The 72,089-nt window shown below is 46.2% G+C and overlaps 2 protein-coding genes across 2 annotated transcripts; one reads left to right on the top strand and one right to left on the bottom strand.

The window, feature by feature from the left end:
• The first annotated feature begins 47,125 nt into the window (after positions 1–47,125).
• Positions 47,126–47,998, top strand: LOC147972369 (uncharacterized). The gene is made up of 2 exons (XM_087523047.1): positions 47,126–47,240; positions 47,315–47,998. Exons 1-2 carry the CDS (start codon positions 47,232–47,234, stop codon positions 47,996–47,998), a joined length of 693 nt encoding a protein of 230 aa, XP_087379173.1. The 5' UTR covers positions 47,126–47,231.
• Positions 47,999–48,496: 498 nt separating this feature from the next.
• On the bottom strand, positions 48,497–49,150 carry LOC147972368 (uncharacterized). Its single transcript, XM_087523046.1, has one exon. The coding sequence runs from the start codon at positions 49,133–49,135 to the stop codon at positions 48,497–48,499; it is 639 nt and encodes a 212-aa protein (XP_087379172.1). The 5' UTR covers positions 49,136–49,150.
• Positions 49,151–72,089: the final 22,939 nt, after the last annotated feature.

The raw sequence follows: 72,089 nt of genomic DNA, 5'->3' as shown, positions 1-72,089 counted from the left end.
CCCGATCGTAAGGTGCTAGCGCTTCTGAAAGACTATGTCTCGGTCATCCGTCTTCTCAAACACCATGTAGTGCGAGAAACCAAACGGAGGCGATCGAGTCTTGTGGGGAAAAGTGCGCAAACCTCTGCAGAGTGTAATAAACTAATCATGGTTAGCCGTGTCCCCGGTTATGGACATCTTGAGTATCTAGTACTTGGATTTTCATGTGAATCTCAACATGTTACTCTAAATTAATTTTGTTGGGTTATGTTTAATGATGATGCTTAATTGGGATTGAGAATGCTGTCAACCATTCTCAATGTTTAACAACCACCATGATAGTAATTAAATTTTATTCCTTTGAAGTAGGGAAAAATTGGCTTTACGCAAAACTGTAACCATAGAGTTTTCCACTAGCCAAATATGCATATAGTATAGCTGTTTCATTTCATTACTCTCTATGTGTTACCTTGCTAGCATATTTCATGTGCTGACCCGTTTTCGGGCTGCAACATTAATGTTGCAGACTTTTCAGACGATGATTAAGGAGTTTTTAGGTCGTGGTTCTATACTCAGTGATGCCGTTGGAGTCGATGGACTCACTTATCTTCAAAGCCTTCCGCTGTTATCGTTATTAGATGGCCTTAAGCCATATTTATTGTAATAAGTTCTCTTTTAAGACACTCGATGTAATAAGTGTGTGATTGCTACTCTGCTATAAATCCTCCGAGTACTGTGTGGTGTCAGCATTACTGATCCAGGGATGACACCGGAGCACAGAGATCAGACTGTTTGAGGTCTGGTCGCTACAACAACTCACTGCCAGCATCAGTTGCGCCGAATTTGACTTCGAGCGCATCCCACAAGTTTTTGGCAATGTCCATATGAATATAGGCGTCAACCAACTTGTCTCCAATCACACTCAGAACTGCTCCCAAAAAGATTGTGGTTGCCTCCTAAACGCCTTCTCCTGTTCAGGAGCAATCGTTTCTGTGAGGGACACACCACCAACCCAGAACACGTTCATCGCTGTGAGCCACAAGGTGGTCCTAGTCTGCCAACGCTTAAAATGCGTTCCGGTAAACTTTTCCGGTTTCAGAGTAGCAGCAAAGCCTTGAATCAAAAAGTGCCTAAAATAAGGTTTTTGGATTGTTGGAAATATTAGCACTTTTCCGATTAGACTTATCCACGAGTAAATAGTAAGCATGGCATAAAAGATATGCATCTCATAGCGATACCTAAGCATACTAGCACGTACAGAACATAGAATCGAACCTTCTATGAGCAGCACATATACGGCTAGAATAAGTATGAGTAAACGAGGGATGAACAGATCATACCCTCCGGTTGGCCAAGCCAACGCGGTGGCTGCAGCAGCAGCCTCGGTGTCGTCCGTAGCCTTCTTCTTAGCGGCGGCGGCGTCGGCCATGGTGTCGATGCAGAGGAAGTAGTGGAAGCAGAGGCGAACAGAGTTGGGGACGGATCGGGAGCAGTCGTGTCGAGACGCTCCCCAAAAACCTTATTGCCGTTCTCCCGGGCAGGATCTCGAACGACAGGGTTCCGGAGGCACCTGCTCTCCCGACCAGCCGTGCACGCAGTCGTCGGGATGGGATCGCCGGAGGCAGCACAGAGTGAGGAACAGTAGATGACGGCTAGGTCACGCGAGAGGGAGTGAGTGAACCAAACTAGGTTACTTCACTGGCCAGAGCCTTCTTATATAGTCCTTAAGGAAGAAAGTCGTGGGCCTTGCCGAGGCCCACGACCGAGTCGGCCCACTCCCGGCAAGGGAGTCATTGTTCCCGGCAAGGGTCGCACTCCTGGCAAGGGAATCGACGAATACGCGGGTCCCGGCAAGGGTCGCACCCTCGGCAAGGGAGTCGACGAATCACGACAACGCAAGTCAGCCCACAGTCCAACGTCTTGGACAGTGGCCCACATGTTAGCGACTAGTTAATTAATCCCTGATTAATTAATTCATTCATGAACGGCAAAAGTAAGCTTCGGCTCATTCTCGCAACCGGCGGCGTGCGCGCGTCGTGACGAGGCGAGGCGGGCGGCGGCGGAGGAGGAGGAGCGCGCATTTACCACTCCTCTTCCCAAGCTCCCAATGGCAAGTGGTAGAACAGCCCTTATAAAGGGGTCTCAACTCTCCTCAACTAGCAACGTGGAACTAAACTTCCCACCACTTGCCATCTCATACATGGGCCTCAAGATTAACCAGGGATTAGTGTCTTATATGGGCCTAAGCCCATCCATAATCCAACAAGGTTTGGGGTTCGATCGTCAACTCACCAAGAATTTTTCATGTTTGAAGAAACCAAAAAAAAACATAAATGACAGGGCCTAGAAAGGTGGAGCGGGGTGCCCCAGTTTGGGAATAAAGACGTAATCAGCGAATAAAGCCCTAATTGTTTTTTAGCATCAAAGCCCTAAAATGGGAATGCTGCCTGTACCTCGCGCGATCCTATTTCACGGCCGCAGGCCTCAAAAGGACGAGCCCTCGCTGAAGAGAGTCCCCACGTGGCCCGTCCGATGTGTGGATTTGGCTCACTGCTCTTTTATTGTTTCTTGCGGGGTTTTCTTTCGTTTTTCTTTAATGGTATTTTGCTTCCATGTTTTTCACTCTTTTGGCGGTTTTCAGCTGTTTTGTTCCGGTTTTTTATTTTTTCTGTTTTGGTTCCTTTTTTACTTTAATTTTTTATATTATGTTTTTTCTTGTTTTTCTATTTCTGTTCTTCTTCCCTTTATTGCATATGATATAAAGCATTCACCGCATATTACAAAAATCTTCATCTATCAAGAAAATGTTCATCGTATAGTATGAAATAGATCACCTTGCATTATAAAAATGTTCACCATGTATTACAAAAATGTTCATTGTGTATCATTAAATTTTTCAATGTATATTAGAAATGTTCATTGTGTATTTAAATTTAGTTCATCGTATATTCAGAAATCATGCAACGTATACTATAAAATGTTCATTTGTGTTTTTGAACTTTGTTTAGTATTTTCTTACAAAAAGGTTCACCATCGTTAAAACTTCATTCAGCATACATTACAAAAATGATGAATGTCTTTTTAAGGATTTACCATTGTCCTTTCTATTTTAAGATTGGCCCTACGTTTATACCGTTCGACGTCGCTAGCCCGGTTAGCTAGAGTCGCTAGAATCCAGCATGAGGTCGGTGGTTTGATCCCGCGCGAGCGCTTCTATTGTTTTTTGGATTTTCGCTCCCCGCGTAATAATTCGGCCGGCCCATGTGCACATCGAGCAAAGCCGCGACGATCGAACGCACATGGGCGGCGTATAGGAGCTCTCCTATGCCTCCCTTGGGACCTTCTATATGGTGCGGAGCGCGCCAGGGGTCATGTGAACGCACCCCTACCAATTTGGGCCGTCCCATTTACGGGGCTCGATGCTGTTGGGGAATGTAGTAATTTCAAAAAATTCCTACGCACATGCAAGATCATGGTGATGCATAGCAACGAGAGGGGAGAGTGTCGTCCATGTACCCTCGTAGACCGTTAAGCGGAAGCGTTATGACAACGCGGTTGATGCAGCGTATGTCTTCACGATCGACTGATCCTCAGTACCGAACGTACGGCACCTCCGCATTCAGCACACGTTCAGCTCAGTGACGTCCCGCGAACTCACGATCCAGTAGAGCTCGGGGAAGAGTTTCGTTAGCACGACGGCGTGGTTACGATGTTGATGAAGCTACCGCAGCAGGGCTTCGCCTAAACACTGCTACAATATGATCGAGGTGGATTATGGTGGAGGGGGCACCGCACACGGCTGGAAGAGATCTTTGTGATCAACTTGTGTGTCTAGAGGTACCCCCTGCCCCTGTATATAAAGGAGCAAGGGGGAGGCCGGCCGGCCCTTGTTGGCGCGCCTAAGAGGAGGAATCCTCCTCCTAGTAGGAGTAGGATTCCTCCCTTTCCTACTCCTACTAGGAGGGGAAAGGCAGGGAGAGAAAGAGAAGGAAAGGGGGGCGCCCCCCCCTTCTCCTACTCCAATTCGGACAGGGGGAAGGGGGCGCGCTTCCTGCCCTAGGCCGGACCCTCTCTCTTTCCCTTATGGCCCAACAAGGCCCATTAGTCCCCGGGGGGTTCCGGTAACCCCTTCGGTACTCCGGTAAAATCCCGATTCCTCCCGGAACTATTTCGATGTCCAAATGTAGGCTTCCAATATATCAATCTTTATGTCTCAACCATTTCGAGACTCCTCGTCATGTCTGTGATCGCATCCGGGACTCCGAACTACCTTCGGTACATCAAAACATATAAACTTATAAAACTGATCGTCACAGAACTTTAAGCGTGCAGACCCTACGGGTTCGAGAACTATGTAGACATGACCGAGACACGTCTTCGGTCAATAACCAATAGCGGAACATGGATTCTCATATTAGTTCCTACATATTCTACGAAGATCTTTATCGGTTAAACCGCACAACACTATACGTTGTTCTCTTTGTCATCGGTATGTTACTTGCCTGAGATTCAATCGTCGGTATCCAATACCTAGTTCAATCTCATTACCGGCAAGTCTCTTTACTCGTTCCGTAATACATCATCCTGTAGCTAACTCATTAGTTATCATGCTTGCAAGGCTTATAGTGATGTGTATTACCGAGAGGGCCCAGAGATACCTCTCCGACAATCGGAGTGACAAATCCTAATCTTGATCTATGCCAACTCAACAAGTACCATCGGAGACACCTGTAGAGCACCTTTATAATCACCCAGTTACGTTGTGACGTTTGGTAGCACACAAATTGTTCCTTCGGTATTCGGGGGTTGCATAATCTCATAGTCATAAGAACATGTATAAGTCATGAAGAAAGCAATAGCAATAAACAAACGATCAAGTGCTAAGCTAACGGAATGGGTCAAGTCAATCACATCATTCTCCTAATGATGTGATCCCATTGATCAAATAACAACTCATGTCTATGGTTAGGAAACTTAACCATCTTTGATCAATGAGCTAGTCAAGTAGAGGCATACTAGTGACACTATGTTTGTCTATGTATTCACACATGTATTATATTTCCGGTTAATACAATTCTAGCATGAATAATAAACATTTATTATGAAATAAGGAAATAAGTAATAACTTTATTATTGCCTCTAGGGCATATTTCCTTCAGTCTCCCACTTGCACTAGAGTCAATAATCTAGATTACATAGTAATGATTTTAACACCCATGGAGCCTTGGTGCTGATCATGTGTTTGCTCGTGGAAGAGGCTTAGTTAATGGGTCTGCAACATTCAGATCCGTATGTATCTTGCAAATCTCTATGTCTCCCACCTGGATTTGATCCCGTATGGAGTTGAAGCGTCTCTTGATGTGCTTGCTTCTCTTGTGAAATCTGGATTCCTCTGCCAAGGCAATTGCACCAGTATTGTCAGAAAAGATTTTCATTAGACCCGATGCACTAGGTATGACACCTAGATCGGATATGAACTCCTTCATCCAGACTCCTTCATTCGCTGCTTCCGAAGTAGCAATGTACTCCGCTTCACATGTAGATCCCGCCACGATGTTCTTTTTAGAACTGCTTCAACTGACAGCTCCACCGTTTAATATAAACACGTATCCGGTTTGCGATTTAGAATCGTCCGGATCAGTGTCAAAGCTTGTATCAACGTAACCATTTATGATGAGCTCTTTGTCACCTCCATAAATGAGAAACATATCCTTGGTCTTTTTCAGGTACTTCAGGATGTTCTTGACCGCTGTCCAGTGATCCACTCCTGGATTACTTTGGTACCTCCCTGCTAGGCTAATAGCAAGGCACACATCAGGTCTGGTACACAACATTGCATACATGATAGAGCCTATGGCTGAAGCATAGGGAACACTTTTCATTTTCTCTCTATCTTTTGGAGTGGTCGGGCATTGAGTCTTACTCAACTTCACACCTTGTAACACAGGCAAGAACCCTTTCTTAGCTTGATCCATTTTGAACTTCTTCAAAACTTTATCAAGGTATGTGCTTTGTGAAAGTCCAATTAAGCGTCTTGATCTATCTCTATAGATCTTGATGCCCAATATATAAGCAGCTTCACCAAGGTCTTTCATTGAAAACTTTTATTCAAGTATCCTTTTATGTTGTCCAGAAATTCTATATCATTTCCAATCAACAATATGTCATCCACATATAATATTAGAGATGCTACAGAGCTCCCACTCACTTTCTTGTAAATACAAGCTTCTCCAAAAGTCTGCATAAAACCATATGCTTTGATCACACTATCAAAACATTTATTCCAACTTCGAGATGCTTGCACCAGTCCATAAATGGATCGCTGGAGCTTGCACACTTTGTTAGCTCCCTTTGGATCGATAAAACCTTCAAGTTGCATCATATACAACTCTTCTTCCAGAAATCCATTCAGGAATGCAGTCTTTACATCCATTTGCCAAATTTCATAATAAAAAATGCGGCAATTGCTAACATGATTCAGATGGACTTAAGCATCGCTACGGGTGAGAAGGTCTCATCGTATTCAACTCCTTGAACTTGTCGAAAACCTTTTGCAACAAGTCGAGCTTTGTAGACAGTAACATTACCGAGCGTATGTCTTCTTCTTGAAGATCCATTTGTTCTCGATGGCTTGTCGATCATCGGGCAAGTCAACCAAAGTCCACACTTTGTTCTCATACGTGGATCCCATCTCAGACTTCATGGCCTCAAGCCATTTTGCGGAATCTGGGCTCATCATCGCTTCCTCATAGTTCGTAGGTTCGTCATGGTCAAGTAACATGACCTCCGGAACTGGATTACCGTACTACTCTGGTGCGGATCTTGCTCTGGTTGACCTACGAGGTTCGGTAGTTACTTGATCTGAAGTTTCATGATCATCATCATTAGCTTCCTCACTAATTGGTGTAGATGTCACAAGAACCGGCTTCTGTGATGAACTACTTTCTAATAAGGGAGCAGGGAAAGTTACCTCATCAAGTTCTACTTTCCTCCCACATACTTCTTTCGAGAGAAACTCCTTCTCTAGAAAGGATCCATTCTTAGCGACGAATAACTTGCCTTTGGATCTGTGATAGAAGGTGTACCCAATAGTTTCCTTTGGGTATCCTATGAAGACACATTTCTCCGATTTGGGTTCGAGCTTATCAGGTTGAAGCTTTTTCACATAAGCATCGCAGCCCCAAACTTTAAGAAACGACAACTTTGGTTTCTTGCCAAACCATAGTTCATAAGGTGTCGTCTCAATGAATTTTGATGGTGCCCTATTTAACGTGAATGCAGCCGTCTCTAAAGCATAACCCCAAAACGATAGCGGTAAATCAGTAAGAGACATCATAGATTGCACCATATCTAGTAAAGTACGATTACGACGTTCGGACACACCATTACGCTGTGGTGTTTCGGGTGGCATGAGTTACGAAACTATTCCGCATTGTTTCAAATGTAGGTCAAACACGTAACTCAAATATTCTCCTCCACGATCAGATCGCAGAAACTTTATTTTCTTGTTACGATGATTTTCCACTTCACTCTGAAATTCTTTGAACTTTTCAAATGTTTCAGACTTATGTTTCATTAAGTAGATATACCCATATCTGCTCAAATCATCTGTGAAGGTGAGAAAATAACGATACCCGCCGCGAGCCTCAATATTCATCGGACCACATACATCAGTATGTATAATTTCCAACAAATCTGTTGCTCGCTCCATAGTTTCGGAGAACGGTGTTTTAGTCATCTTGCCCATAAGGCATGGTTCGCAAGTACCAAGTGATTCATAATCAAGTGATTCCAAAAGTCCATCAGTATGGAGTTTCTTCATGTGCTTTATATCAATATGACCCAAACGGCAGTGCCACAAATAAGTTGCACTATCATTATCAACTCTGCATCTTTTGGCTTCAACATTATAAATATGTGTATCACTACTATCGAGATTCAACAAGAATAGACCACTCTTTAAGGGTGCATGACCATAAAAGATATTACTCATATAAATAGAACAACCATTATTCTCAGATTTAAATGAATAACCGTCTCGCATCAAACAAGATCCAGATATAATGTTCATGCTTAACTCTGGCACCAAATAACAATTATTTAGGTCTAAAACTAATCCCGAAGGTAGATGTAGAGGTAGCGTGCCGACGGCGATCACATCGACTTTGGAAATATTTCCCACGCGCATCCTCACCTTGTACTTAGCCAGTCTTCGCTTAATCCGTAGTCCCTATTTCGAGTTGCAAATATTAGCAACAGAATCAGTATCAAATACTCAGGTGCTACTACGAGCTCTAGTGAGGTACACATCAATAACATGTATATCACATATACCTTTGTTCACTTTGCCATCCTTCTTATCCGCCAAATACTTGGGGCAGTTCTGCTTCTAGTGACCAGTCTGTTTGCAGTAGAAGCACTCAGCCTCAGGCTTAGGTCCAGACTTGGGTTTCTTCTCCTGAGCAGCAACTTGTTTGTTGTTCTTCTTGAAGTTCCCCTTCTTCTTCCCTTTGCCCGTTGTCTTGAAACTAGTGGTCTTATTAACCATCAACACTTGATGCTCCTTCTTGATTTCTACCTCCGCAACCTTTAGCATCGCGAAGAGCTCGGGAATAGTCTTATTCATCCCTTGCATATTATAGTTCATCACGAAGCTTTTGTAGCTTGGTGGCAGTGATTGAAGAACTCTGTCAATGACACTATCAACAGGAAGATTAACTCCTAGTTGAGTCAAGTGATTATGATACCCAGACATTTTGAGTATATGCTCACTGACAGAACTATTCTCCTCCATCTTGCAGCTAAAGAACTTATTGGAGACTTCATATCTCTCAATCCAGGCATTTGCTTGAAATATTAACTTCAACTCCCGGAAAATCTCATATGCTCCATGATGTTCAAAACGTCGTTGAAATCCCGGTTCTAAGCCGTAAAGCATGGCACATTGAACTATCGAGTAGTCATCAGCTTTACTCTGCCAAACGTTCTTAACGTTGTCAGCAGCATCTACAGCAGGCCTGGCAACCAGCAGTGCTTCCAGGACGTAATTCTTCTGAGCAGCAATGAGGATAATCCTCAAGTTACGGACCCAGTCCGTGTAATTGCTACCATCATCTTTCAACTTTGCCTTCTCAAGGAACGCATTAAAATTCAACGGAACAACAGCACAGGCCATCTATCTACAACAACATAGATAAGCAAAATAATATCAGGTACTAAATTCATGATAAATTTAAGTTCAATTAATCATATTACTTAAGAACTCCCACTTAGATAGACATCCCCCTAATCATCTAAGTGATCACGTGATCCATATCAACTAAACCATAACCGATCATCACGTGAAATGGAGTAGTTTTCAATGGTGAACATCACTATGTTGATCATATCTACTATATGATTCATGCTCGACCTTTCGGTCTCAGTGTTCCGAGGCCATATCTGCATATGCTAGGCTCGTCAAGTTTAACCCGAGTATTCTGCGTGTGCAAAACTGGCTTGCACCCGTTGTAGATGGACGTAGAGCTTATCACACCCGATCATTACGTGATGTCTCGGCACGACGAACTATGGCAACGGTGCATACTCAGGGAGAACACTTTTATCTTGAAATTTAGTGAGAGATCATCTTATAATGCTACCGTCAAACAAAGCAGAATAAGATGCATAAAGGATAAACATCACATGCAATCAATATAAGTGATATGATATGGCCATCATCATCTTGTGCTTGTGATCTCCATCTCCGAAGCACCGTCATGATCACCATCGTCACCGGCGCAACACCTTGATCTCCATCATAGCATCGTTATCGTCTTGCCAACTATTGCTTCTACGACTATCGCTACCGCTTAGTGATAAAGTAAAGCAATTACAGGGCGATTGCATTGCATACAATAAAGAGACAACCATATGGCTCCTGCCAGTTGCCGATAACTCCGTTACAAAACATGATCATCTCATACAATAAATATAGCATCATGTCTTGACCATATCACATCACAACATGCCCTGCAAAAACAAGTTAGACGGCCTCTACTTTGTTGTTGCAAGTTTTACGTGGTTGCTACGGGCTGAGCAAGAACCGTTCTTACCTACGCATCAAAACCACAACGATAGTTCGTCAAGTTGGTGATGTTTTAACCTTCTCAAGGACCGGGTGTAGCCACACTCGGTTCAACTAAATTTGGAGAAACTGACACCCGCCAGCCACCTGTGTGCAAAGCACGTCGGCAGAACCAGTCTCGCGTAAGCGTACGCGTAATGTCGGCCTAGGCCGCTTCATCCAACAATACCTCCGAACCAAAGTATGACATGCTGGTAAGCAGTATGACTTGTATCGCCCACAACTCACTTGTGTTCTACTCATGCATATAACATCTACGCATAAAACCTGGCTCGGATGCCACTGTTGGGGAACATAGTAATTTCAAAAAAAATCCTACACACACGCAAGATAATGGTGATGCATAGCAACGAGAGGGGAGAGTGTCGTCCACGTACCCTCGTAGACCGTTAAGCGGAAGCGTTATGACAACACGGTTAATGTAGTCGTACGTATTCATGATCGACCGATCCTCGGTACCGAACGTACGGCACCTCCGCGTTCAGCACACGTTCAGCTCGGTGACGTACCGTGAACTCACGATCCAGTAGAGCTCGGGGAAGAGTTTTGATGTCTACTACACAACCTTCTTCTTGTAGACGTTGTTGGGCCTCCAAGTGTAGAGGTTTGTAGGACAGTAGCAAATTTCCCTCAAGTGGATGACCTAAGGTTTATCAATCCGTAGGAGGCGTAGGATGAAGATGATCTCTCTCAAGCAACCCTGCAACCAAATAACAACGAGTCTCTTGTGTCCCCAACACACTCAATACAATGGTAAATTGTATAGGTGCACTAGTTCGGCGAAGAGATGGTGATACAAGTGGTATATGGATAGTAGATAAAGGTTTGTAATCTAAAATTACAAAAACAGCAAGGTAACTAATGATAAAAGTGAGCGTAAACGGTATTGCAATGATAGGAAACAAGGCCTAGGGTTCATACTTTCACTAGTGCAAGTCCTCTCAACAATAATTGAAGGAAATATGCCCTAGAGGCAATAATAAAGTTATTATTTATTTCCTTATATCATGATAAATGTTTATTATTCATGCTAGAATTGTATTAACCGGAAACATAATACATGTGTGAATACATAGACAAACAGAGTGTCACTAGTATGCCTCTACTTGACTAGCTCGTTAATCAAAGATGGTTATGTTTCCTAACCATGAACAAAGAGTTGTTATTTGATTAACGAGGTCACATCATTAGTTGAATGATCTGATTGACATGACCCATTCCATTAGCTTAGCACCCGATCATTTAGTATGTTGCTATTGCTTTCTTCATGACTTATACATGTTCCTATGACTATGAGATTATGCAACTCCCGTTTACCGGAGGAACACTTTGTGTGCTACCAAACAACACAACGTAAATGGGTGATTATAAAGGAGCTCTACAGGTGTCTCCAATGGTAGATGTTGGGTTGGCGTATTTCGAGAGTAGGATTTGTCACTCCGATTGCCGGAGAGGTATCTCTGGGCCCTCTCGGTAATGCACATCACATAAGCCTTGCAAGCATTGCAACTAATGAGTTAGTTGCGGGATGATGTATTACAGAACAAGTAAAGAGACTTGCCGGTAACGAGATTGAACTAGGTATTGGATACCGACGATCGAATCTCGGGCAAGTAACATACCGATGACAAAGGGAACAACGTATGTTGTTATGCGGTCTGACCGATAAAGATCTTCGTAGAATATGTAGGAGCCAATATGGGCATCCAGGTCCCGTTATTGGTTATTGACCGGAGATGTGTCTCAGTCATGTCTGCATTGTTCTTGAACCGTAGGGTCCGCACGCTTAACGTTACGATGTCAGTTACTATGAGTTTATGCATTTTGATGTACCGAAGGTTGTTCGGAGTCCCGGATGTGATCACGGACATGACGAGGAGTCTCGAAATGGTCGAGACATAAATATTGATATATTGGAAGCCTATGTTTGGATATCGGAAGTGTTCCGGGTAAAATCGGGATTTTACCGGAGTACCGGGAGGTTACCGGAACCCCCCGGGAGCTAAATGGGCCTTAGTGGGCTTTAGTGGAAAGGAGAAGGGGCAGCCCATGATGGGCCGCGCGCCTCCCCCCTCCCCTAGTCCTATTAGGACAAGGAGAGGTGGCCGGCCCCCTTCTCTCTCTCTCCCCCTCGGGGAATCCTATTCCAACTAGGATTGGGGGGGAGTCCTACTCCCGGTAGGAGTAGGACTCCTCCTGCGCCCTCCTCCTGGCCGGCCGCACCCCTCCCCCTTGGCTCCTTTATATACAGAGGCAGGGGGCACCTCTAGACAGACAAGTTGATCATTGAGATCGTTCCTTAGCCGTGTGCGGTGCCCCCTGCCACCATATTCCACCTCGATCATATTGTAGCAGTGCTTAGGCGAAGCCCTGCGACGGTAGAACATCAAGATCGTCACCACGCCGTCATGCTGATGGAACTCATCCCCGAAGCTTTGCTGGATCGGAGCCCGGGGATCGTCATCGAGCTGTACGTGTGCTAAGAACTCGGAGGTACCGGAGTAACGGTGCTTGGATCGGTCGGATCGGGAAGACGTACGACTACTTCCTCTACGTTGTGTCAACGCTTCCACAGTCGGTCTGCGTGGGTACGTAGACAACACTCTCCCCTCTTGTTGCTGTGCATCACCATGATCTTGCGTGTGCGTAGGAAAATTTTGAAATTACTACGTTCCCCAACAGTGGCATCCGAGCCTAGGTTTTATGGTTTGATGTTATTTGCACGAGTAGAACACAAGTGAGTTGTGGGCGATATAAGTCATACTGCCTACCAGCATGTCATACTTTGGTTCGGCGGTATTGTTGGACGAGACGACCCGGACCAACATTACGCGTACGCTTACGCGAGACCGGTTTCCCCGACGTGCTTTGCACACAGGTGGCTTGCGGGCGACTGTCTCTCCAACTTTAGTTGAACCAAGTGTGGCTACGCCCGGTCCTTGCGAAGGTTAAAATGGAGTCTATTTGACAAACTATCGTTGTGGTTTTGATGCGTAGGTGAGATTGGTTCTTGCTTAAGCCCGTAGCAGCCACGTAAAACTTGCAACAACAAAGTAGAGGACGTCTAACTTGTTTTTGCAGGGCATGTTGTGATGTGATATGGTCAAGGCATGATGATGAATTTTATTGTATGAGATGATCATGTTTTGTAACCGAGTTATCGGCAACTGGCAGGAGCCATATGGTTGTCGCTTTATTGTATGCAATGCAATCGCGATGTAATGCTTTACTTTATCACTAAGCGGTAGCGATAGTCGTGGAAGCATAAGATTGGCGAGACGACAACGATGCTATGATGGAGATCAAGGTGTCGCGCCGATGACGATGGTGATCATGACGGTGCTTCAGAGATAGAGATCACAAGCACAAGATGATGATGGCCATATCATATCACTTATATTGATTGCATGTGATGTTTATCTTTTTATGCATCTTATCTTGCTTTGATTGACGGTAGCATTATAAGATGATCTCTCACTAAATTATCAAGAAGTGTTCTCCCTGAGTATGCACCGTTGCCAAAGTTCGTCGTGCCCAGACACCACGTGATGATCAGGTGTGATAAGCTCTACGTCCATCTACAATGGGTGCAAGCCAGTTTTGCACACGCAGAATACTCAGGTTAAACTTGACGAGCCTAGCATATGCAGATATGGCCTCGGAACACGGAGACCGAAAGGTCGAGCGTGAATCATATAGTAGATATGATCAACATAACGATGTTCACCATTGAAAACTACTCCGTCTCACGTGATGATCGGTTATGGTTTAGTTGATTTGGATCACGCGATCACTTAGAGGATTAGAGGGATGTCTATCTAAGTGGGAGTTCTTAAGTAATTTGATTAATTGAACTTAAACTTATCATGAACTTAGTACCTGATAGTATCTTGCTTGTTTATGTTCATTGTAGATAGATGGCTCGTGCTGTTGTTCCGTTGAATTTTAATGCGTTCCTTGAGAAAGCAAAGTTGAAAGATGATGGTAGCAATTACACGGACTGGGTCCGTAACTTGAGGATTATCCTCATTGCTGCTCAGAAGAATTACGTCCTGGAAGCACCGCTGGGTGCCAGGCCTGCTGCTGGAGCAACACCAGATGTTATGAACGTCTGGCAGAGCAAAGCTGATGACTACTCGATAGTTCAGTGTGCCATGCTTTACGGCTTAGAATCGGGACTTCAACGACGTTTTGAACGTCATGGAGCATATGAGATGTTCCAGGAGTTGAAGTTAATATTTCAAGCAAATGCCCGGATTGAGAGATATGAAGTCTCCAATAAGTTCTATAGCTACAAGATGGAGGAGAACAGTTCTGTCAGTGAGCATATACTCAAAATGTCTGGGTATAATAATCACTTGATTCGGATGGGAGTTAATCTTCCAGATGATTGCGTCATTGACAAAATTCTCCAATCACTGCCACCAAGCTACAAGAGCTTCGTGATGAACTATAATATGCAAGGGATGAACAAGAATATTCCCGAGCTCTTCGCAATGCTGAAAGCTGCGGAGGTAGAAATCAAGAAGGAGCATCAAGTGTTGATGGTTAACAAGACCACTAGTTTCAAGAAAAAGGGCAAAGGGAAGAAGAAGGGGAACTTCAAGAAGAACGGCAAGCAAGTTACTGCTCAGGAGAAGAAACCCAAGTCTGGACCTAAGCCTGAAACTGAGTGCTTCTACTGCAAGCAGACTGGTCACTGGAAGCGGAACTGCCCCAAGTATTTGGCGGATAAGAAGGATGGCAAGGTGAACAAAGGTATATGTGATATACATGTTATTGATGTGTACCTTGCTAGAGCTCGCAGTAGCACCTGGGTATTTGATACTGGTTCTGTTGCTAATATTTGCAACTCGAAACAGGGACTACGGATTAAGCGAACACTGGCGAAGGACGAGGTGACGATGCGCGTGGGAAACGGTTCCAAAGTCGATGTGATCGCGGTCGGCACGCTACCTCTACATCTACCTTCGGGATTAATATTAGACCTAAATAATTGTTATTTGGTGCCAGCGTTGAGCATGAACATTATATCTGGATCTTGTTTGATGCGAGACGGTTATTCATTTAAATCAGAGAATAATGGTTGTTCTATTTATATGAGTAATATCTTTTATGGTCATGCACCTTTGAAGAGTGGTCTATTTTTGTTGAATCTCGATAGTAGTGATACACATATTCATAATGTTGAAGCCAAAAGATGCAGAGTTGATAATGAAAGTGCAACTTATTTGTTGCACTGTCGTTTAGGTCATATCGGTGTAAAGCGCATGAAGAAACTCCATACTGATGGACTTTTGGAACCACTTGATTATGAATCACTTGGTACTTGCGAACCGTGCCTCATGGGCAAGATGACTAAAAACACCGTTCTCCGGTACTATGGAGAGAGCAACAGATTTGTTGGAAATCATACATACCGATGTATGTGGTCCGATGAATATTGAGGCTCATGGCGGATATCGTTATTTTCTCACCTTCACAGATGACTTAAGCAGATATGGGTATATCTACTTGATGAAACATAAGTCTGAAACATTTGAAAAGTTCAAAGAATTTTAGAGTGAAGTTGAAAATCATCATAACAAGAAAATAAAGTTTCTACGATCTGATCGTGGAGGAGAATATTTGAGTTACGAGTTTGGTGTACATTTGAAAAATTGTGGAATAGTTTCGCAACTCACGCCACCCGGAACACCACAGCGTAATGGTGTGTCCGATCGTCGTAATCGTACTTTATTAGATATGGTGCGATCTATGATGTCTCTTACTGATTTACCGCTATCGTTTTGGGGTTATGCTTTAGAGACGGCCGCATTCACGTTAAATAGGGCACCATAAAAATCCGTTTTGTCGTTTCTTAAAGTTTGGGGCTGCGATGCTTATGTGAAAAAGCTTCAACCTGATAAGCTCGAACCCAAATCGGAGAAATGTGTCTTCATAGGATACCCAAAGGAGACTGTTGGGTACACCTTCTATCATAGATCCGAAGGCAAGATATTTGTTGCTAAGAATGGATCCTTCTAATTTCCTCCCAACAGTCTCCTTTGGGTATCCTATGAAGACACATTTCTCCGATTTGGGTTCGAGCTTATCAGGTTGAAGCTTTTTCACATAAGCATCGCAGCCCCAAACTTTAAGAAACGACAAAACGGATTTTGATGGTGCCCTATTTAACGTGAATGCGGCCGTCTCTAAAGCATAACCCCAAAACGATAGCGGTAAATCAGTAAGAGACATCATAGATCGCACCATATCTAATAAAGTACGATTACGACGTTCGGACACACCATTACGATGTGGTGTTCCAGGTGGCGTGAGTTGCGAAACTATTCCACAATTTTTCAAATGTACACAAAACTCGTAACTCAAATATTCTCCTCCACGATCAGATCGTAGAAACTTTATTTTCTTGTTATGATGATTTTCAACTTCACTCTGAAATTCTTTGAACTTTTCAAATGTTTCAGACTCATGTTTCATCAAGTAGATATACCCATATCTGCTTAAGTCATCTGTGAAGGTGAGAAAATAACGATATCCGCCACGAGCCTCAATATTCATCGGACCACATACATCGGTATGTATGATTTCCAACAAATCTGTTGCTCTCTCCATAGTTTCGGAGAACGGTGTTTTTAGTCATCTTGCCCATGAGGCACGGTTCGCAAGTACCAAGTGATTCATAATCAAGTGGTTCCAAAAGTCCATCAGTATGGAGTTTCTTCATGCGCTTTACACCGATATGACCTAAACGACAGTGCCACAAATAAGTTGCACTTTCATTATCAACTCTGCATCTTTTGGCTTCAACATTATGAATATGTGTATCACTACTATCGAGATTCAACAAAAATAGACCACTCTTCAAAGGTGCATGACCATAAAAGATATTACTCATATAAATAGAACAACCATTATTCTCTGATTTAAATGAATAACCGTCTCGCATCAAACAAGATCCAGATATAATGTTCATGCTCAACGCTGGCACCAAATAACAATTATTTAGGTCTAATATTAATCCCGAAGGTAGATGTAGAGGTAGCGTGCCGACCGCGATCACATCGACTTTGGAACCGTTTCCCACGCGCATCGTCACCTCGTCCTTCGCCAGTGTTCGCTTAATCCGTAGTCCCTGTTTCGAGTTGCAAATATTAGCAACAGAACCAGTATCAAATACCCAGGTGCTACTGCGAGCTCTAGCAAGGTACACATCAATAACATGTATATCACATATACCTTTGTTCACCTTGCCATCCTTCTTATCCGCCAAATACTTGGGGCAGTTCCGCTTCCAGTGACCAGTCTGCTTGCAGTAGAAGCACTCAGTTTCAGGCTTAGGTCCAGACTTGGGTTTCTTCTCCTGAGCAGCAACTTGCTTGCCGTTCTTCTTGAAGTTCCCCTTCTTCTTCCCTTTGCCCTTTTTCTTGAAACTAGTGGTCTTGTTAACCATCAACACTTGACGCTCCTTCTTGATTTCTACCTCCGCAGCTTTCAGCATTGCGAAGAGCTCGGGAATAGTCTTGTTCATTCCTTGCATATTATAGTTCATCACGAAGCTCTTGTAGCTTGGTGGCAGTGATTGGAGAATTCTGTCAATGACGCAATCATCTAGAAGGTTAACTCCCATCTGAATCAAGTGATTATTATACCCAGACATTTTGAGTATATGCTCACTGACAGAACTGTTCTCCTCCATCTTGCAGCTATAGAACTTATTGGAGGCATTTGCTTGAAATATTAACTTCAACTCCTGGAACATCTCATATGCTCCATGACGTTCAAAACGTCGTTGAAGTCCCGATTCTAAGCCGTAAAGCATGGCACACTGAACTATCGAGTAGTCATCAGCTTTGCTCTGCCAGATGTTCATAGCATCTGGTGTTGCTCCAGCAGCAGGCCTGGCACCCAGCGGTGCTTCCAGGACGTAATTCTTCTGAGCAGCAATGAGGATAATCCTCAAGTTACGGACCCAGTCCGTGTAATTGCTACCATCATCTTTCAACTTTGCTTTCTCAAGGAACGCATTAAAATTCAACGGAACAACAGCACGAGCCATCTATCTACAGTCAACATAAACAAGCAAGATACTATCAGGTACTAAGTTCATGATAAGTTTAAGTTCAATTAATCAAATTACTTAAGAACTCCCACTTAGATAGACATCCCTCTAATCCTCTAAGTGATCGCGTGATCCAAATCAACTAAACCATAACCGATCATCACGTGAGACGGAGTAGTTTTCAATGGTGAACATCGTTATGTTGATCATATCTACTATATGATTCACGCTCGACCTTTCGGTCTCCGTGTTCCGAGGCCATATCTGCATATGCTAGGCTCGTCAAGTTTAACCTGAGTATTCTGCGTGTGCAAAACTGGCTTGCACCCGTTGTAGATGGACGTAGAGCTTATCACACCCGATCATCACGTGGTGTCTGGGCACGACGAACTTTGGCAACGGTGCATACTCAGGGAGAACACTTCTTGATAATTTAGTGAGAGATCATCTTATAATGCTACCGTCAATCAAAGCAAGATAAGATGCATAAAAAGATAAACATCACATGCAATCAATATAAGTGATATGATATGGCCATCATCATCTTGTGCTTGTGATCTCTATCTCCGAAGCACCGTCATGATCACCATCGTCACCGGCGCGACACCTTGATCTCCATCGTAGCATCGTTGTCATCTCGCCAATCTTATGCTTCCACGACTATCGCTACCGCTTAGTGATAAAGTAAAGCATTACATCGCGATTGCATTGCATACAATAAAGCGACAACCATATGGCTCCTGCCAGTTGCCGATAACTCGGTTACAAAACATGATCATCTCATACAATAAAATTCATCATCATGCCTTGACCATATCACATCACAACATGCCTGCAAAAACAAGTTAGACGTCCTCTACTTTGTTGTTGCAAGTTTTACGTGGCTGCTACGGGCTTAAGCAAGAACCAATCTCACCTACGCATCAAAACCACAACGATAGTTTGTCAAATAGACTCCGTTTTAACCTTCGCAAGGACCGGGCGTAGCCACACTTGGTTCAACTAAAGTTGGAGAGACAGTCGCCCGCAAGCCACCTGTGTGCAAAGCACGTCGGGGGAACCGGTCTCGCGTAAGCGTACGCGTAATGTTGGTCCGGGTCGTCTCGTCCAACAATACCGCCGAACCAAAGTATGACATGCTGGTAGGCAGTATGACTTATATCGCCCACAACTCACTTGTGTTCTACTCGTGCAAATAACATCAAACCATAAAACCTAGGCTCGGATGCCACTGTTGGGGAACATAGTAATTTCGAAAAATTTCCTACGCACACGCAAGATCATGGTGATGCACAGCAACGAGAGGGGAGAGTGTTGTCTACGTACCCACGCAGACCGACTGCGGAAGCGTTGACACAACGTAGAGGAAGTAGTCGTACGTCTTCCCGATCCGACCGATCCAAGCACCGTTACTCCGGTACCTCCGAGTTCTTAGCACACGTAACACTCGATGATGATCCCCGGGCTCCGATCCAGCAAAGCTTCGGAGATGAGTTCCGTCAGCACAACGGCGTGGTGACGATCTTGATGTTCTACCGTCGCAGGGCTTCGCCTAAGCACTGCTACAATATGATCGAGGTCGAATATGGTGGCAGGGGGCACCGCACACGGCTAAGGAACGATCTCAATGATCAACTTGTGTGTCTAGAGGTGCCCCCTGCCTCCGTATATAAAGGAGCCAAGGGGGAGGGGTGCGGCCGGCCAGGAGGAGGGCGTAGGAGGAGTCCTACTCCTACCGGGAGTAGGACTCCCCCCCAATCCTAGTTGGAATAGGATTCCCCGAGGGGGAGAGAGAGAGAAGGGGGCTGGCCACCTCTCCTTGTCCTAATAGGACTAGGGGAGGGGGGAGGCGCGCGGCCCATCATGGGCTGCCCCTTCTCCTTTCCACTAAAGCCCACTAAGGCCCATTTAGCTCCCGGGGGGTTCCGGTAACCTCCCGGTACTCCGGTAAAATCCCGATTTTACCCGGAACACTTCCGATATCCAAACATACGCTTCCAATATATCAATCTTTATGTCTCGACCATTTCGAGACTCCTCGTCATGTCTGTGATCACATCCGGGACTCCGAACAACCTTCGGTACATCAAAATGCATAAACTCATAGTAACTGTCATCGTAACGTTAAGCGTGCGGACCCTACGGTTCGAGAACAATGCAGACATGACTGAGACACATCTCCGGTCAATAACCAATAGAGGGACCTGGATGCCCATATTGGCTCCTACATATTCTACGAAGATCTTTATCGGTCAGACCGCATAACAACATACGTTGTTCCCTTTGTCATCGGTATGTTACTTGCCCGAGATTCGATCGTCGGTATCCAATACCTAGTTCAATCTCGTTACCGGCAAGTCTCTTTACTCGTTCTGTAATACATCATCCCGCAACTAACTCATTAGTTGCAATGCTTGCAAGGCTTATGTGATGTGCATTACCGAGAGGGCCCAGAGATACCTCTCCGACAATCGGAGTGACAAATCCTACTCTCGAAATACGCCAACCCAACATCTACCATTGGAGACACCTGTAGAGCTCCTTTATAATCACCCATTTACGTTGTGACGTTTGGTAGCACACAAAGTGTTCCTCCGGTAAACGGGAGTTGCATAATCTCATAGTCATAGGAACATGTATAAGTCATGAAGAAAGCAATAGCAACATACTAAATGATCGGGTGCTAAGCTAATGGAATGGGTCATGTCAATCAGATTATTCAACTAATGATGTGACCTCGTTAATCAAATAACAACTCTTTGTTCATGGTTAGGAAACATAACCATCTTTGATTAACGAGCTAGTCAAGTAGAGGCATACTAGTGACACTCCGTTTGTCTATGTATTCACACATGTATTATGTTTCCGGTTAATACAATTCTAGCATGAATAATAAACATTTATCATGATATAAGGAAATAAATAATAACTTTATTATTGCCTCTAGGGCATATTTCCTTCATTAGGTACTGTTGTGAACTCATTCTAAATTCATATTGGTGTAATATCTACTATATTCCAACTTATATATGGTTCATACCCTCCGATACTACTCATAGATTCATCAAAATAAGCAAACAACATATCAAAAAAACAGAATCTGTCAAAAACAGAACAGTCTGTAGTAATCTGGATCAAACGTATATTTCTGGAACTCATAAAATTCTCAAATAAATTGGTGGACCTGAGTAATTTGTCTATTAATCATCTTCAAAAAGAATTAACTCAATATCACTCTCCAATAAAAACTGGCAGCAATTCTCGTGGGCGCTAAAGTTTCTGTTTTTTAGAGCATGATCGCAAAGACTTTCCCCCAAGTCTTCCCAATGGTTCTACTTGGCACAAACACTAATTAAAACATAAAAAACTCAATCATAACAGAGGCTAGATAAATTATTTATTACTAAACAGGAGCAAAAAGTAAGGAACAAAAATAAAGTTGGGTTGCCTCCCAACAAGCGCTATCGTTTGACGCCCCTAGCCAGGCATGATGATTTCAATGATGCTCACATAAAAGATAAGAATTATAACATAAAGAGAGCATAATGAAGAATATGACTAGCACATTTAAGTCTAACCCACTTCCTATGCATAGGTATTTTGTGAGCAAATAACTTGTGGGAACAATAATCAACTGGCATAGGAAGGCAAAACAAGCATAACTTCAAGATTTTCAACACATAGAGAGGAAACTTGATATTATTGCAATTCCTACAAGCATATAGTCCTCCCTCATAATAATTTTCAGTAGCATCATGAATGAATTCAACAATATAACCAGCACATAAAGCATTCTTTTCATGATCTACAAGCGTAGAATTTTTATTACTCTCCACATAAGCAAACTTCTTCTCATGAATAGTAGTGGGAGCAAACTCAACAAAATAACTATCATGTGAGGCATAAATCCAATTGAAAGCTAAAATCATGATGACAAGTTTCATGGTTATCATTACTGGCCAACGCGGAAGCGTTATGACAACGCGGTTGATGTAGTCGTATGTCTTCATGATCTACCGATCCTCGGTGCCGAACGTACGACACCTCCGCGTTCAGCACACGTTCAGCTCAGTGACGTCCCGCGAACTCATGATCCAGTAGAGCCCGAGGAAGAGTTTTGATGTCTACTACACAACCTTCTTTTTGTAGACGTTGTTGGGCCTCCAAGTGCAGAGATTTGTAGGACAGTAGCAAATTTCCCTCAAGTGGACGACCTAAGGTTTATCAATTCGTAGGAGGCGTAGGATGAATATGGTCTCTCTCAAGCAACCCTGGAACCAAATAACAAAGAGTCTCTTGTGTCCCCAACACACCCAATATAATGGTAAATTGTATAGGTGCACTAGTTCGGCGAAGAGATGGTGATACAAGTGGTATATGGATAGTAGATAAAGGTTTTTGTAATCTGAAATTATAAAAACAGCAAGGTAACTAATGATAAAAGTGAGCGTAAACGGTATTGCAATTATAGGAAACAAGGCCTACGGTTCATACTTTCACTAGTGCAAGTCCTCTCAACAATAATAACATAATTGGATCATATGACTATCCCTCAACATGCAACAAAGAGTCACTCCAAAGTCACTAATAGCGGAGAACAAACGAAGAGATTATGGTAGGGTACGAAACCACCTCAAAATTATTCTTTCCAATCAATCCGTTGGGCTATTCCTATAAGTGTCACAAACAGCCCTAGAGTTCGTACTAGAATAACACCTTAAGACACAAATCAACCAAAACCCTAATGTCACCTAGATACTCCAATGTCACCTCAAGTATCCGTGGGTATGATTATACGATATGCATCACACAATCTCAGATTCATCTATTCAACCAACACATAGAACCTCAAAGAGTGCCCCAAAGTTTCTACCGGAGAATCACGACGAAAACGTGTGCCAACACCTATGCATAGGTTCATGGGCGGAACCCGCAAGTTGATCACCAAAACATACATCAAGTGAATCACGTGATATCCCATTGTCACCACAGATACGTATGGCAAGACATACATCAAGTGTTCTCAAATCTTTAAAGACTCAATCCGATAAGATAACTTCAAAAGGGAAACTCAATACATTACAAGAGAGTAGAGGGGGGAAGAAACATCATAGGATCTAAATATAATAGCAAAGCTCGTGATACATCAAGATCGTATCACCTCAAGAACACGAGAGAGAGAGAGAGATCAAACACATAGCTACTGGTACATACCCTCAGCCCCGAGGGAGAACTACTCCCTCCTCGTCATGGAGAGCACTGGGATGATGAAGATGGCCACCGGAGAGGGATTCCCCCTCCGGCAGGGTGCCAGAACGGGTCTAGATTGGCTTTCGGTGGCTACGGAGGCTTCTGGCGGCAGAACTCCCGATCTATTATGCTCCCCGATCATTTTAGGGTATATGGAGGTATATAGGAGGAAGAAGTACGTCAGGGGAGCCGTGAGGGGCCCACGAGGGTGGAGGGCGCGCATAGGGGGGTGGGCGCGCCCCCTACCTCGTGGCCTCCTCGAAGCTTCCTTGACGTGGACTCCAAGTCTCCTGGGTTGCTTTCCTTCCAAAAATAAGTTCCGTGAAGTTTCAGGTCAATTGTACTCCGTTTGATTTTCCTTTTCTTCGAAACCCTAAAATAGGCAAAAAAACAGAAACTGGCACTGGGCTCTGGGTTAATAGGTTAGTCCCAAAAAATCATATAAAATAGCATATAAATGCATATAAAACATCCAAGGTTGATAATATAATAGCATGGAACAATCAAAAATTATAGATACGTTGGAGACGTATCAAGTTTCATCAGCACGACGGCGTGGTGACAATGTTGATGAAGCTACCGCAGCAGGGCTTCGCCTAAACACCGCTACAGTATGACCGAGGTGGCTTATGGTGGAGGGGGCACCGCACACGGCTGGGAGAGATCTTTGTGACCAACTTGTGTGTCTAGAGGTGCCCCCCTGCCCCTGTATATAAAGGAGCAAGGGGGAGGCCGGACGGCCCTTGTTGGCGCGCCTAGGAGGAGGACCTCCTCCTAGTAGGAGTAGGATTCCTCCCTTTCCTACTCCTACTAGGAGGAGGAAAGGCAGGGAAAGAAAGAGAAGGAAAGGGGGGCGCCGCCCCCCTTCTCCTAGTCCAATTCGGACAGGGGGGAGGGGGCGCGCTGCCTGCCCTAGGCCAGCCCCTCTCTCTTTCCCTTATGGCCCAACAAGGCCCATTAGTCCCCGGGGGTTCCGGTAACCCCTCCGGTATTCCGGTAAAATCCCGATTCCACTCGGAACTATTCCGATGTCCAAATGTAGGCTTTCAATATATCAATCTTTATGTCTCAACCATTTTGAGACTCCTCATCATGTTCGTGATCACATCAGGGACTCCGAACTACCTTCGGTACATCAAAACATATAAACTCATAAAACCGATCGTCACAGAACTTTAAGCGTGCGGACCCTACGGGTTCGAGAACTATATAGACATGACCGAGACACGTCTCCGGTCAATAACCAATAGCGGAACCTGGATGCTCATATTGGTTCCTACATAATCTACGAAGATCTTTTTCGGTCAAACCGCACAACACTATACGTTGTTCTCTTTGTAATCGGTATGTTACTTACCCGAGATTCGATCGTCGGTATCCAATACCTAGTTCAATCTCATTACTGGCAAGTCTCTTTACTCGTTCCCTAATACATCATCCCGTAACTAACTCATTAGTTATCATGCTTGCAAGGCTTATAGTGATGTGTATTACCGAGACAGCCCATAGATACCTCTCCGACAATCGGAGTGACAAATCCTAATCTTGATCTATGCCAACTCAACAAGTACCATCGGAGACATCTGTAGAGCACCTTTATAATCACCCAGTTACGTTGTGACGTTTGGTAGCACACAAAGTGTTCCTCCGGTATTCGGGAGTTGCATAATCTCATAGTCATAAGAACATGTATAAGTCATGAAGAAAGCAATAGCAATAAACAAACGATCAAGTGCTAAGCTAACGGAATGGGTCAAGTCAATCACATCATTCTCCTAATGATGTGATCCCATTGATCAAATAACAACTCATGTCTATGGTTAGGAAACTTAACCATCTTTGATCAATGAGCTAGTCAAGTAGAGGCATACTAGTGACACTATGTTTGTCTATGTATTCACACATGTATTATGTTTTCGGTTAATACAATTCTAGCATGAATAATAAACATTTATCATGAAATAAGGAAAATAAATAATAACTTTATTATTGCCTCTAGGGCATATTTCCTTCAGATGCCCCTGTGTTTTTTGTTTTTACTTTTCCGTTTTTGTTTTATTCTATGTTATAATAATTTGGAATTACAAAAAGGTTATAAATTTATAAAAATTGTGAATTTGGAAGAAAAATCTTCTATTTTAATGAATATTTTCTATTTGATAACCAATGTTTTATGATTTTTTAAATGATGAACTATATTGATACTAGTATGTATGCACGTGCAATGCACGTCTTAAAAGAACGGAGTGATTTTGGAGTGTGACTCGAAAAAAGTATAACGGGGTAATTTTCATAAATGGAATTCCAACCACAATTATTTTTAATATTCATACAAAAAATAGTACGTTCACATGTAAAATATTGTAGGGTTCATTGAAAAAAATTATATGTTACTCTACTTTTTTTCTCGCCATTCTCCTAACCAACCATCTTATCTATATGGCCCATGAGGAATCACATATGGGCCTTTTCTTTCCTGGAAGGGCCACATGAATGTTCTAGAACACAGTAGAGGCAACATGTTCATGGCGAATCCGGCTGATCTTAGCCCTTGGATTTTGGGGACCAACGGTTATGATTGATGCTCTGGATCCATTTCAAAACTGGTACACTATATAGAATAGTATAGATATGATGAACAAATTTTGAATTTTGATGAATATTTTCCAAATCTAGTGAACAAAAAATTGAATTATATGGACTTTTTTTACGTTGATGAACTTTTTAAAATATGATGAAAAAATTGTTTGCAAATATGATAAGAAAATTGGAAAAACGGGAAAATGTAAAGAAGAAAAAGGAAAACAGAAAAGAAGAAAAGGAGAAAGAAAAAATAGAAACAAAAAACGACAGGAAAAACGAACAAATGGGCCGACCCATATGAAACCCAGTAAGAGACAGTTTGCGCGCCACGTTGCTCATGCGAGTCGGCAGATCCTATATGACGCTCGTTAACGTCAAAAGATCGTGCCTTCGCTGAGGCGATCCTCCGGTTGGGCCGGCCCACGTACGGGATTCGTCTGTTATTCGTTCGCTGCTGCTTTCTTCCATGTTTCCTGCGAGTTTTGTTTTTCGTTTTTCTTCTGTGGTTTTTTTGCTTCGGTTTTCAATGTTTTGTCCAGTTCTTGATGGTTTTGTTCTGTTTTCCTTTTTCCTTTGTCCTTTCATTCTTTTCCTTTTCATTTATGTTTTTTCTTCTTCTCATTTTTTGCGTTTTCACCGCATATAACAAAAATGTTCATCGTATATTAAGACATGTTCACCGTACATTATGACAAAGTTCATCATGCAATATAAACATGTTCATCATGTATTACAAAAATGTTCATCATACATTAATAAAATGTTCATGATATATTACAAAAAAGTTCGCCATACATTATTAAAATGTTCATCATATTTTAAGAATTTTTTCAATGAATACTAAATAATGTTCACTGTGTATTTGGAATTTATTCAGCGTATTTTACACATATATTCAATGTGTATTCAAACATTACTAAATGAATATCACCAAAATTCTCGATGTATTTTAAAAAATTGTTCAGTGTATATTACAAAAAGAATTCAATGTACACTTAAAATTGTTCAGCATATATAGAATTTTGTTCATGTTTTTCAGTTTTTGTTTACTTTTCTGAAAAGGAATGTGTTATAGAGGTTTGTTGTAATTTTGAAATGTGTTCACATTTTCAAACATTATTCGCGTTTATTAAGAAAGATTGTTCACATTTTTTCAAGAAATACTGAAAATTTTGAAGGAAAAAACGGATCTGCCATTACTCGTTAGTACTTATACCTTGGCATTGCACTAAAGCCGTCCACAGTTGCTACGTCAACTGGCTCCCGACAGTGATTCCAACCTTTAGGTGGTGAGTTCGACTACACACCTTAACTTAATCTTTTCTGACTAATAATAATGTACGTGTAATGTACGTTTATATTAAGTAAGATATTAGTCGCATGTTATATTAGATAAGATATATCTGTTGCACGATGGTATTTGGTAAGATATTAATTATTTTTTCACGGAAATGATAGAATATTAATTACATGGCAGATTTTAAGGGATAGCGTTGAGTCAAAATGTGTTTATAACTAATGGCAGTGGTGGGTAATTAGAGCGTTAAACGGGTTTGATGCTTAACATTGGAGCGACTTGAACCGCTAGATAACATGATTTGACGGCTGAAATGATTTGGATCTGCCTATTTAGATCTTTTTTTATATTAGTATAGATATAGATTATTACTGAAGTTTTACATATGATGCCTGCTAACGGGCCGGACCGTTATGCGCGCCCTTTAGCGAAAGGTCGTCATATTGACACACGCGGGGGCGTCAAGCAGGGACTCTCATGCGAGTCAGTATGACGGAAAGTCCTATTGGCCGCTCATTGCGGCAAACTGCCGGCACTTCGAGCGATCGAGCGATGATTTTGGGCCGGCCGACTTACATATATAGCTTACGAAATTCCCACTCCGGTTTTGTGAACCTTCTAGAAGGTTCCATGAACTGTTTTTTTCTTTTATTCGTTTTCCACTTTTCTATTTCTTTTTCTTTTCATTTTTTGTTTCCTGTTTTTTTCCTTTTCTTTTTCAGAACATGTTCGCATTTTTACAAAATGTTTAGGATTGTATTTTTTTCTTTTCTTTTCTTTTCTTCTCTTTTTTAAAAGAAAATCGAAAATTTTAATTTTGTTCGTGTTTCCAAAAAATGTTTAGTTTTTGAAAAAATGTTCTCGTTACATAAAAAAGTTCAAAACTTTCGAAATTCAGAAAACGTATCAGATTTCAATTTTTGTTCACATATTCAAAAAATGTTCGCGCTTCCAAATTTGTTTGGGATTTTCCAAAATTGATCTTCGTTTTAAAATTTGTTCTCAAGATTAAAACAATGTTTGCGCTTTAAAAAAATTTCGCACTACCAAATTTGTTCTCAAGATACAAAAAATGTTTGTGCTTTAAAAAATTCTACGCACTTCCAAATTTGTTCTGAAGATTAAAAAATAGTTCCTGCTTTTAAAAATTGTTCACAAATTCCCAAAATGTTCATGTTTCCGAAAAATGTTTGGGAAATTCAAAATGTTTGGGGTTTCAATTCTGGTCTGTTTTTTAAAAAAGTGCTCGCAAATTTGAAAAATGTTCTCGTATTTTTTCAAAAAAAAAATTTGTGCCCGGAATTGGAAAAGCTATTTTGGATCGGCGCTGGCGCCTGGTTCTTAAGGTCTTCTGCGGCGTTATCTCCAGTGAATGTTCATAGATCAAGTGGTATTGTCTCGTTGCCTTTTGTACGAGATGCTGAATTCAACCCGTGGCTAGTTCGCTTTTTTTTTCTTAGCTATAGTATGCAATCGCTGCCTGTCTGTACTTCATGGCCCGGCAAGCTTGACATACCCCTGTGCGTTCGGGTGACAGACTGAGGCAGAGAGCGGCACATAGGAACTCCCCAGTATGACGTCCGATGGGGCTGGCCCAGCGACAACAAAAGCCATGAGCGCTTTTTTTTCTTTCATTGTTTTTCACATTTTTGCATTCATTTTTTAGTTTTGCTTATATATCGAAATAATTTCAATATCTATATAAAAATGACTTTATATGAGAAATTAAAAATTGTTAGTCATGCATTAATAAAATGTTAATATGAATAAAAAATGTTTTTGATGTATACAAAAATTGTCCAATGCATACGGAAAAAAGAAGAAATAAAAAATTATAAGTTTTGGATTTTTTGAAAAATATTGATCATGCCTTTAAATGTGTACAAAATATGTTTCTGATGTATGCGAAAATGTGTACAAAAAATGTACAATGTGTATCGAAAAAGTAGTAACATATTTTTTTTTAAATGTTAATCATATATTTGGACATTGTTAAACGTGTATACAAAAAATACTCCTGATGTATACACAAAATGTAGAATGTGCTTGGAAAAAGTAGACATAAAAATATATGTTTTAAAAATGTTGCTCATGTTTTCCAAAATGTTAAACGTGTAAGTAAAAAATGTTCCTGGTGTATACAAAAAATGATCAATGTGTATAGAAAAAGTAGAACTCAAAAAATATAAGTTGTCAACAGTGTTAATCATGCATTTAGAAAATGTTAAACATGTATATATAAATATTAATAGTGTGTACGAAAAATCTACAATTGTGTACCGAAAAAGCAAAGACAAAAAAACATATGTTGGAAAAACATTAACCATGTATTTAATACATGTTCGTGCAGTTTAGAATAAAATTTTATTACAATAAAAAATGTCCAGCGTGTATTTGAATTTATTGACAATGTATTCAAAAAGGTGGTCATAGCATGTTTTTTTAAATGCACGTCGTGTATTTGAGAAATGTAGAACCTGTATCAAGAAAATATTTCACGTGTACACCAAAAATATACAGTAAAAACTGAAAGAAAATATGTATTGGAGAAAAAGGAAAAATAAAGAAAAGCGACAAAGAAACATAAAGAAAGCGAAGAAAAATGAGAAAAAAAATCATAGGAAACCAAGTATAATGAAGAAAAATTGGGAAAGGCGAATGAAGAAACAAAGAAAACTGAAGAGAAAAAAACAAGGAACTAGAAAAAAAACAGTTCAGAAAAGAAAAGGAAACAAAAAGGGAGAAAATCGAGGACGAAAATGGAAAAGAAAGAAAAAAAACAAGAAAGGAACACACAAACCTGAAGGAAAATGAAGAAAAGCAAAGAAGAAGAAAAACCTAGCGAAAACAGATAATGAAACGAAATAAAATGAAACTGAAGTAAAAAACAAAGGAAAAACAGAAAACCATTGAAGAAATAGATAAACCAAATGACAAATGAAGCGAACTAGGGAAGCGAACGCATTGAACATAGCATCCACACAGTGCGAGCGAACGAATGTGCCCGCCCGGTACTATAGCATACAGGGAAAAGCAGCAACGAGACAGTAGATACTTTTGCTGTAGGCGAGATATAGTTCTCGTGCATTCTATGTGATGTGTGGACCAACAGAAATTTATTATGCCATGGGCCTGCTTGTTTCCTCTTTCTTCCTTCAGCGGATGCAAAATAACTAAAGAAATCTTTACCCCTTACTAATAAAGCACGGATTGAGTCTGTCAGGTTCACCGTCGCACAATTATTGCAAAGAAGCCCCTGTTGTTTTGAGTATTCTACATGCAGTCCTCACAATAAGTTAACACGAACCGGTGCGCCCATGGGAAAGCAAAGAAAATCAGCCCTCCCCCCATGCCCTGCCTCCACCCCCTGACATGCCCCTCAGCGTGCACCGCCGTGCGCCATCACCGCCCACCCCGCCGGAGCGCCCACCCTACCCGACCAACTACACGCGGACGACGCTCGAGCGCACCTTCTGGATCGGTTCAACGTGGCGGCTCGAGCGGTTGGGGTGGCACGGCTCCTCGATGCAGAACGGCGGCGGCTAGGGCTTGCAGGTGCCGGATTCATGCGTGGCAGGGGTTGGGGAGGCTGATCCGAAGGCGGGCGGCTAGGCGGGGGTCGCCGGTGACGACGAGGAAAGCCAGAGCGAGGGATCCGGCGACCTACGCAGGAGCTCGCTGGAGCCGGGCGACGGTGGACGGGTGCGTGAGACGAAGGGATCCGGTGTGGCAGCGCGAATTCCTTGCTGGTAGAGAGCTCCAGGCCATGGCGGGGCTTCCGTTATCCCTGGTGGAAAAGAGAGAAAGAGGAGGATTTAGGGAGGAGCAGAAGTAGGGAGAAGAAGGTGCAGGTGCGAGCTTGGGGAAGACGGAGCCGAACGTCAAGTGAAAGACAAGGAGGATCAGGGATTATTCTTAGCCGACGTGGTAAGGTTGAGACGCTGCTTAGGGAACATGTATGTACATCCTTGCTCCTTTTCTTCTTTCAGTTTTAGGTACTTTTCAGCAGGCGTGTACGTCCTTGCTCCTTATATTCTTTCAGTTTTAGCTGCTCTCCTGTAGTCTATTTGTTTGTAGAACAAAATCTGTCAGCAATTCTCATGTAAATGAACCGTAGAATCAGCTAGATATTTTATTACTGTATAAACTTTGAAGTACTGAGAATGATATTAATATTGCTACAAATACAATATATGACTTATGCAACAAAGAGGAGCCGCAAGGGGAGAGGAATGGTGCATTGAGGTTGAGGAACACATAACACATCGGGACCGGTAGCTCAAGAATAGGCTCAATCAATCTCGAGAAGAAGTGATCTCCCCTTGTTGACAGTACCAGATGGCCTCTCTAGGCTCCTGTCATAGACGTGGGTATGTGGATAGATTTCATTTCCTCAATGTTTCATTGATGCATGAGTAAGCTTGCAAAGCGGCATCCTGGTTATCTAGCTTTCCATCCACTGACTAGTTGTCTATCCATGCTACTGGTAATGACTGTGCAGCAACCAAACTTCTAAATATTTCATACATCCGGCCTCTAATCCCTTGTAATTGATTATATATTTAAACAAACATGATATGACGAGACATCATTTATCTTGGATATCAACATTGCGTTAAAATGATTGTGATGTAGTATGATGATATGGTACCCTCCTCTGAATGTTCGAGTGGCTTGACTTGGCACATGTTCATGCATGTAGTTGAATCAAAACCAACATAGCCTCTATGATATTTATGTTCATGGTGATCATATCCTACTCATGCTAGTGTCCAATGTTACTTATGCATAATGCATGATCATGATCGTTGTTGCTCTCTAGCTAGCCGCTTCTCAATCTAATTGCTGGCCTTCGCCTGTGCTAAGTGGGAATTCTGCTTGTACATCAATAACCTTGAACCCAAAATTATTCCAGATGAGTCCACCATACCTACCTATATGCGGTATTACCCTATCATCCTAAGTAAGAGCATGTTCGATAATCCTCCCGCTCCACAAAATCCGGCGCTCCGGCTCCTCCGGGTGAGCTCCCACTCCTCGATCGATCCTGTGAGGCAGGAAAATTGTTCGGCTTTTCGCTCCGCTCCGATTCATGAGTTGGGCCTAAAGCCCAATAATCTAGCATGTGGCCTATATGTAAGAACATGAGTTGGTACAATAGAAAAGGCACGAGCACGAGAGTAGCCAACCGGTACGTTCGCTTATCAATGGCAGCCATGCATAAATTTGTTGAACTCTTTCGTTTTCAGGAGCTGTAGAGCGCCACTTTCCTTGCTCCGAGACTTTTGCCTGTAGCTCACTCCGCTCCACGCTGCCAGCTCTGCGGAGTTATCATGTTCGGGTCGGCTCCACCTGCTCCACGAGCGGAGTTGAGGAGTGGAGTCCCTCCGAACAGGCCCTAAATTTGCATGTGCCACCTCTAAAAACTTCTAAATAAATATCCTTTTTGTGTGCCTGGATCGTTCATGGAACGATATGAGGTGGTCAGTATCTTCCATGCTAAGTGGGTTATTCTCAGGTTGAGTGTTTATTCACTCGCCATCGCACGAGAAAAGGACGGTAATACGGATGCCCGGTCCCAAACTGCAAACACAAAAAGAGTTAATCTCTCAAATAATCAAACAAAAACTCCCAATGGAGTCAAAACCTTTACTTTTTATCGCCTGGGAACCGCCACTAGCTTCTTTAGCATGGGAGATATAGATAACTGATGGTCGTGAAGTAAATGAGAAGGGTGCATGTCTCAAAATATCATTTATCTCTGTTTTAAAAACTTGAGCTCTGGCACCTATGCAAATCACTGCTTCTCTCTGCGAAGGGACTATCTATTTACTTTTATGTTGTGTCATGACCTTCTAAAACAAGTGCTAGAACCTGAGAGCACAGTTGTCATGACTTATGCATTGTGCGTAGCTAATGTTGGGTGCATCATGATTGGATCTTTTCTACCATGAATTACAATGTTTAGTCGCTGCTTGGACTTTGGATGTGCTTTGCATTTATGTTTTGTGGTCTCAGAAAGGGCTAGCGAGATACCACTATTGTCATATTATATCATGGTTGTTTTGACAACATGTTGCCGTTTGAGATGTCTTATTGTTGCTCGCTAGCTGGTTGTGTCATTGATATGAGTTAATATAATCTTTAAGAGTTATTGTCGGCATGGTTAGTTACAATGTTGGCTGAAACCCTGGGTGTTGTTTAAGCTTATTTATGCAAACAAGAGCAAAAGAGTTTGTAAAAGTTTTTCTTTTTCACTTTCAGTTTATCAACTGAATTACTTGAGGACAAGCAAAGGTTTAAGCTTGGGGGAGTTGATACGTCTCCAACATATCTACTTTTCCTAACGCTTTTTCTCTTGTTTTGGACTCTAATTTGCATGATTTGAATGAAACTAACCCCGGACTGACGTTGTTTTCAGCAGAACTACCATGGTGTTGTTTTTGTGCAGAAATAAAAGTTCTCGGAATGGAACAAAACTTTGCGAGGATTTTTTATATCAATAAGAAGAATTTTTGGAGCCAAGACCTACCGGAGAGGGGCACCTGGGTGGGCACAACCCACCAGGGCGTGTCCCCCTCTCCTGGCGCGCCCAGGTGGGTTGTCCCCACCTGGTGCCCCGCAGACCCTGAAACCGACGCTATAAAATCCTATTTTTTCAAAAAAAAATCAGGAAGAAAGAATTATCACGATCCGCGAGACGGAGCCGCCGTCACCTCCTGTTCTTCATCGAGAGGACAGATCTGGAGTCCGTTTTGGGCTCCAGAGAGGGGGATCTTCGTTCTTCGTCATCACCAACCCTTCTCCATCGCCAATTCCATGATGCTCCCCACCGGGAGTGAGTAATTCCTTTGTAGGCTCGCTGGTCGGTGAGGAGTTGGATGAGATTCATCATGTAATCGAGTTAGTTTTGTTATGGCTTGAACCCTAGTATCCACTATGTTCTTAGATTGATGTTGCTATGACTTTGTTATGCATAATGCTTGTCACTTTGGGCCCGGGTGCCATGATTTTAGATCTGAACCGTTTATGTTATCACCATTATATCCATGTTCTAGATCCGATCTTGAAAGTTATAGTCACCTACTACGTGTTATGATCCGGCAACCCTGGAGTGACAATAGTCGGAACCACTCCTGGTGACGACCGTAGTTTGAGGAGTTCATGTATTCACCATGTGTTAATGCTTTGTTCCGGTTCTCTATTAAAAGGAGGCCTTAATATCCTTTAGTTTCCAATATGGACCCCGCTGCCATGGGAGGGTAGGACAAAAGATGTCATGCAAGTTCTTTCCATAAGCACGTATGACTATTTACGGAATACATGCCTACATTATATTGATGAACTGGAGCTAGTGTCGTATCACCCTAGGTTATAACTGTCTCATGATGAATATCATCCAACAAGTCACCGATCCAATGCCTACGAATTTATCCTATATTATTCTTGCTAAGTTACTACTTCTACCATTACGGTTACAGTTATTACAAAACTAATGCTCTCACTGTTACTGTTACCATTGCTACTGCTACTATTATCAAAACTATCATATTACTTTGCTACTGATCACGTTGCTGCCGATAATTAATCTCCAGGTGTGGTTGAATTGACAACTCAGCTGCTAATACCTTCAAATATTCTTTGGCTACCCTTGTGTCGAATCTATAAATTTGGGTTGAATACTCTACCCTCGAAAACTGTTGTGATCCCCTATACTTGTGGGTTATCGCAACACTTCTAGTTTGATTGCATGAGGTAAGGGTCTTGCTTCAATTGCTTCAGGGTAGTAGTACATGTTTTTTTTTGTAGAAGCGTAGTACACGGGGTTAAACGTGTCTAGAACTGAACTTTAGTAGCAGGGACAACAAAATTATGTGAAAATACTATCTAGATGGTCATAGAATGCCAAACGGTAAGAAAAATTGTAAAGAAATGCGAACCAAAAGGAAGGGGCAAATTGTTCTGTAATGTGAGAGGTCCGATTGAACTCTGTAGTGGTTATCTTATTTCTATTGGTTTTATGCTAACTTGCTTATGTATGCAAGTTACTCTAAAGCAACATGACAAACAAGTACATTGATTTTGGTCATGAAAATAAGGTCTATCCAGCATAATCTAATTTGTGTATCTTTATTTCCTACATTCATTTTTACTTTGGTTCATAAGTTTCCAGAGATCTTCTATTTGAAACAACCAACCCGTTCTTCTTTCAAGAATGTAGAAGCTGTATAAGTATACTAATTTTCAATATATGTTGAAGAATTTGGTACCAATAGAATTTTTCGTAACTAACATTGTGCACATTTGTCATGGTTGAATTTCTTTTATTATTGAAAACCTAAGATTAGAAGTGTATACCGAGAGTCATGGTTAGAAGTTGAATGCTAAGGGGTGTAATAGTTGATTTTGGGTCATAATAAATCAAATCAAATCAAATGTGATGATTTTTTCTCCCATTGCAACGCACGGGCCTTTTTTCTAGTAATAATCAAAATCACTAGTTAAGGACACCTTTTGCGGAGGTTACCTCCAAATTTTTTGCATTTTTTGGCGGAAATTTTCTCATGGAGGGGATGGAAAGGTTGGATGTTCATTTTTTAGATCTAGTTTTTTAAAACAAAATATCTCCTGAACCATGCATTCAAATTACAAACCATTTTCGCCATTGGATCCCTCGTGTTGAGATTTTCAAAACTAAAATCCATTTTGATAGTTTTGATGATGTTTTTTGGCCCAACTTGTGTTCTGCAAGTCAGCTAACATGTCCTCCCAAGCTGTACTAACATGTGCTCTCCAATTAAACTAGTATGTCCTCCCTCGTGGGTGAAGCAAAAAATGTGCTCCCGCGAGGGAGCAAACGTATGCCTCCCTAGGGTGAAGCACTACTATGCTCCCGCGAGGAAGACATATGTGCTCCATGCAAGAGCACCACTTGTGCTCTCGACCAATGAAAAACAAAAGGAGGGGTAAAATAAACATGGAAATGAAGAAAGTAGGAAAACCATAAAAGGCCGAGAAAACAAAAAAGGGGGAAAGTTGAAAAATCTGCGAGAAAGCAACTGCCCGAGCGTGTTCTCCGCACACAATACGTGTTGGCTGGGAATTGCTCCTCGGTGTGCACGAGAGTGCCTTGTGGGAAGCCCACGCCTTAATTAGTTGCTCCCCTACAACTATGTTAAGGTTGACGGGCCATTTTGCTGTTATGGATCAAAGAGGTGGTAGTCCAACAGTGAGGAATTTTACAACCACGTAAACAATATGTCAAGTGAGATTTTGTTTGTGGGGTTAAAAGGGAGTGTTTTACTTAAGAGCTTAAATGTTCATCCCTACACATAATATGGACATTTTCCGGGCCGGAGTGAAGCCAAATAGTAGTTCGGTCCTCCATCTTACCAAAATTAGCAAGAAAGTGGCTAACATAATTATGCTCTCTATGAATATGAGTAATTATTGACTCCCTTTATCCCATGAGTCTCTTCATAGCATGGTTAAGAATATAGGCGGCTGGTGGCTATAACATACTGCCATGTCGTCTATAGCCAATGTAGTAGCCAACATGTATAATAGTAGGCTACAAGAAATTACTACTACCTCCGTCTCAATGAATAAGTCATTCGCGTTGTTCTAGGTCAAAGATTTAACTATCTAAATATGTATTATATGTGACGAAAATTATATATTTAGAAACTACATCCGTGTAGAAATCTAGTGATATACTTTTCATGACATATAACACATATTTAATTCCTCAAAACGATGGCCTAGAATTACGTGAATGACTTATTCACCTAGATGGAGGTAGTACTTTTTTACCATATGGCCCACCATACACTCTCACATAACTTCTTGGAAGCCATGCTATAGCCAACTGTAAATCTACAACCCGCTTATCTTCTTTCTCCTCCTCTCTCTCCTCCAGCTCAGTAAAGATATAGCATTTTAAGTCTTACAGCCCGCCTACGTCACCTTATTATACTTGCTCTCACCTGCTGCACCAGCATGGCATATTGGTATCGACCCTAGATTTCCGCATCGCCACATTCATCTCTTGTAGAAAATTGGACTCAATAATGACGGCAACGGTGACCACTAGATTGCGAGGGCAATCCCCTCCATGTACCCCCAACTAATTCATCTTGCAAAGCACCTATGCAAGACCAGAATAAACAACATCCAAGAATATAATGATGTCCACATGGTCTCAAAATATCATCGCTGCGCATGCACTCCCGTCTTCGTTGGAGAAGGACCCATTGGGATTGAGGTTGACCAGCTAACCATAGGTGGTTGCCATTTCATAGGCCTAGGCTAAGGGGTCTACACATGCGATATAAATACATGTTCGGTACAATTGTTGATCACCATCTTACCCTTCCCAAAATTGTCGGTTATGATGGATGCCAAGCATGGAGTTGACGTAGCTTTGCAAGAATTTCCTTGAGGCTTCAATTGGTGGTGCTAGCTTGTCGCGCATGATCCCATTCCGCACATGCCAGCTCCACCATAGCACCATCAACAAGCGAAGGTGGTCCACGTCGTGCAGATCGGTCAGCAAGGCAAATCACATATTCGACTGCAGTGCTTTGCACATAAGTTGCAACATATCATTACAACACAATGTTGATAGTGAGCTTATTATCACATACTACATATGCATGAACTGCAAGATACATATTTTTTTGCCTATGATAGTTGAACTAATCGAAACAAGAAAACCATCACCGCATAGTGCTTCAATACGTGTATATAACACATTATATGCGTCGATAGGATAAAATTTCATGATTATTCAAAGATAATGTTGCGACATTTGGTTGAAATTCCCTGAAAAGATACATGGACTTTCACCTTAAGTAGTGGTAGATCAAAAGTCCTTTACATTGAAGAAAAAATCACAAGTAATCTCATAAATGCAAACATTTCTATTCAAGAGAGAAAAACTTAGGGAGCAAGAGGGTTTCCTCTACATCTCATATTCAAGAATCGGTACAATTATAGCATAGATAAACTTATGAACATAGAAATATAATAATATATTTATTTCTACCTCTAGAGCATATTTCCAACAATTACGACAATGAAGACCTCAAGGCAGTGAATCTCTCCTTCTCCGGCGACGATGGAAGATAGCGATGACGATAGGGTTTGGAGCTCAAAAGCGATGGGAGCAAGAAGTGTTTTGAATCCGGTTGCAGGGGTATATATATTGAAGGGTAAAACCGATGCTCCTATTTCTTCGGTTAGTTATGCCTCTGACACCTCATATTTCGTGTCAACCATGCATCTGTAGTGTTTATCCACTCATGACATGCGTGGAAAATTCCTTTTTGTGGAAACCACCAAAAATTTGGATAAGGATGGTTTTAAAGTTTAGTTCGCGTATTCTTTGACTGATAAAAACACAATGAAGACACTGAACAATGTCAATAGAATGCATATGAAGAATCTCGAAGAGATTGGATAAGTTTAGCATAGAGGGGTAGGGTCTGCAGACATTCACTTAGCAAAAGAAGCAATTGAAGACATAGCTATAAGTGGATGCCATAGAGGACTACATCCAATACATATAACTCATATACTTATATAGTAATAGGAAGAATTAGCTTCAAGTGAAGAAATAAAAATTCTGACAAAAAATCCAACTAAAGATTTTCAAGGAAATGGTGGTGGCGTTACCCATCATATAAGAATATGCTGACTCAGAATTGCGTACAATTTGTCATAGAGTTCTACGAGTCAAATTCTTTGTTAATTTCTTCACACTCAGATTGTATTTTATGCATTGAAAGAAGAATTATATTTCTGGATACAAGGACATAATGCCTATAGGAAATCAAGGCATGTATAATCAATCATAAAAACTACAATTTAATCGATATGCCATTGTAATTTGTTCACAACACCTAAGTTATGTTTTATAGAGAGATTTCACTAGTGAAGTTATGGATCATGGTCCTTTATTCCTCATAATCACAACCACAATAACTTTTGTAGCTATTTTTTATAATTTGAACAATTTTACTTTTTGTTCCATAAATATTCCAAACATAAATATGCATATCCCTGTAACTAGCAAAGCTGCTAAGATTGACAACCTCGCTAGACAAGTTGGGGAGCAAGAAAAAGTTCTTAATTGTGTGTAGGTATTGATCATTGACTCATAACTTGAGCACCCATGGTTTGATAACCTTGGTTCTTCACGGAGGTAAATTTGATGCTTACTACAAACCCTTACTCTTTGGGAACCAACTCCCTACAAGGATAATAGGAATCATTTCCCTTTTGGATTCACATGATATATAGATGTATGTGCTCTTTGATCTAGTTCCCATAATCATTGGCCAATTTAGATGAAAGATCTACAAGAGGGAATTTGTGCAATAGTTAGGTTGGTCTGCGGAGCCATGACACCACGGGTTCCCTATGTGACCCACAAGCCCCCTCAGAGCGCCCTTATGCCTGGCCACTTGAGGAGGGCTTTTGGAGTCCACACGTGGCATATGTCCATCCCTTTGGGCAGGTCTCCCTCCTCTGAGAAGTTATGAACGCCTGATTGTTTTTGGATTTTTATGAGATCATGAATGTTTGTCGAAACATGGATACTCCCTCCATTTTAGTTTACAAATCATGTGTGTATACCTAGGTTTCCATTTTTATCATCCTAATATAAACTATATAACGTAAAAATTATAGCATTTGAAAATAGAACATCTGAAGTTTATGTTGATATATTTTTTGTAATATATGACTTGTATTAGGTTGGTCAAATTGATGACCAAGGGGTACGCGCACGCCTATAAACTGGGAGAGGAAGTATAAAACATGCAATTTAGCATTATGGGTGATAATTAGTATTTTGTCCCAATAAATATTTAACATAGAAGTTCAAAACTATATATACATTTTGGGACATATTAGGTTAGTCAAAAAATTGTAATATATTGATGAGAAATTGGGACAAAAACGTCAAAAACTATAGATATGTTTTGGATGTGTGTGCCCACCTGGAAACTCTATGCCATTTGAAATGTTAATTAGTGAAACTTATGCACAGTAAATGTTGCATCCATAATGAGAAGTTAGGAAGAGCTTGAAGGGGCTTTCAAAGGCTTTGGGATGCTAGAGTGAGGTAATTTAGGGTTCATTAGTGAAGGAAATATGCCCTAGAGGCAATAATAAAGTTATTATTTATTTCCTTATATCATGATAAAGGTTTATTATTCATGCTAGAATTGTATTAACCGGAAACATAATACATGTGTGAATACATAGACAAACAGTATGTCACTAGTATGCCTCTACTTGACTAGCTCGTTGAATCAAAGATGGTTAAGTTTCCTAGCCATAGACATGAGTTGTCATTTGATTAATGGGATCACATCATTAGAGAATGATGTGATTGACTTGACCCATTCCTTTAGCATAGCACTTGATCGTTTAGTATGTTGCTATTGCTTTCTTCATGACTTATACATGTTCCTGTGACTATGAGATTATGCAACTCCCGTTTACCGGAGGAACACTTTGTGTGCTACCAAACGTCACAACGTAACTGGGTGATTATAAAGGTGCTCTACAGGTGTCTCCGAAGGTACATGTTGGGTTGGCATATTTCGAGATTAGGATTTGTCACTCCGATTGTCGGAGAGGTATCTCTGGGCCCTCTCGGTAATGCACATCACTTAAGCCTTGCAAGCATTGTAACTAATGAGTTAGTTGCGGGATGATGTATTACGGAACGAGTAAATAGACTTGCCAGTAACGAGATTGAACTAGGTATTGAGATACCAACGATCGAATCTCGGGCAAGTAACATACCGATGACAAAGGGAACAATGTATGTTGTTATGCGGTCTGACCGATAAAGATCTTCGTAGAATATGTAGGAGCCAATATGAGCATTCAGGTTCCGCTATTGGTTATTGACCGGAGACATGTATCGGTCATGTCTACATAGTTCTCGAACCCGTAGGGTCCGCACGCTTAACGCTACGATGACAGTTATATTATGAGTTTATATGTTTTGATGTACCGAAGGTTGTTCGGAGTCCCGGATGTGATCACGGACATGACGAGGAGTCTCGAAATGGTCGAGACATGAAGATTGATATATTGGAAGCCTATGTTTGGATATCGGAAGTGTTCCGGGTGAAATCGGGATTTTACCGGAGTACCGGGAGGTTACCGGAACCCCCCGGGGGCTTGATGGGCCTACATGGGCCTTAGTGGAAAAGGAGGGAAGCAAGGGAAGTGTGGGGAGCCCCCCCAAGGCCGAAACCGAATTGGTTTAGGGCAAAGGGGGTTGGCCCCCCTCTTTCCTTCTTCCCCCCTCCCAAGTCCTAATCCAACTAGGAAAAGGGGGGGGGGAGTCCTACTCCCGATGGGAGTAGGACTCCTCCGGCGCGCCTCTCCCCTTGGCCGGCCGCAACCCCCCCCTTGCTCCTTTATATACAGGGGCAGGGGGCACCTCTAGACACACAAGTTGATCGTCTCTTAGCCGTGTGCGGTGACCCCCTCCACCATAGTCCACCTCGATAATACTGTAGCGGTGCTTAGGCGAAGCCCTGCGTCGGTAGAACATCAACATCGTCACCACGCCATCGTGCTGACGAAACTCTCCCTCAACACTCGGCTGGATCGGAGTTAGACGGACGTTATCGGGCTGAACGTGTGCTGAACTCGGAGGTGCCGTGCGTTCGATACTTGATCGGTCGAATCGTGAAGACGTATGACTACATCAACCCCGTTGTGCTAACGCTTCCTCTTTCGGTCTACGAGGGTACGTAGACAACACTCTCCTCTCTCATTGCTATGCATCACCATGATCTTGCGTGTGCGTAGGAATTTTTTTGAAATTACTACGTTCCCTAACAATTAGAGTGATACAGCGGGAGTGGGGAATTGTGGATTGGAGTAATGGAGAGACGTGAAAATAACTAGTGTTAAATTCAATAGGATCATCTTTAAAAAATATGAACTTTTTCCAAATTCGAGAACTTTTTAAAATTCACGAACTTATTTTGAAATCCATAAACTTAATTGAATTCACTGAATTTTTGTTACCTGGTTCACGCCCATGTGTGGATGGTCGTGTTGGTCAGCTCTATCATGGTGCTCGTCTTCCTACTCGTTGAGCGCTGCATCCACTACCTCGGGAAGGTAATCTATCATCAAACGCATGTTCGCTCGCTCGTTTTTATTACCTGGTACCCATGTTCATTCATTCACCGCTTAGGCGGTGATGTTGTTCTTATTTGTGAGTGTAGACATTCAAGAGGAAGAGTCATAAGCTACTCTATGATACAACCCTCAAGGTCAAATAGGGGTGAAATCATTGAATAGCTTAAGAGGAGGAAAGAATGTATGATCATATTCATGAATCCATAAGTAAAGCATCCATATACACTAAAATATAGGCATAATCACCAAAAAGGTAAGCATCCATATAAACTAAAATATGGGCATGATCACGCCATTATTTTTTATCATTAGGGGGGCAAAGCCCCCTTCCCCCTTCCTCTGGTTCCATTATATACTGAAACTAAGGTTCACAACACAACTTGTTGGCAACATATTACAAGATAAATGCAAAAGGTAGTCAATGTAGCTGGATTCTACAATCCAGACTCCCTCTCTGGTGACTACTTACAACCCACCTATGACCAGCCTTGAGAGATTTACTTGCCCACAACACACCCTACCCGAACATGAAAAGTTTATGAGGTTTGCTAGCAAAAAATTGGGAACATTACTAATAAATTTCTTAACAACTATTTGCTTCCTGATTTTTCCATCACCTTTGATGTACCTCTTGATCCAGTTACCAAGGAGGTGGATGTTGAGATCTCCTACCACTTCAATCTGCACATGGTAACCGAGTTTATTGAAAAGTGAAAGAAAACTAACCATTATAGACAAGATAGGTTACATAAATATGACAATATTGTTTCTAAGTTGCCAATGAGAACATTTGCACATTGTTCTAGCGAACGAACGTGCAACCTCAAAGGCAAAAGCATTATGAAATCAATGGTAAATGAAAAAATTTAAGAAAGTCGGTATTAAGAAGAAAAGGACTTACCACATTACTTTTCATTTGAAGCCACAATGATGTTTCACCACATGAAACTCGTTAACTTTCACTTAATTAGGAATTTTGGTGAACAATTCTTGTTCACATCAACCAGTTGACGTGTCGTGGTAGTTGTTAACTTTTGTAACAACCTCTGTGTTAACTTCCCCACAACTTTGCGATTTTTTTAATGATTCCATCACATGCATGGCCAAGGACATGTTTATGTAAAATCGGACCACTGGGATCGAGTTTGACAGACAATGAGGCAATGTGTATAGGTTGCATCAATTCTTTTTATGGCTTGCTTCTTTAAAGTTTAGACTAACATTGAGGCTTATAAGCTGAATGGGGGGCGATAATAATCTAAGTGGGTGCATATGAGATATACATGGGACCAATTATAAATAAGTCAAAAAATGTTGCCCAATGACCTGTGGCGGACACAAGGGCAAGCAGCCCCCCTGCTCCCAAACGACCAACGCCCCTCAAAGATCTCATGCGGGTATTGATGCTAATATGCATAAGCAACAGGTGTTAATGCGTGTAGTTTTTTTGGAGAAATCTCACCAAACTCCATTGATTTGAAACAATGTTGATAGGTATAAGAATTGGGTCATGAAGGTTACCCAACCAGATATGGCGTCCTATGTCTAACATACAAGTAAACTTAAAAATTGAAATTCCTACATTCATGAATGAACTTACATAACTGAAACCCAGCCATACGCTCTATAATTTCCTGAATGATCGCTTCATAAGGGCCTCCAGAGCTCTGATGGATGTCCTTCACTTCTCCTTGGCAATCTGAGGCTACACATATTCTATGCAAACCAAGATACTCAATGAAAGCCATGTAATCTCAGCAGGCAAAAGCTTGCCTTCTTCAGTACTATTAAGGCCCAAGCTCAACTATTTGTTAATTAGTCGGTACTATTAAGGCCCTAGCTCAATTGTTTGTTGCGCTATGTACGTCTGAAGCCCAAAAGAAGCCCATGCACACATCATTTTGTAAAGAGCTACATAACAGAGCTAGACATATGCAAACCAAAAAGGCCCACTACTCACACTGCGGCGGCATCAACAACTCCAAACCGGCGCTCGACTCCTCCCTCTCAAGGATTTGCTAAAATCAAAGTGGATGAAGAGGTGTCGAGAAACTCTAACGAAGGCTCGTATAGTGCAGTTTGCAGGGATGAATTGGGGACATATTTTGGGTATTCAGTGTTAAAATGCTCGGGGATGACGGACCGAGCCATGCTTGAGGCTTTGGCGTGCCGGGAAGCCCTGGCTCTAGCTCTCAATCTATCATTATCGCATGTGATCATCGCCTCACACTGTAAAGGTGTGATTAGTGATATTCAGAATGGTATAGGTGGTCTATATGTTAGCTTCATCAAGGAGATCAAAACGACATCAAGGCTGTTTACAAGCTGCTCCTTCATCTTTGAAGGTCAGGAAACAAATATTGTGGCACACAGCCTCGGTAAACACGCTTAAGAATTTTGTTTAGGATTCCATTTGTGGCTCCTCAATCCTCCGGATCTAAGTTGTATCCTCATGAATCTTGTTTATGGTCACTAATAAAGAGTGTGTTCAAACTATAAAAAAATAGAGATGAACTATGAGTTTGGTTCATTTGTTCGACAAAACCTACGTGTGTTTGCGGGTAGTTTAGATCGATTCCACAACACTGCTCGATGCTACTCCATTGCCGATGCACGTCGCTCACCACGATCCAAATGGGGAGAAGCCACACCAATGCGATGGTGTCATGTTGTAATAGTGTCGCTATCCCTAATTCGATGTCAATACCCACACCACATGTTGTGTTTGAGTCTGGTGATCCCTGTTGATCACCCTATCTATATATGTATTTCTGAAGCACACACATCTAAGTAGTTTCAGTTTCATACAAGAAAAAAATTGAAAATTTACTAATTATACATGTTCTTTCCTTTAATGAGAGATGACTTTCTTTGAATAATTATATGGTCACTATATTGATGTTTTAAAGGTGGCTTCCAATTAGATTATGTTCAATGAGCTTCGTAGTCATGGACCTAAATTTAATTAACTGAAATGAAGATTTTTTTTTGCAAAACATACATTTCAATGATTTGATACAATTGTTCTTCTAAAACTTGTTATTTGTGACGCTTTATTCTCCGTAAAAAATTGCACATTGCGGTCCGACTTGCGAAGGAGTAGAGCAACATGAAACAATAATCATGGGGCCGCATTGAACCCCTCTTACCTTAGTCTAATTTTTATCGCTTGTGTGGTTAGGTGATCATTGTCTTCTTCGCCCCTACAAATTTACACTATCTTCGTGTAAAAACTGGTTTGATAAAAAAATATTCGTGCCTTCCTCACCTATTTTTTAAGAATGTCGTCACCTGTTTTTTATTTGTGAGAATCTCCTCACCTAGTTGTTCATATACTAAAAAGTTGCCTAGTAAAAAAACAATTGTCGGTGTAAACGTGCCCTGCTCACCCTCTTATTCACCTAGTTGCTCAATTATCGGTGGTACTACTACGGGTGTTGGGATAGCATTTTATCACACAACTTACAAGGACTGACCGAACGTCTCCAAGAAAGGAAACAACGGCGCAACAGAAGGGGCAGTGGCTGTAAAAAATCTTGCTAAAGCTGCTAGGAGGTCGATCGATTTCTTTTGGCTTCATCCATGGGGATCGAACGGTGAAAGAGACAGGGAAAAGGAGGGATGCCCTTTCCCTGTTCTGTCCCAAGCGCTGCACAGGATGCACCTATACATGCATGCTTAGGAGCTTCCTCTTCTTACCACGAGCCCACGATGCGTTGGAACATGGTCGCAAGCGTACATACAGTGGTGCTGAAAAGCTGAAGACCCCTGTGAAAAGCGCCTGCAAACGGCGGCGCGAACACGGCTGGGAGTGGAGGTCGTGCGGCCCCATGTCCCGCGCACGGCGGCGACGGCGGCATGGCCGGGCCCGGGGATGTACCCGCTGTCGCCTTCGATCGTTCGGTAGCTTTGCTCCGCGGCGACAGCATGTTGGCAAGTAGAACTACTGTGGAGTACGTAGGCGCAGCTTCATGGTCGATCGGTCGAGTTTCGACGAGACGCACGCACGCAGCACCGAGTTGGAACGATCGAAGCCGGACCTGTGGCTCACAGTCGCACCGTGAAATGAAACGAACGCCTGCAAATATGAACTTCCAACAGGTGTGGGATGTGTACACTGTGTGTGCGGTTCCGTGCTCTACACTACTCCCTCCATTCCGTTTTATAGTGCGTATAAGTTTTTGACAAAAATTCCACAATGTAGTGCGTATCTCCTTTCTCGAGCGATTTTGGACGAAAATGCCCCCCCACCTAATCGAACAGCCAGCGCCCCACCCAGCCCACCGCATCGCTCGCCTCTCTCTCTCTCCCTTATCTCTTTCTTCTCGCTGCTTTCCCCACCTCCCTCCCCACCTCGCTGATCCCCACCGATCTCCCTTCTTCCTCGCTGATCCCCATCGATCCCCACCTCCCTTGCTGATCCCCAACTCCCACAACGCTTCCTCTCCTTCTCTCATCGATCTTCTCCGCTTCACATCAGTAGTCGTCCAACAGATCTGGGCCGAGAGGTGTGGCGGAGGCGGCGGTCTTCATGGGCGGAGGAGTTGAGGGAGAGGTGAGGAGGAAGGTCCTGGCTCTGTTGAAGGAGGCAAAGGTGGCAATACAGCAAATTGAGCTGTTGCTAGGCAAGACGCCCAAGCTGGACGGACGAGTTGCTCAACGATTTGGCAAGCGGCAGCGGGAATTCGAAGACACCGAGGGGGAAGAAGAGGAGGAGGTCCCTGGCGAGGGCTGCGCTGGAGACTGGCTGGATGCCCTCAGTAAGGAGGACCTGCTGGAGTACGTCAACGGATTTGATGTCAGCCACACCAACCAAGGTTCGCTTGTGACCCAGGATGCCGATGTCGGCGTCTGTGTAGAAGATGCCTCACCCATGCCGCTCAGTTTCATTCAACAAGGTGTGCATGTCCTTGGGGGCTGCCCAAGTACAGGAACAGGATGCATGTACGGGAACAAGCTCAGTTGTTGCCCAAGTAATGGCGTGCATGTCCTTAGTACATCGAGCTTGCCCATCTTGGCCGGAAAAGAAGTGTCACCCGAGGATGCTGAGACCCAGGACGGCAAAGAGGTGTTGCCCGAGGACACCGAGACCGACGGCGTCGGAGAGTTGCTGCCCAAGGACGCCGAGACAGACGGTGTCGGAGAGTTGCTGCCCGAGGGCGCCGAGACCAACGGCGGAGACGTGTTACCTGTGGACGCCGAGGCCGACGATGACTTAGAGTTGCTGCCCGGGGATGCCGAGAGTGACGACCGTGAGGAGGTGTTGCCCGAAGACGCTGAGACCGGCGACGGCGTAGATGTGGTGCCTGAGGATGCCCAGAGTGACGACGGCGTAGAGGTGTCGCCCGAGGACGCCGAGACCGACGACGGTGAAGAGGTGCCGCCCGAGGATGCCGAGACCGATGTATTATTTGTGCCTGACTCCATGCCCGCTCACGGAGGCGACTCGCTCGATGAACGGACAATGGAGGTAAGGGATAGTATGCTCAGGTTATTAATTCCTGGTTATCTGATGTGAGTGTGTTCACCTCAAATTTGGTTGCATGCATGGACATGGTGATATGATGTGATGAGTATTTTGTTTGAAAAGTTGGTGTTGTGTAGTTTCTCAAGTGAATGTAGATAGTGTCCTCAGTAGCACGAATTGTCCTATGATGTGTATTTTTCTTATTGTCAAATGAATGCTGATAATCAGATTTCATTCACTTGCTTGCATGGACCATGACCAGAACAAATTACTCATTTTTGCTTGGTGGTTAGCTCAGTTTCATGCATGGTAATTATCATTGATCAACTAAACAAAAAACACGTCCATAATACATTGATTAATATGTCCAGATTACATTGATCATTTGAACCCAAAATATGCCCAGATTGCTAGTATGATCAAGTGAACCCAAAATATGTCCAGATTCATTGATCATTTCTTGCCAAAATATGTCCAGACTACATTGATCCATTGAACCCAAACTATGTCCAGATTGCAAACAGCTGCATGCATAGACAATGACCATGTCTAGATGGTGGCATTTAGGAACTCAATCGCGGCATTTACAATTGCTGGATCACATGGTAACCTAGGAGGGAGAAGACCAGCTCCTGCTAGAGCCATCTTTCTCATGTGTGGAACCTTGTAGTGTTGGCTGCCATTAAGTTTGAGTATCTCCCGCATACAGGACTGCAAAGTGAGGAAGATGCGGTTGCTCCTCTCAGGGGGGTACTCTCCATATGCTTGGAGCACCTTGGCAACAATGTCATCTAGTGAACCTGGGAACAACTTCTGAAATAAAGCTTGTAGGGCTGCAAAAAAACCTAGGTCCAATATGTTCAGATCGGGAGAATTTGGTGGTTGGCACATCAACGTAATGTTCCATCCATCTGCCATTGCGGCTGCACAAAACATAGGATCATTGACGGGAATATGAGTTTTGGTGTTGTCCTGTTGTATGATTATAGGATAACCGCGTTCCGAAGCAGGCCACTTCTCCTTAATGGCAGGCAGAAGTTTGTTCACCATGTAATCTTGGCTAACTTTCCTTGTTACCGCCGGCAACACCTTAGTAACAATTGTTCCCGCATCGCGGTTCTTGCTATCCCTCTTAGCCTCCTCTAGGAATGTAAAAGGCCATATGCCAATCTTGCCATCAAATGTCATGTTGCCATCATCATCATATCGACGGCCTCGCCACCGCAGCAAGGAACATCACTTTTTCAATGTAATTCTTGTTTTGTGTGGTACGCTTCGGATCTTCCTCATTGAGACCCAAATAGAATTTTTGATTCTTCCGAGTGCGATAGAACCACTTCTCATCTATGTGGATGACATTGTACATTCCATCAAATGTTGGCTGTTGTGGGATGCTTAGTGGCTGAAACATAGACAAACAAAACTTAACCCTAGCCCTCTTGTTTTCTTCTGTCAATGTTGATTTGATGGCATTAGAATGCCGCCTGAGTCTGCCCTCCTTCAAACGCCTGAATAAGGTAGTCTTTGCCATGTTCAACTCATTAGCAAGATCTTGGAGACTTGTTCTTTTTCTTAGACCAATATCCTTTATAGCATCTTCATTGAAAGCAATCCTCTTGCGGCCACAATTCTGGGTCCTCTTGCTCAAGACTCCCTGGAATCCACCAGCCTTCTTTCCCTCCAGCCATCTCAGTTGTATAGTTCGCAAAGGAATTTTTGTTTCTTCGGCAATAGCTTTAGTAATTCCATGATTCAGTTTACCCAAAGAAGACCTCTCCAAGATCATGGCAAATAGATTTTGCTTTTCTTCATCTTTGTACTGCCTTCTCTTTTTCTTGCCTTCATTTGCAAATAAGTGGCATCATACATTTATTACATTGCTAACTATATGAACAATCATGCAGGAACCAGTACATGTATGCATGAAGCAGTACAAGCATGCATGATCCAGTATACATGACCACTATAAGCATGCATGAACCAGTATCCATGAACCAGCACACATGCATGCATGAACCAGTACATGCATGAATGATCCAGAATCCATGAAGCAGTACGCATGTATGCGATCAGTGCAAGCATGCATGATCCACAATGCATAGCACACATGTATGCATGAACCAGTACAAGCATGCATACCAGCTGGAGCTGGATGTCCCTCGTCGTTTCCTTCAACATTTTCAGCATCAACTCCGGCGTCGACTACATCAAGTTCAACATTCAAGTCAATGCCAAGCATGCCATGTCCGCCGTCGTCGCCGCCGCTGCCGCCGCCGGACTCCACATTCAAGTCAATGCCAGTATCGACATGAACGGAAGGTTGGCCGAGGCCGGCGTCACCGAGTGGAGGTTGGCTAGCCTGCCACCTAACAGTTGGTGATCTTCCAGTGAGTCCCAACCTCGTTCGTCCGCGTCCGCTCTGGCCATGACCGCGTCCACGGCTGGCGTCTCCGCGTCCACGGCCGGCATCTCCACGGCCGGCGCCTCCGCATCCACGGGCGGCGCCTCCGCGGCCGGCGCCTACGCGTCCACGGCTGGCGTCTCTGCGGCCGGCGCCTCCGCGTCCACGGCTGGCGTCTCTGCGGCCGGCGCCTCCGCGTCCACGGCCATGACCGCGTCCAGGGCCAGGCTCAGCTTCAGCATACACATGCTCGTGAGGTTCGTCCTCTGGCAAAATAAATCAACAAACCAAGGTGGTGAGCAAATGATCAGCAAGAAGACGAGAGCACCAACAAAAATATGAACCTCGGCAGGGGGAGAGGACGTACCTTCATCCGAGACAATCAGCTCCACATCGTAGTCTAGCTCTCCGGCAAGACCGCCGTAGTCTTCTTGGACATCTTCCCAGTTGATCTGGTTGTTTAAATCTAACTGTGCCATTGCAGGGTGAAGAACTAGAGAGAAATGAGATGCAGAGAGAAAAATGGTGTACTAGTACACTCTTGGTCCCGTCCTAGAGAGCTGATTCAAATTTGAAAAGGCTGAGCGGGCGTGGGTGGGGCTGGCCACGCAGACGTGGACGCGGGAATGCGCTGAACTTTCCCTCCAATTTCTCTCCGTGGCGGGATTACACGTGGCTGAGGTGATGTGCACATGGGGCTGGACAGAGTTAGTGGAGGGGTATATTAGACCAAAGTACATGTGCCAGCTCACTCATTGGTATTGCCGCTGGAAGCTATACGCACTATAAAACGGAATGGAGGGAGTACGTTAAGAGAGCATTGTTCTCTTGAACTGTGTGGAGTAGCACTTATTGTTCTCTTGAAAACGTGCACCACGCAGTGGCAGTGCATTGGCTTCTTTTCCTCCGGTACAGGTATATCTTCTGCTGCAGATGTCCCTAATTTGGGCAACCTCCTGCACGTATTCTCTGTGTCAGCTCTAGCTCTACCCTACCGATATCTTTTATCCTCTCGCGGTGATCTGATCCGTGGCTGGCGCATCCTGCTTCCTGCACTACCCTGCACTGGCTCTTGTGCCCTGGCGTAATCATGATGAAACTGACACATAAATTTAATGTGCCCCTCGCCGCCGAAGAGAAAACACCCGTTTTGCCCTCCCTCCGTCCAGCGACGATCGATCAGGCAAAGCCCAGGTTCTTCTTGCTCCTTGCTTCTTCTTGCTTGGGCTCATTCGGCGAAGCAGGTCTCCCAGCATGCCCTCCACGCCCGGTGAACTTTGAACTGCTGTCGTGGCATTAAATGTTGATTTTGTCCTCTACTTCGTGTCACGTACTCAGTAACTCCGCTGGAACAGTGCTAGTACTACTATCAGACACTGGGTGGAATCTCTGTCTACGCCACTCTTCCACTCGAAGCAACCTGATCGTTGCTGAGCGGATGCACACATATACCCCTACCAATGGAAAGATGGTGTAGAACCCATCGATCAATCAAGCCAAGTCGAGGTCGAAGCTGATGCCACAGGACAAGGCCAGGTTATCATTATGCATGCATGCATGCAGCTCAGTAAGCAAACCCAGAACGCAAGGGACGTCATTAGAAGGGAAACAGATGAACCACCTGACCTATTAGTAGTAGTACTACTACTAGTAGTAGTAGTAAAAATCGGTTTTGGTTTTCACAATCATGGGGCCAAATCTGTTTTTCACTTGAGCTTTTAGGTTGGTTGCTCGCAAGCCAGTCGCTAGCTAACTTGGACCAACGAGACCCCAAGGGAGCTACTCCCACATGCCGTGCAGCACGGTAGATCCAAATCAAAATCTTCTGCGATCCAAAAAAGAAGATTCTTAATCATTGCCTACGGCAGCATCCGGTTAGCCTGGGGAGCTATGCTGGCGCCACTGCAGTGAGATGACCGAGCTCACGTTGGACGAAACGCCATCAAGCCTAAGGCCCTTGTCCGCCCCCGTCCGTTTGGGATAAAAGGGACAAACGAGACGACCCAACGCACGACCCCATCTGTAAAAAGTGTCCGCTTCTGGTCCGTCTCGCCCCATCCTGGAGCAAACTTGAGCTCGATTTGCGTCTGAAGCGGACACTTTGAGCTGCGTCCTCGTCCGGCCTCGTCCGCTTGCACGTGACCCCGGGCCCGCCTGTCAGTGAAACAAAAAGAGCCCCATCTACCCGCCCATCCCTTTCTCTCTCCTTTTCTCTGTCCTCGCTTGACACGCAGTTCGGCGGCCGGGCATGGCCGTGCGCAGGCAAGCAGGCGGGGCCCTGGCGTGAGCGTGGCGGCGTAGGCTCGCAGCCGGGAGGTGCGCGGCGCCGGCAGGGTCGCGCGGCGCTCGGGGGCTCGAGGCTTGCGGCGGCTCGGCCGGATGCGGCGGTGGGCGCGGCGTGCAGAGACGGCTGCAGGCGTCGGTGAGCTCGACGGGGCACGGGGACGAGCGTGCGCGGGCGGGGCGCAGGCGCGAGCAAGGCGGCAGGAGCTTGGCGGGGCATGGGCGAGCGCGACGCGGGGTCCTTCCGTGCGGGCGCGGTGGCAGGAGCTCGGCGGGGCATGGGCGAGCGCGGCGCGGAGCATCACCAGTAGGCACACCGGCGCTAGAGGCCATGGCGCGCGGCGTGGCGGGGCGGGCACGGGGCCGGGCGTGGCGAAGGGTGCGGGCAGGGCGCGCGGCGGGGCGAGGCGTGCACGCGGCGGGGCGGGGCGGGCACGGGGCGTGCGGGCGTGCGGCGAGCGGGCTGGGCGGGGCGCGGCGCGGGCGTGCACGAGGCGAGGCGGCGTGGGCGCGAGCGCGACCAGCAGGCTGGGCGGGGCGCGGCGCGCGGGCGCGGCCAGCAGGCGGGGCGCGGCGCGGCTAGCAGGCGGGGCGCGCGGGCGTGCGCGCAGGGAGCGGGCAGGGCGGGGCAGGACGGGCGCGCGGCGGGCGGGCTCACGCGCGGGCGTGCTCAGGACGAGGCGGCGCGGGCGCGGACGGGGCGGCGGCAGGCGGCGGCGAGGAGTTGGCGGCGGACGGGGCGCGCGGGGCGGGCGCGGGCGAGGCTGCGGGGCGAGCGGGTCGGGCGCAGGCGAGGCGAGCGCGGCGAGGCGGCGGCGAGGCGAGCGGAATGGGCGCGGCGGCAAGGCTGCGGCGCGGCGGGCGGGCGCGGCGAGGCTGGGGCGCGCGCCGGCGGGCAGGCGCGACGAGGCGGCGGTGAGCGCGGCGCGCAGGCGGGGACGAGCGAGCAGCGGACATTTTGGGTCGTTCTTGCGCGGTGGGCACCTCGAACCCAACCCGGACACGCATGTCCGTTTTCGTCCTCATTGTCACCCCAAACAGACAAAATTCAGACAAAACGGACGTCTGGATTGGCCGGATTCTGTCCATTTAGGACGCCGATGGGTTCGTCCGTGTTCGGTTTTGTCAGATGGGTCGTGTGTGCGCGCACCGCGCGGCCGCACCCCAAATCGTGTCCGGGGTGGACGTGAATAAAAAATATAGAAATAACTAAAAAAGTAAGTAAACGCATTTAGAAAAAACATAAAACATATATAGAGGCCGGCCACAAAACGGCTCAGTTTTCACGGCCACTTAAAAGGTCCAGTTTCATAATTAACATATAAAAACAAAATAAAAAAACTCCTCCCGCGCGCTCCTGCCGCGCCCGTCGGTGCCGTGGCCGTCGCCGTCTTCACTGGCCGGCCGCGTCCACAGGTGGGCCGGAGGTGCGTGGTGGACGGGGGCGGGCTGGACGGCCGGAGGTGCCTGCACCACCTCCTCCCGTGGCGACGCCTCCCGCTCCGCTGAGCGCGGCGGAGTGGGGCACCAGTTCACGCCCACGCCGGCGGCCATCTCCGAAGCAGTGCAGGACCAACCCTACCCCTGGCCCAGCAGCCGCTGGAACGCGGCCGGCGGGTCCTCCTCCATCGCCTGCAGCTCCGGGATGGCAACGTCCCCGGCGGTAGAGAGCGCCATGGCCTCCTCCAGGCCATTCCGCTGCCGCTCGTCGTGCGTGTTCATGGAGTCGTCCATGACACGCTGTAGGAGACGGGCCTCCTCCTCCGCTGTCATGCGAGGAGGTGGAGGGGGCGACGAAGACGGCGTGGGCGTCAGGCCGCGCACCCGCGTACGCCCGCGCGTCTCTGCCCGTGGCCTCCGCGACCCCGAAACGGTGCCGGCGAAGTACGACGCGCGCCGCGTGTCGTGCTCGTCCTGGAGCCATGTGTCCCACAGCGGCGAGTCGAGGGCATACCTATGGTCGTAGTACAGGTCGTCGAGGAGGAGGCGGCGGCGGCGCGCGATCTCATCGCGCCGGGCCCGGCCGGTCGGCGGCACTGGCGGGATGGGGACCCGATCCGCGAAGAGGTGCCATCCGTTGGGGAGGTGGGCGTCGCTCCACGGGACCGGCGTCCTCGTCTCCTAGTACCTCCGGCACACGTCCACGCAGATGTACTGCTGGTCGCGGTAGCCGGCGGGCCTAGGGGGAATGGTGAAGGGGGCCGACGCGGGGGCTCGACGAGAGGAGCGCGACGGTGACGCAGGGGCTCGACGAGAGGAGCGCGGCGGTGACGCGTTCTTCTCCTCCTTCACGGATACGCGATGGCGGCTTGAGGAGGAGCCGGCCTCGCGGCCGTGCTTCCCCTTGCGGCCGTAGTTCCAAAGGCCCATGGCTGCGACTGGCCGGCGAGTTCGAGGACGGGGAGTGGCTAGGGTTTCTAGGGTGTCGGCTTTCGAGGGGGTAGAGAGGGGCCGGAGTGGAAACTGAGGACGACGATCGGTCCACGGGTCCCCATTTAAGAAGGACGGCGACCTTCCATTGGGCCGATGACAGGTGGGGTCTGCCACCCGTGCGCATTGATGTTGGCGGGCGGGAGCTAGGTGGCCGCTCCGCCACGCGGCCAGACGCGGACGAGCAGCGCGTCCGTTCGGTGTCCGCGGCGACCCAAACCCAACGCAAAGATGCGCTTGGAATGGGTCGGCCCGGATACAAAACGGACCAGATAGGTCCGGGCCGTCGCGCGCTGGGTCTCCTCATTTGTTCGTTTTACCCCAAACGAACGAGGCCGAACAAGATGGAGTTGCGTGGTGGAGTTGGCCTAATGCAGTGCAGGCACTAGCTACCAGCTAGTGCTACAATGGTGCGGCATATGCTCCTACTACAGTAGTACTCCTGGTAAAGTAATCTTGCTCCGTGTTTGAACTTTGAACGATGGAGTAGAACTTGCTCCGTGTTTGAATTTGGACGTAAAACTTTTAGGGATTGTACATTCATCTGATGTGAGCATCCACAATTTTTCCAGAATTTTCTGAAACATTTGTAATTATTTTTTTGAAATGGTATCATGGTATCGCATAAGGGGTGCTGTCATGTGATATTCTCCTGATCGAGTAGTATCATGGATTCATGGAGGTCATTATATGTTTCTTTATCCTTGAGAAAAATATCCCCTAAATCTTAAACTTGATCCTCGAGAAAAATATACCCTAAATCTTAAACAGGTATTCATGGTCCGAATCTATAATGAGCTTTTAATCCTGAGTTCGGGATTGCGGCTTCTCCATGGATTGGCTAGCCGATTGATTTATGAAATCAGTCGGCTCGCCAGCCGTTTGATTTTCCCACATCACCGTTCAATAGGTCAACATAATCTGGTTCGATCCCTTCCTTCCTTCGCTTTCCTTGGATCACCCAATCTCACGTTGCACCGCTCGGCTCTTAGTGCCAACCTCTCACCAACGATGCCGCTCCCTGTTCTTAAAGAAATATGCTCTAGAGGCAATAATAAAATTATTATTTAATACCTCATATCATGATGAATGTTTATTATTCATGCTAGAATTGTATTAACCAGAAACTTAGTACATGTGTGAATACATAGACAAACAGAGTGTTCCTAATATGCCTCTACTTGACTAGCTTGTTAATCAAAGATGGTTAAGTTTCCTAGCCATGGACATGTATTGTCATTCGATCAATGGTATCACATCATTAGAGAATGATGTGATGGACTAGACTCATCCGTTAGTTTAGCACTATGATCGTTTAGTTTATTACTATTGCTTTCTTCATGTCTTATATATGTTCCTATGACTACGAGATTATGCAACTCCCGAATACCGGAGGAACACTTAGCGTGCTATCAAACGTCACAACGTAACTGGGTGATTATAAAGATGCTCTACAGGTGTCTCCGATGGTGTTTGTTGAGTTGGCATAGATCGAGATTAAGATTTGTCACTCCGATTGTTGGAGAGGTATCTCTGAGCCCTCTCGGTAATGCGCATCACTATAAGCCTTGCAAGCAATGTGACTAATGAGTTAGTTGCGGGATAATGCATTACGGAATGAGTAAAGAGACTTGCCGGTAACAAGATTGAACTAGGTATGATGATACCGATGATCGAATCTCGGGCAGGTAACATACCGATGACAAAGGGAACAACGTATGTTGTTATGCGGTTTGACCGATAAAGATCTTCGTATAATATGTAGGAGCCAATATTGTTGGGGAACGTAGTAATTTCAAAAAAATTCCTACGCACACGCAAGATCATGGTGATGCATAGCAACGAGAGGGGAGAGTATTGTCTACGTACCCTTCGTAGACCGCAACGGAAGCGTTGACGCAACGTAGAGGAAGTAGTCGTACGTCTTCCCGATCCGACCGATCCAAGCACCGTTACTCCGGCACCTCCGAGTTCTTAGCACACATACAGCTCGATGACGCTCCCCGGGCTCCGATCCAGCAAAGCTTCGGGGATGAGTTCCGTCAGCACAACGGCGTGGTGACGATGATGATGTTCTACCGACGCAGAGCTTCGCCTAAGCACTACAACGATATGACCGAGGTGGAATATGGTGGAAGGGGGCACCGCACACGGCTAAGGAACGATCACGAAGATCAACTTGTGTGTCTAGGGGTGCCCCTGCCCCCGTATATAAAGGATCCAAGGGGGGGGGGTGCGGCCGGCCCTATGGAGGCGCGCAGGAGGAGTCCTACTCCTACCGGGAGTAGGACTCCCCTCCCGTTCCTTGTCCAACTAGGAGAGGTGGAGGGAGAATAGGAAAGGGGGGGCGCCGCCCCTCCCTCCTTGTCCAATTCGGACTAGGGGAGAGGGGGCGCGCGGCCTGCCCTGGCAGCCCCTTCCTCTTCTCCACATTAGGCCCATGAGGCCCATTAACCCCCCGGGGGGTTCCGGTAACCCCCCAGTGCTCCGGTTTTATCCGATACTTCTCCAGAACCCTTCCGGTGCCCGAATATAGTCATCCAATATATCAATCTTTATGTCTCGACCATTTCGAGACTCCTCGTCATGTCCGTGATCACATCCGGGACTCCGAACTAACTTCGGTACATCAAAATGCATAAACTCATAATAACTGTCATCGTAACGTTAAGCGTGCGGACCCTACGGTTCGAGAATAATGCAGACATGACTGAGACAAATCTCTGGTCAATAACCAATAGCGGGACCTGGATGCCCATATTGGCTCCTACATATTCTACGAAGATCTTTATCGGTCAGACCGCATAACAACATACGTTGTTCCCTTTGTCATTGGTATGTTACTTGCCCGAGATTCGATCGTCGGTATCCAATACCTAGTTCAATCTCATTACCGGCAAGTCTCTTTACTCGTTCCGTAATACATCATCTCGCAACTAACTCATTAGTTGCAATGCTTGCAAGGCTTATGTGATGTGCATTACCGAGAGGGCCCAGAGATACCTCTCCGACAATCGGAGTGACAAATCCTAATCTCGAAATACGCCAACCCAACATCTACCTTTGGAGACACCTGTAGAGCTCCTTTATAATCACCCAGTTACATTTTGACGTTTGGTAGCACACAAAGTGTTCCTCCGGCAAACGGGAGTTGCATAATCTCATAGTCATAGGAACATGTATAAGTCATGAAGAAAGGAATAGCAACATACTAAATGATCGGGTGCTAAGCTAATGGAATGGGTCATGTCAATCAGATCATTCATCTAATGATGTGATCCCGTTAATCAAATAACAACTCTTTGTCCATGGTTAGGAAACATAACCATCTTTGATTAACGAGCTAGTCAAGTAGAGGCATACTAGTGACACTCTGTTTGTCTATGTATTCACACATGTATTATGTTTCCGGTTAATACAATTCTAGCATGAATAATAAACATTTATCATGAAATAAGGAAATAAATAATAACTTTATTATTGCCTCTAGGGCATATTTCCTTCAAATATGAGCATCCAGGTTCCGCTATTGGTTATTGACCGGAGATGTGTCTCGGTCATGTCTACATAGTTCTCGAACCCGTATGGTCCGCACGTTTAACGTTCGATGACGATTTGCATTATGGGTTATGTGATTTCATGTACCGAAGGTTGTTCGGAGTCCCGGATGAGATCACGGACATGACGATGAGTCTTGAAATGGTCGAGACGTAATGATCGATATATTGGAAGACTATATTCGGACATCGGAAAGGTTCCGAGTGATTCGGGTATTTTTCGGAGTACCGGAGAGTTACGGGAATTCGCCGGAGGAAGTAGTGGGCCTTAATGGGCCACACGGGAAAGGAGAGAAGGGCCTCAAGGGGTGGTCGCGCCCCCCCCATGGGCTGGTCCGAATTGGACTAGGGAGCGGGCAGCGCCCCCCACTTTCCTTCTCCCTCTCCTCTCCTTCCTTCTTCTCCTACATGGACTAGGAAAGGGGGAATTAAACCTACTCCTACTAGGAGTAGGAATCCCCCCTTTGGGCGCGCCCCTTATGGCCGGCCCTCCTCCTCGTCCCCTCCTTTATATACGGGGGAGGGGGCCACCCCATAGACAAAGAAGTTGATCTTTAGCCATGTGCGGTGCCCCCCTCCATAGTTTTCCACCTCGGTCATATTGTTGTAGTGCTTAGGCGAAGCCCTGCGTCGATAACTTCATCATCACCGTCACCACGCCGTCGTGCCGACGAAACTCTCCCTTGGCCTCAGTTGGATCAAGAGTTCGAGGGACGTCACTGAGCTGAATGTGTGTAGATCGCGGAGGTGCCGTGCATTCAGTACTTGGATCGGTTGGATCGCGAAGACGTTCGACTACATCAACCGCATTACTAAGCGCTTCCGCTTTCGGCCTACGAGGTTACGTGGACACACTCTCCCCGCTCGTTGCTATGCTTCTCCTAGATAGATCTTGTGTGATCGTAGGCAAAACTTTTGAAATACTACGTTCCCCAACAGTGGCATCCGAGCCAGGTTTATGCGTAGATGTTATATGCACGAGTAGAACACAAAGGAGTTATGGGCGTGGGTATATACATATTGCTTGCCGTCACTAGTTGATTCTTGATTCGGCGGTATTGTTGGATGAAGCGGCCCGGACTGACATTACATTACCGCGTTCATGAGACTGGTTCTACCGACGTGCTTTGCACACAGGTGGCTGGCGGGTGTCTATTTCTCCAACTTTAGTTGAACCGGATTCAATGAACGGGGTTATTTCTGAAGATCAAAAAGCAATCACTATACCGCGTTGTGGTTTTTATGCCGTAGGTAAGAACGGTTCTTGCTAAGCCCGTAGCAGCCAGGTAAAACTTGCAACAACAAAGTAGAGGACCTCTAACTTGTTTTTGCAGGGCATGTTGTGACGCGATATGGTCAAGACGTGATGAGATATAAATTGTTGTATAAGATGATCATGTTTTGTTAAAGTTATCGGTAACTGGCAGGAGCCTTATGGTTGTCTCTTTATTGCATAAGATGCAAGCGCCATATAATTGCTTTACTTTATCGCTATGCGATAGCAATAGTTGCAAAAGCAATAGTCGACGAAACGACCATGTGAAGATACGTTGATAAAGATCAAGATAATGGAGATCATGGTGTCATGCCGGTGACGATGGAGATCATGACAGTACTTTGGAGATGGAGATCAAAGGCACAAGATGATGATGGCCATATCATGTCACATATTTTGATTGCATGTGATGTTTATATTTTATGCATCTTATTTTGCTTAGTATGACGGTAGCATTATGAGATGATCCCTGTCGGTGTTCTGGGAACGGGGGTCCCCAGACTTGCCTGCCTGCGGCCTGCGGCGTGGCTCAAAAGGGGGCCCAGCGCGGCCCATCTTCATCAACACAGACCCAAGACCCTAGCGAGGGGCCAAGCCTCGCGGGACGGACAACACGGAGCTTCCTCAGGCACGGCCTCATCAGGCTGGCTCGCGAGGAGGCGGAGAGATCAAGGCGGGGTACCTCACGAGGTGCCCGTGACGCAAGCCATGACGACCAAGGGCGCCAGGCGGGCGCCAGCCCGCGCAGTGTCCTCCTTTCCTCTTTGGTGCAAAGGGAGCAAGCGCAGGCGAGATCATCAAGTAAAGGCACCCGTTTCGGTGCAACGAGACCAAGACCAGTCCAACGGCAGGGAGGAAGTCATTGTGGAGCCCAAGCCAGCGTCACCACCAGAGCCTTTGGCAGGAGAGGACCAACTTTAGTCAGGATAAGTGTACCAGATGTTCCCCTTCAAAATGGCCAATTGTTGGCGCCCTTCCCGCTCAATATTTGGGAAGAGGCCCAGGGCCTTTGCCTATAAATAGGACTAGCCACCCCCAAGGTAGGGGGGCAATCAAGAAGGAAGAATCTAGAAGCCAAGAGAGGAACTAGCTAGGATCGGATCGAGTAGCATCACACACACACAGAGAGAGAAGGGCGACTGAACTCCTCCTAGCAGTTCATCCCCCCAGCCAAGAACAGACCCTCGCGAGGCTGTTCTTCCTTGTACTGCTCATCATCATCAGCCCAAGAGGCAATCCACCACACCACACACTGGAGTAGGGTATTACACCACAACGGTGGCCCGAACCAGTATAAACCCTGTGTCTCTTGTGCTGTTCTTTCCATAGCTTAGATCTTAGCGAGGCGGAGGGGTGCAGGTAGGTAGAAGGCGAAATATCTGCGCGCACTCCAGTGTTCGAACCTCAAGGGTCTGCCGGAACCCGAAATCCGACATTTGGCGCGCCAGGTAGGGGTGCGCCGGAATTCGTCTTCCACCACCCCGTTCTCCTCCGACCATCGCGTCCATGTCTGACGCTCGTCGGGCCCGCGCCGAGTGCCGGGCCGCTCTCGCTTCCCGCGTCGCCCAGACGGCTCCTGTCGGCAGGCGTCCTTGCCGTTCCCTGCCACCTGCCGTCAATGCTGCCACCGGCCCGGCGGGGAACGAGCAGCAAGCGTCGTCTCAGCATCCGTCCGTGCGGCAAGACGGCCACACCGCTACTCCCTCGCTCACCCCAGCTGGTTCTTCGTCCCGCGCGCTCCGCGCACCCATGGAGGCTCGAGCTGCGCTCATCGCGGCAAACGAGCTCCTGCGCTACCGTCCCGTCGACGACGTCTACGAAGAATGGCTCGACCGCGTCGCCGAGCTCGTCCGCGCCGCAGGGGGCTCTCCTGCGCCGTCCGTTTCGCTGCACCGCACCTTGCCCCGCGCGGGCGACGAAGCTCCGGGGCCCCCCCAGCCGCCTCCTCCTCAAGAAGGCGCCATGGCTGCAAGGCGCGTGGCCCCTGGGCGGAACCCGCTCCGTCAGGTGCCAGCGCGGCAAGAGCAGAGCTGCCAAGAAGTCCCTCGCCCGCAAGAAGCTGCCCGGGCGCTACCTGCTCCAGCACGTCGCGACCATGCTCCTGCTCCCGGATGTCAAGACCCCGCGCTGCTCCCAGCTGCAGCGCGTGGGGACATGCAAGACCAAGCTCTCCGTCACCCAGGCCTCCCTTGGCCACAACAGGCTACCGTGCCTTCACCACCGAGGTACGCAGTGTCGCGTGGCCCGGCAAGTTCAAGCCAGACCTGCCTCCTCGTTACGATGGCACGGCCGACCCTGCGGAGTTCCTCCAGCTCTATGAGGTGGGCATCGAAGCTGCCAACGGAGACGAGAAGGTCATGGCGAACTGGTTTCCCATGGCGCTCAAGGACGGGGCCCGCACCTGGCTCCTGAACCTGGCTCCAGGCACGATCTCCTCCTGGGACGAGATGCGCACCCGCTTCATCGCCAACTTCCAAGGTACTTGTGACCGGCCACCCGCCGTGAGCGACATGCGCCGCATCAAGCAACAACCCGGAGAGACCCTGCAGAAGTACATCCAGCGCTTCAACAACGCACGCCTCAAGATTCCCAAGGTGACCGAGGAGGCCATCATCTCAGCCTTCTCCGACGGCGTGCGCGATGTCAAGATGAAGGAGGAGCTGGCGAAGCATGAAGACCTGTGCACTTCCTTGGAGTTGTTCAACTTGGCAACCAAGTGCGCCAGGGCTGAGGAAGGGCGTCTCTCCCTCCTCGAGCTGCCTGCCGCGGACCCAGAAGAGAAGAAGCCCAAGGCCAAGGATGTGAAGCGCAAGGGGGCTGCGGTGCTCGCGGCAGAACCAGACACCAAGCGGGGCAGAGATCAGCCCGAATCTTCCAAGGGCAGTCGGTACTGTGTGTACCACGACCTCCACACCCACAACACCAACGAATGTTAAGAGCTCCGAGCCGTGCGAGAAGGAAGGATCGGCCGTCGGCCCGACCACGGTGACCGCGGCTATGGTCAAGGAGGAGGAAGGAACGCAGTACGCTGGGAAGACCGCTGCCCGCGCCAAGGGTGGCGCGATCGACCTCGCGAGGATCGCTGGCAAGACCTGCCTCGTGAGGGAGACTGGAGGGATCAGCCTCGTGAGGATCGCCCGCAAGGCAACGCATGCCTCCCTCCGCTGCCGTCGCAGCCAAGGAGAAACGAGGACCGCCATCAGGACGAGGGGGCTGGGGGCTTCCAGGAGCCGCGCGCGATCGCCTGCATCCTGGGCGGGGCTCAAGCCCCAGCCTCTCAACGCATCTTCAAGCAGTTCGCCCGCGAAGTGAATGCAGTCCTCCCCAAGCTTGAAGCCACGCGCCCTCTCAGGTGGTCGGCATGCGCCATCACGTTCAGCTCAGCAGATCAGCTCAAGTGTGCGGCCACAACCGGAGTCCTCCCGATGCTTTGTTCCCCAATCATCAGCAACGTGGTGGTCACCAGGACCCTCATCGATGGCGGGGCAGGGCTCAACGTCCTGTCCGTCGAAACATTCAACAATCTCCAAGTGCCCTACAACCAGCTTCAGCCGACCAAGCCTTTCTTTGGAGTCACCGACGGCTCCACGGTCCCGATTGGGCAGGTCCGCCTCCCTGTCACCTTCGGGGCACGCGAAACTACCACACCGAGCTCATCAACTTCGACGTCGATCACATTTGTCTGCCGTACAATGCCATCCTTGGGTACCCAGCGCTGGCCAAGTTCATTGCCGAAACTCACCACGGCTACAACGTCCTCAAGATGCCAGGAAGTGGTGGAGTCATCACGGTGCCCTGTGAAGAGAAGGACGCGGTGTGTTCCCTGGAACGAGCCTTTCAGGCCGCATCACTGGAAGACCTGGATCGCGGAAGCAGGAGGCTTCCCGAGACCACCCCCAAGAAGAAGAAGAAGACATTGCCCGGCCCAGCCCCTCAGGAGGCAGGCCCCTCAAGGCCCGCGCCTGCCTAGGGGGAACCTCCTTCCATCGCATAGGAAAGCGTGCCCGGCGCCCTCCTCAGGCAGGGCTCGAGGGCTCTCCCCTGGAGGGCCACCGACCTGGCTAAGGTCACGAGGGAGGCGCTTGGGCACCACATGGAGGCGTGTTTCGAAGCATGTTTCCCTCAAGAAGGAGTAAGGCAAGGAGAGCCAGATCCTCAGGACTTCGTCAGCAAGGCCATTCAGGAGCTATAGGAGTCAAGAGTCATGAAAGGCGGCCGCCGCCTACCGGCTGTGGCTCCCCATCCAGGCGAGGATGGTGGGCTGCGCGTCTACATCGACATACCAGGGCTCAATCGAGTCGCCTCTCTGGAGCGCCTCTGGCCCTCGCGAGTGGGGCGCTGCGAAGGTCCACCCCACAGCTACATTCGCATGCCTTACGGCTTGCCGAACGCGGCTACCGTGTACCAGCGCCTCATGATGGGCATCATGGAGGCTCAAGAGGCCAGGCGTTCCGCAGCCCTGGCGGAGATGGAGATGGTCCGCGAGGAGCCACCAGCGCCTCCGGAGCCTCCCGAGGCCCCTGGGCCTGGGGGCTTGTGAGGATCGGCTTCCGCAGCCCACCGAGTCTGCTACGCCAACACTCCTTCATCCTCAACATCATCAGGTGACATCTTTCAAGTTTCATTTTCAGCTGGGAGCACCCCCCAGGGCTGCATTATTCCCAGGCCGCGTGGGTCCGTCCCTGCGGCATGTATCCCTTTTATTTCATGTTGTTAGCTTACCTTGTTGGGGGCGCCCCACGGGCTGCATCATCCCCAAGTCGCTCGGGCCTGACCCAGTGATGTCCGCCTTCCCGGCATCTATTTGAATGAATCCACTCCTTCGCGGCTAATGTGTTTGACCTAGTTGCCCGCTCAACTGACGCCAACTGACGGAGCTGCTCCCAAACGGCACGACGCTTGCGCATGGGCCCGTCCCTGCAACGCCGACAAACCTGAATGGCTGAGCTCTGGCCGCGGCAGCCCCGCATGGTGCCACCTCGTCAAGCCTTCAGTGCCTCATCGCCCCTCGGAAGCAACCAACGGCTGACTGTCAATTGTCATGGCAACCCCTCGTTCTTTCTATGATGGGTCTACAGGATCTCCTAAAGGAGCTGCGTCAGGTGAGGCCCTTGCGGTGTCTCCTTCACTCTCATCCGCGCGAACCGCTTGCACGTTAAAGGGGGGGTGCCTGAGCATCACGACTCAGGGCTCCTACTGGCTCTCCAGCCCTCACCCTCTGTCCTTGTCCACGGCATCGCGACCTGGCATACCAGCGACAGCTGAGACTCGCTCGAGGGCCGGGACCCGAGGACGTAGAGCAGAAAGGGGAGCAAAGGTGAGAGGGGAGAGACACGCTAGGACCTCGCCGAGCAACCTCACGCCTGCCGATGCATGGACCCGGCGACACACCAGAGAGCGGTCCCTGATTCTCGAGATAAGTCACCACCCGGAAGCACCAGCTACCGTGGCATCATCCCCGCACCTAATGCAATCCCGTGTTAGCGACGCCGCTCTCCTTTCTCACTGAACGACGGCTGCTTGAGCGCCAAAGGGGACCTCCTGAGCATCGCGACTCAGGGGCTCTTACCGGACCCGGGGTCGCTCACCTCCTGGCCTTGACTACGACATCGCGACCTGGCATACCAGCGATGGCTGAAGCCGCCTTGGGACTGGGACCTGTCAGCGCAGAGCACCAAGCCCTCGTGAGGTTCGAAAGGGAGAACTGAGCTAAGACGGAATGAGCAACTCGCACAATTCTATGACAAGGGTTATATCAACAAACAGGATCACATGCACCTTACAAGCCCCCACGGGACGCGTCTTTGATTCATTGCAGGGAACAAATCCTAAAAGGACGCTAACTACACGCGCCCCTACAAAAGACGCCATCGTCAACAGCGGGCCGTCAAGCACCGGCACCAACCCCATCCAGATTAGAGTCGGTGACGGCCTGACGAGCCCGCCCTGCTCTAGGAGCGGCGCCGGCTCGGGGGCTCGTAGCTGTCGTCGCTCGTCTCCGGAGTCGCGAAGAGCTCGCCGGAGTCACTAGACCCTCCGCCGCCTCCGCCGCCTGAGCAGCCGCCAAGGGAGCGGTCGGCGGGCCCAGTCCTCGCCGTAGCAGGGTCCCGACCACCTCTCCCGGGGCAGCACTCCAGCCGGCGCCCGTTCGCATCGAAGACCTTGAAGAACATCACCGAAGCACTGTCGTACTCCAAGTGGATCGCGAAGGCACCTCTTGTCCTGCAAACCCGGGCGATTTCGCTCCAGCCTCGAGTCATGAAGACCTCGCCCGGGGCAACGACCACGACCTCTGCCTCGGTCACGAGGGTGCGGCAGCCGGCGTGCTGCAGCCAAAGCTCCAGGAGTTCTCCCTGCGAGATGATGGAGGCGAAGAAGGGAGGAAGGCGAATCCAAGACTGAGGAGGCATGGCGGCGTGGAGCACGAACTCTCGGGAGGAGCCCCCGGTGTGGACCCCAGGGGGGACGACCCACACCTTCGTGACCCGTCGGCGCCGATGGCGGCGCCGCCCGTGGCGTTCGGCATCGACTCCTTCAGAGCCCTCGATGTGGGCGTACAAGGGAAGCGGGAACCCCAGCGGTGGCCGCTCGCACCAGGGCCTCGACACCACCTGATGGGCCCCCTCGTCCCGGCCGCAGAGGACGAGCCGTTTCTGTTGGAAATATGCCCTAGAGGCAATAATAAATTGGTTATTATTATATTTCCTTGTTCATGATAATCATTTATTATCCATGCTAGAATTGTATTGATAGGAAACTCAGATACATGTGTGGATACATAGACAACACCATGTCCCTAGTAAGCCTGTAGTTGACTAGCTCGTTGATCAATAGATGGTTACGGTTTCCTGACCATGGACATTGGATGTCGTTGATAACGGGATCACATCATTAGGAGAATGATGTGACGGACAAGACCCAATCCTAAGCCTAGCACAAGATCATGTAGTTCGTATGCTAAAGCTTTTCTAATGTCAAGTATCATTTCCTTAGACCATGAGATTGTGCAACTCCCGGATACCGTAGGAGTGCTTTGGGTGTGCCAAACATCATAACGTAACTGGGTGGCTATAAAGGTACACTACAGGTATCTCCGAAAGTGTCTGTTGGGTTGGCACGAATCGAGACTGGGATTTGTCACTCCGTGTAAACGGAGAGGTATCTCTGGGCCCACTCGGTAGGACATCATCATAATGTGCACAATGTGATCAAGGAGTTGATCACGGGATGATGTGTTACGGAACGAGTAAAGAGACTTGCCGGTAACGAGATTGAACAAGGTATCGGGATACCGACGATCGAATCTCGGGCAAGTATCGTACCGCTGGACAAAGGGAATTGTATACGGGATTGATTAAGTCCTTGACATCGTGGTTCATCCGATGAGATCATCGTGGAACATGTGGGAGCCAACATGGGTATCCAGATCCCGCTGTTGGTTATTGATTGGAGAACGTCTCGGTCATGTCTGCATGGTTCCCGAACCCGTAGGGTCTACACACTTAAGGTTCGATGACGCTAGGGTTATAAAGGAAGTTTGTACGTTCCCCAACAGTTTCTTCGGCGGGAGCGGGTCTAGTTCCTCTCGGGGAGCCTTTCCCTTCTCTGCCGCTGAGAACCGGCGGATCAGAGCCATCACAGCAAGGCGGAGCAAGGACCGGGAAGAAGGAGAAGCAAGAAGGGATGGACTGGAAGAGCGCGCGCCGTTCCGTACTTATGGCCGGCGAAGGCCAACCGCCGACCTCCATGATCGCAGGTAATCACGACCCGCTTTGCATGCAGGGAGACTTGTCCAATCCGTGCAGTTGCCGAGGCACCGTGGGGAAGTGGAGACGCCCACGTCCAATCAACCTCCACACGGCGCCCAAGGCCGCAGGTTGTTAGGGCCCGCGGCGCTTCGCTCTTGCCCTTTCGCCTCCCTGCACGGCCAAGTCCGGGCGCGCCTTGGGCCCGGGGGCTACTGTCGGCGTTCTGGGAACGGGGGTCCCCAGACTTGCCTGCCCGCGGCCTACGGCGTGGCTCAAAAGAGGGCCCAGCACGGCCCATCTTCATCAACACAGACCCAAGACCCTCGCAAGGGGCCAGGCCTCACGGGGCGGACGACACGGAGCTTCCTCAGGCACGGCCTCATTAGGCTGGCTCGCGAGGAGGCAGAGAGATCAAGGCGGGGTACCTCACGAGGTGCCCGTGACGCAAGCCATGACGACCAAGGGCGCCAGGCGGGCGCCAGCCCGCGCAGTGTCCTCCTTTTCTCTTTGGTGCAAAGGGAGCAAGCGTAGGCGAGATCATCATGTAAAGGCACCCGTTTCGGTGCAACGAGACCAAGACCAGTCCAACGGCAGGGAGGAAGTCATTGTGGAGCCCAAGCCAGCGTCACCACCAGAGCCTTTGGCAGGCGAGGACCAACTTTAGTCAGGATAAGTGTACGAGATGTTCCCCTTCAAAATGGCCAATTGTTGGCGCCCTTCCCGCTCAATATTTGGGAAGAGGCCCAGGGCCTTTGCCTATAAATACGACTAGCCACCCCCAGGGTAGGGGGGCAATCAAGAAGGGAGAATCTAGAAGCCAAGAGAGGAACTAGCTAGGATCAGATCGAGTAGCATCACACACACACACAGAGAGAGAGAGAGAAGGGCGACTGAACTCCTCCTTGCAGTTCACCCCCCAGCCAAGAACAGACCCTCGCGAGGCTGTTCTTCCTTGTACTGCTCATCATCATCAGCCCAAGAGGCAATCCACCACACCACACACTGGAGTAGGGTATTACACCACAACGGTGGCCCGAACCAGTATAAACCCTGTGTCTCTTGTGCTGTTCTTTCCATAGCTTAGATCTTAGCGAGGCGGAGGGGTGCAGGTAGGTAGAAGGCGAAATCTCCGCACGCACCCCAGTGTTCGAACCTCAAGGGTCTGCCGGAACCCGAAATCCGACAATCCCTTACTAAAATTTCAAGGTATAAGTGTTCTCCCTGAGTATGCACCGTTGCGACAGTTCTTCGTGCTGAGACACCACGTGATGATCGGGTGTGATAAGCTCTACGTTCACATTCAACGGGTGAAAGCCAGTTGTCCACATGCAGAATACTCGGGTTAAACTTGACGAGCCTAGCATATGCAGATAAGGCCTCGGAACACTGAGACCGAAAGGTCGAGCGTGAATCATATAGTAGATATGACCAACATAGTGATGTTCACCATTGAAAGTTACTCCATCTCACATGATGATCGGACATGGTTTAGTTGATATGGATCACGTGATCACTTAGATGATTAGAGGAATGTTTATCTAAGTGGGAGTTCTTAAGTAATATGATTAATTGAACTTAAATTTATCATGAACTTAGTCCTGATAGTATTTGCATATCTATGTTGTAGATCAATTGCTCGTGTATAACTTCCCCGTTTTATTTATGATATGTTCCTATAGAAAAATAAGTTGAAAGATGATAGTAGCAATAATGCGGACTAGATCCGTGATCTGAGGATTATCCTCATTGCTGCACAGAAGAATTATGTCCTTAATGCACCACTAGGTGACGGACCTTTTTGCAGGAGCAAATGCAGATGTTATGAACGTTTGGCAAGCTCGGTATGATGACTACTTGATAGTTTAGTGCGTCATGCTTTACGGCTTAGAACCGGGACTTCAAAAATGTTTTGAATGCCATGGAGCATATAAGATGTTCCAAGAGCTGAAATTGGTATTTCAGACTCATGCCCATGTTAAGAGGTATGAGACCTCTGACAAGTACTTTGTCTATAAGATGGAGGAGAATAGCTCAACCGGTGAGCATGTGCTCAGAATGTCTGAGTACTACAATCGCTTGAATCAAGTGGGAGTTAATCTTCCAGATAAGATAGTGATTGACAGAGTTCTCTAGTCACTATCGCCAAGTTACTGGAGCTTCGTGATGAACTATAATATGTAAGGGATGACGAAAATGATTCCCGAGCTCTTCGCGATGCTGAAATCAGCGAAGGTAGAAATCAAGAAAAGCACCAAGTGTTGATGGTTGACAATACCACTAGTTTCAAGTAAAAGGGCAAGGGAAAGAAAGGGAACTTCAAGAAAAATGGCAAGCAAGTTGACACTCCCATGAAGAAGCCCAAAGCTAGACCCAAGCCTGAAACTGAGTGCTTCTACTACAAAGGAAATGGTCACTGGAAGTAGAACTGCCCTAGATACTTGGCGGATAAGAAGGATGGCAAAGTGAACAAAGGTATATTTGATATACATGTAATTGATGTGTACTTTACTAGTGTTTATAGCAACCCCTCAGTATTTGACACTAGTTCAGTTGCCAAGAGTAGTAACTCGAAACGGGAGTTGCAAAATAAACAGACTAGTTAAGGGTGAGGTGATCATGTGAGTTGGAAGTGATTCCAAGGTTGATAATATCACCATCGCACACTCCCTTTACCTTTGGGATTAGTGTTGAACCTAAACTAAATGTTATTTGCTGTTTGCATTGAGCATAAATATGATTGGATCATGTTTATTGCAATACAGTTATTCATTTAAGTCAAAGAATAATTGTTGTTCTATTTACATGAATAAAACCTTCTATGGTCATACACTCAATATAAATGGTTTATTGAATCTCGATCGTACTGATACACATATTCATAATATTGAAGCCAAAAGATGCAAAGTTAGTAATGATAGTGCACCTTATATGTGGCTTTGTCGTTTAGGTCATATTGGTGTAAAGCGCATGAAGAAACTCCATGCTGATGGACTTTTGGAATCCCTTGATTATGGATGACTTGATGCTTGCGAACCATGCCTCATGGGCAAGATGACCAAGCCTCCGTTCTTCGGAACAATGGAGCGAGCAACAGACTTGTTGGAAATAATACATACTGATGTGTGCGATCCAATGAGTGTTGAGGCTCGTGGCGAGTATCGTTATTTTCTGACCTTCACAGATGATTTGAGCAGATATGGGTTGATACGTCCATTTTGCATCATGCTTTTATATCGATATTTATTGCATTATGGGTTGTTATTACACATTATGTCACAATACTTATGCCTATTCTGTCTTATTTTACAAGGTTTACATAAAGAGGGAGAATGCCGACAGCTGGGATTCTGGGCTGGAAAAGGAGCAAATATTAGAGACCTATTCTGCACAGCTCCAAAAGTCCTGAAACTTCACGGAAGACGTTTTCAGAATATATAAAAAATACTGAGCGCAAGAAGTTCACCAGGGGGGCACACCCTGCCCACGAGGGTGGGGGCGCGCCCTACCCCCTAGGCACGCCCCCTACCTCGTGGGCCCCATGGTGGCCCTCCGGTGGCCATCTTCTGCTATATGAAGTATTTCAATGAGAAAAAAATCATAAGCCATCTTCTCGAACGAAACTCCGCCGCCACGAGGCGGAACCTTGGCGGAACCAATCTAGGGCTCTGGTGCAGCTGTTTTGCGGGGGAAATCATCGCCATCGTCATCACCAACGCTCCTCTCATCGGGAGAGGGCAATCTCCATCAACATCTTCTTCAGCATCATCTCCTCTCAAAACCCTAGTTCATCTCTTGTATCCAATTCTTGTCTCCAAGTCCGGGATTGGTGCTAGTAGTGTTAATTACTCTTTGTAGTTGATGCTAGTTGGTTTAATTGGTGGAAGACCATATGTTCAGATCCTATATGCATATTAATACCCCTCAGATTATAAACATGATTATGCTTTGTGAGTAGCTACGTTTGTTCCTGAGGACATGTGAGAAGTCTTGCTATTAGTAGTCATGTGAATTTGGTATTCGTTCGATATTTTGATGAGATGTATGTTGTCTCTTCTCTAGTGGTGTTATGTGAATGTCGACTACATAACACTTCACCATTATTTGGGCCTAGAGGAAGACATTGGGAAGTAATAAGTAGATGATGGGTTGCTAGAGTGACAAAAGCTTAAACCCTAGTTTATGCGTTGCTTCGTAAGGGGCTGATTTGGATCCATGTGTTTCATGCTATGGTTAGGTTTGCCTTAATACTTTTGTTGTAGTTGCGGATGCTTGCAATAGAGGTTAATCATAAGTGGGATGCTTGTCCAAGTAAGGACAGTACCCAAGCACCGGTCCACCCACATACCAAATTATCAAAGCACCGAACGCGAATCATATGAACGTGATGAAAACTAGCTTAATGATATTCCCATGTGTCCTCACGAGCGCTTTTCTCTATATAATAGTT

The sequence above is a fragment of the Triticum urartu genome, chromosome 5A, assembly GCF_056163025.1.
Source record: "Triticum urartu cultivar PI428250 chromosome 5A, HENAU_Tu73, whole genome shotgun sequence".
In the NCBI taxonomy this organism is placed as follows: domain Eukaryota; kingdom Viridiplantae; phylum Streptophyta; class Magnoliopsida; order Poales; family Poaceae; genus Triticum; species Triticum urartu.
This window is presented reverse-complemented; position numbering and strand designations above follow the sequence as displayed.

Bases quoted from the DNA above. Each gene is read 5' to 3' on its own strand.
- LOC147972368 (XM_087523046.1), bottom strand. From the start codon at position 49,135: ATGACATTTGATGGCAAGATTGGCATATGGCCTTTTACATTCCTAGAG.